This window comes from Coffea arabica, chromosome 9c (assembly GCF_036785885.1).
Source record: "Coffea arabica cultivar ET-39 chromosome 9c, Coffea Arabica ET-39 HiFi, whole genome shotgun sequence".
NCBI classification, from domain to species: Eukaryota; Viridiplantae; Streptophyta; class Magnoliopsida; order Gentianales; family Rubiaceae; genus Coffea; species Coffea arabica.
The window spans coordinates 35,194,589-35,266,677 of NC_092326.1; the positions used below are offsets into that span (position 1 = coordinate 35,194,589).

The 72,089-nt window shown below is 35.4% G+C and overlaps 4 protein-coding genes and 1 long non-coding RNA gene across 5 annotated transcripts; 2 read left to right on the forward strand and 3 right to left on the reverse strand.

The window, feature by feature from the left end:
- Positions 1–15,226: 15,226 nt before the first annotated feature.
- Positions 15,227–15,727, reverse strand: LOC140014202 (uncharacterized). The gene has a single exon (XM_072064626.1). It carries the CDS (start codon positions 15,725–15,727, stop codon positions 15,227–15,229), a length of 501 nt encoding a protein of 166 aa, XP_071920727.1.
- Positions 15,728–22,628: 6,901 nt separating this feature from the next.
- On the forward strand, positions 22,629–24,618 carry LOC113707711 (berberine bridge enzyme-like 21). The gene has a single exon (XM_027230001.2). The coding sequence runs from the start codon at positions 22,887–22,889 to the stop codon at positions 24,513–24,515; it is 1,629 nt and encodes a 542-aa protein (XP_027085802.2). The 5' UTR covers positions 22,629–22,886; the 3' UTR covers positions 24,516–24,618.
- Positions 24,619–37,433: 12,815 nt separating this feature from the next.
- Positions 37,434–41,380, forward strand: LOC140014203 (uncharacterized). Its single transcript, XM_072064627.1, has 4 exons — positions 37,434–38,642; positions 38,687–39,667; positions 39,785–40,005; positions 40,171–41,380. The coding sequence occupies exons 1-4, from the start codon at positions 37,434–37,436 to the stop codon at positions 41,378–41,380; spliced, it is 3,621 nt and encodes a 1,206-aa protein (XP_071920728.1).
- A 6,531-nt stretch (positions 41,381–47,911) lies between these two features.
- Positions 47,912–49,809, reverse strand: LOC113707817 (berberine bridge enzyme-like 8). Its single transcript, XM_027230140.2, has one exon. It carries the CDS (start codon positions 49,650–49,652, stop codon positions 48,054–48,056), a length of 1,599 nt encoding a protein of 532 aa, XP_027085941.1. The 5' UTR covers positions 49,653–49,809; the 3' UTR covers positions 47,912–48,053.
- A 14,156-nt stretch (positions 49,810–63,965) lies between these two features.
- LOC113708967 (uncharacterized) lies at positions 63,966–65,842 on the reverse strand. The gene is made up of 2 exons (XR_011820857.1): positions 65,723–65,842; positions 63,966–64,664 (listed from the first exon to the last, which is right to left on the reverse strand). It is a non-coding gene; the product is annotated as an uncharacterized lncRNA (long non-coding RNA).
- Positions 65,843–72,089: the final 6,247 nt, after the last annotated feature.

Consider the following 72,089-nt stretch of genomic DNA (forward strand, 5'->3'; position numbering starts at 1 on the left):
ATATCATAGATTCAATAGTGATAGTGTATATACACTGTCTGTGTACATAAGATTTATTTTGAAAATATTTTATCCCTTGATCTATGCATCTTGGAAAATTATATTTTTATTTCTTTTTTGCCCTTCTGTTCCTTTGGCTCACGAAAATTGTTGTGTTAGTGTTAGAAATGGTGAAATATGTCAAAAATCATAATATTTCTCAAAGATGTTAAAATGGCATTAATTCAAATTAAACTGTTACACCAAAGAACAACAACAGGAGCTTTACACACATTTGTAGGTTTAAACTTACAGGCACTATAGCTACCGGTTGTCTAGCTTAAGTTTTACTTTCTTTCTTTTCTTTTTATTTTGCTTCTTTTTGGTGCTAATATTGCTTTCCTTTTCCTGGTTTACACAAGAACAATGCCATACCTTGGGGACTGATTATGGTCATCTGCAATTCATTGAAAATAACCACAAATTCGTAGATTACAATGAATCTTGAAAAATAAATGACACAATTAGAAATCTGTTCAAACCATTGATTATGATTCTACAATTAAATTTACAAAAGTTTCAATACATAAATGATGGCGAAACAACTCTACCTCACACAACTACAGATACCCAATTTAGTAATGGCAGAATCTTCTCTTTCTACAAAAACTTTCAATTTCTTCTAATTGGTCATTGGTTACAAAACATAACAACTTAGTTGGAAGTTGAATACAAAGATTGAGCCGATCCACAATTAATACCCTATTCCTTTTTCGAAAATTTTTTTTTTGCCACTCTTTAGATGCTTATCACGACACGCAATTAAGAGAAGTGGATATGTATGGGCAAGGAGATGCCACATGAAAGAAAGAAATTTTTAAATGAATTTTTTTATTTTTTGATGAACTATGTGTTAAATATTGTAATTAGTGAATGATTTCTACATTATTTTATTCTGTGAAAATTGGATTTGATTCCACGTGTAAGTCAATTTTGCTTATTTTCAGATTTTTAAACTCATACATTCAACTTCCACCTGTGGTCGCTGAGCTGCCCAACAATAAAACTTTTTGACACAATTGTTGCGTCCGATTTCCGTTTAATTACTCAAACATAAGTCGCCAAACCGTGAAAAACTTTGAAATAAGATTCTGCCAACCCCAATCATTTTTAAATTCCTTTTTTAATCATTTTAAAATTCTAATTAAAGGACATTAAGACTATTTATTTGAGCTTAGCCAATGAGACACAGTGGTCTAGAGATGGGAAAAAAAACCAAAATTAAGGTGTGACAAGTACTCATGATATCAATCAAATGAATTACTTCTCCTATGTTTAGTCACTTTTTCTATTTAAACTCACATTTTAAAATTTTAGGAAATAGAGTGGACTCCAAATTTTAGAAAGTTTTGTCTCCTATAAACAAGGAGAAAGTCAAGGGAATTTGAATCATATTTTGGATGCCATATTCATACCCATGATTATAATTTAATAATTTCTTCTAATATCATTTAATAATTTAAACTTCTAAAATCATCTAAGGATAAGGCTGATATATCTTTTTATACATCTAATGGTAAGAGGTGAGGGTTTGAGTGTTATAGGTCACATCACCTAACAAATGTCTATATTAATAGAGATAAAGTTAGAAAAAAATTTTATTTTTCCCTTGAAAGATTCCAAACTAAGTCAAGTTTAGGTGATTTGGGCTTTATTTATCTGATCTGAAAAGACTATGGGCCGATGTAATTGGGGGCTTATCTAGATGGGTCGTCTGACTTTTAAAAGTTAAAACCAAATGGGCTATACTAGTCTCCCTTATTATTTTTTATTTTTTATTTTTGGTTCTGCTTTTGTCATTCTTTTCTCGAACAGTTCTACTCTGGAGCCTCATTCGTAATTTGACGGATATTAGACATTAGATGTTTGGGGCTAAAAATCGATATTAATTCGCATGTCATTAACATTTTTTTTAATTTCTTCAAAATCAACTTCATTTTTGTCATTCTCATGGAGATAATGCTAAAACCTTGATACATTGAAGAAGCAGGAATTGCTCCCCTACTGGCTTTGTTGGCATATTAAATCAATTAAATCAAGGCTCAAAAGTAGAAATTTTTATATTATTATTTAGTTATGCTTTAGTTAATTTAAGGTTTTAGTAGTTCTATTTGAGCCAAGTTATGCTAATTTTATTATATAGAAATTGATATTTCATAAAGAAATTTATTGTGGTTGCCAAGACTTGTTTATCAAGTCATTTAGTGTATAAATAGGAGATCTTATTATTGTCGTAATGTGAGAAAAATGAAATTTGATAGCCTTATTATTAGAATGTGTGATTAATATATTATTATTGTGACGACCCCACCTCCCTCTAAGGCGTACCAAAGGGTTTGACGGACTGCCTGCCCAACTCTCGTCAGGGCTCACTCACTCGTATCACGTGCATTCATTCATGAACCATAAATACCATTGCAATTCAAGCTTAGAATTTACATTGATGAAAATCAAGGTACAAAGCCTCAATATACTCAAACTGGTTCAAAGCGGATACAATCCAAATACAAAACATTCTATTTGAAGAATAGCGCGAGTACAAGACAAAAGTCAGAAGTCAAACAACTAGACTATGCTAGTCTTTACACCTCTCACGCCTCGCTCGTACCCCCTGTAAGGAAACCAAATATCGTGGAATGAGCTAAAAGCCCAGTGAGGTTTCAAATAACAAATTGACCATATTAAAAGTAGCAAAAGATAGCGAGCTTAACAAGTTCAGGAAGGTGAACACCAACACTTCAAGTAGCAAATTTCCAAATGAACTAGTGTAAAATGCTTTTGGTTTTCAAAAGAAACATCAATCCGATAAGCAATAAACATTTTCAAGTATAAGGATACGGAAGGCTCTCAGGAGCCAAATTCCCATTGCATCTCCAGAGCTTGATCAAGTAACAGTTGACACTCCGTCAACTTTCAAGTAAGTAACCAATCCAGTAGAACACCACTTAAACGACTCTCCGTCCACCGTTCAACCCCCAGCTGGGCCCAAAATCCTCAAGAACACGGGTGGTAATACTCGAGTATACCGATTTGCCGAGGAGGTAACACTCCACTCGACTTTACTAGTGACCCAGGGTTTGTTAACTAATCGACCAGGCCCTTGCCGGCTTGACTCGATTAACTAGCCACAGGGTTTCTGGAATTCCAAGAAGTACGCGCATCATAACAAGTATGTCAAGTCCATTGCAACAATAAACAAGTGTATATCATGTAAGGGCAAGTGCGATAAAGTACACTCTTTCCCTAACAATTCACGCATGTGGCATGTAATCATATTGGCACGTATCAAGTACAAGTATCAAGTTCAATTTGAAAGCACTCACCAAAAGATATAGTGCTTTTACTGGTCACTTTCAGGTTATACTCCGAGTTCGGAGTCCAAATCTGCGATAAAACTCAGTTTGAGAACTTTGAAACATGACTAGAGTTCGAAACTTAGACGTTTTGTTCAATAGGAATCAAGGAATTGAAATTCACTCGGACAGTAGTCATGAAACACTTGCTCGCTTTTTAAACGATAAAGCTTTGTAACATTTATACTTGAAATTGTCATGCGAGTCGAGAGTACAAGGAAAACGTACTTCGAGCAATCATTATTTCATTTCCCAAGAGTACACGTTTGGCCAAATCCTTACTTATATACCTCGGAACAAGAAGACCCAAGTACCCTAGATGGTTCAAGCAGTAATCACTCTTAACCCTTACTCAAGTTGCAAGTAGTTCTCTAGTCTTCGAGCGTAAATTTGGGCAGCATGCCCTTTGTGTTTACCTAATTTTCCAGCCATTTAGGCTTCATTATTTTTCCTCAGCCACAACCCAAAGTCACACATATCATAATTCAAGTCAAAAGCCATTCCATAGGCTCATCATATCATAAGAATAAGAATCACAATAATAACAAGTGCAGAAATACAATCTAGCACAAGACAGATTTGACGTGTGAATGCGGAAATAACATATCCGAGGCTACGCTTATCGGATTGAGGCGCAACCTATGCCGTTTCAAAGCTAAGACACAGGGCTACAATGTTCATGAAGGTTACTTAGTCCAGTTCCTAATGTAACTTAGTCAAATCCTCAAATTACAGAACCAAAATTCAACTCATCGGCTAATTAACCGTATTACACTGTAATGGTTATATCTCAGAGTACAAAAGTCCAATTCCGGTGTTCTTAGAGGCGTTTGAAAGCTAAGTCAGAATAATACAACTTTTATGTTTTGGCAAAAAGCTAAATCAGTACAGATCCTAGTGAAAAAACGTGATAAACTGGACAAACTGATGAAAAGGACTGCTGGGGAAAAACTTAAAACAGTAAGGGTATTTTGGACTTTTCATGACCTACGTTGCTCCGATTGAACTGAAATTTTGTAGACACCTATAAAATACCATTCTCTACAACTTTCATGTTTTTAGTTAAGGCCAAATCGGCCTCTAACATAGGGCTACAAAACCGGACAGAATGATGGGGAAAATTTTCCAAATTCTGGAATTTTTTGTTTTTAATGGAACTTTCTCAATTTTCTTGTTCTAATCACTACCAAAACCCCTTCTATAAACTTAATTACAACATATATGCATCACACATCAAATTGGGCAGAAATTCCTCAAACCCTAGTTCATCATATAAAAAGGAGAAAACTTCCAAAACATGATAGCATCCATGATTCCACCACAAATCAAGTTACTAAGCTTAATTTAAACAAGATTGAAAGTAAAATTGAGAGAGATCATCTTCCTTACCTTGATTAGAGTTCACCAAGTATAGCCCAAGCTTTCTCTTTCCAAAGTCTCACCACAAATCACTAACTAAACACTCAAAGGTAAGTTTAATCGGTTTATTTCGTTGGATTTCTCACTTAGTAGTTTGATTCAAGAAGAAATGGAGTGTTTTCCCTTGGTGTTTTTCTGTCTTGTCTCTCGGCCAAAGGGTGCAGAAATGAAGAGGAAAGTTGTGAAATTTTGGTAATAAATAAAGAGTCCTTGTCTTTGGTCAAGAAGCTCTAAGGTGGCGACACTTGTCGCCACCACCACCTTTCTTCTTTTCTCTTTCTTTCTTGCTATTTTCTAGCCTCAAATTTCGGTCAACCTTGCTGCCAAGTAAGAAGATATTTTGCCCAATAGTCAATAAGCTTGTTTGGTAAGAAAAATGGTGGTCAAGTGGTACATTCAATCGGTAGTGCGCGGAACCCGCCGGTTCGCGCCGTTTTTCTTAAAAACACATGTACTAGAGTTTTTTTCTTCCCATTCACTAACCTTATATCATTGCTCCAATTCACATATTATTTCTCACTTAAAAGTCACTTTTAATCACCAAATTGATCCTTGGTCAGTACCGAAAATTCATCCGGTGAAAAAAATCGCGAAAACCCTAATTTTGCTCCAAACTTGAAACCGAAGCGTAAAACTCTACTTTCTAGATTCATTTGCACTTATCATGGAATAATTGGATAGCAGGGTTTTAATAAATGATAATTTTCAAATAAAAAGAAATTTTTAAGAAAATGTGAGGAATTTTCCAATTCCAGTAATTAAAATTAGGGTTTCAATTAAAATAGGAGAGATTTAGGAAAACCGGTTAGTCACAAGTAAACTAGGGTTTTGACTAAAATTTAGGGTTTCTAGTCTTTTAAAACAAAATAAGGTTTTAAATCAAATCTCAAAGAAATACACTTTAATATTTTCTTCACAAACAACCTCCTAATATTCGGGATGTTACAATTATTGGTATTATTTATTTTCTCCTACACATACGTATATGTGTATAAATTACTTTCTCATGTGCATTGATTTTTTGAAATCTATCTCTTATAGCTTTTTGGTAGAATTTTTTGGTTTCTAAATCTAGTACCAGAACCCTATGTTCAAGAAATTTAATCCTGGAGCACCTTGAACAATGAAGAATTGTCCCAACTACGAGGTTAGTTTTCGATATTTTTCATAAGAATTGTTGTGAAGAAATAAGTTGGTCGAGTTGGAACACAAGATTGGTCATGAAGTATCTAGTAGGTGAAAATTGGACCATAAGATTGTTCCAGAAGAATTGTTGGATTGATTGTGGGTGTAAAGACAAATATCAGAGAAAAAACCTAACAGATGAGTTGTGATTATTAAAATCACAAAGTGATAAGTTGTGAATAAATTGACATCAAATTATGCTACGAAAATAGTTTATCCAGGTGCGTGGATTATTGCAATGAGAATAGTATTTGAAGATGAAGAACTAGTACAAAATGATCTTAGAATTTGCAAGAGAGATTATTGATAGTAATGGTGGTAAGACTGATCCAAGACTGGTGGGCAAAAGCAGGACAAAAGTATATCACAAAAGTTTGAAAGAACTCTCTTCCTGCTACATAGTCACTAATTTGATTTTTACCTTTCCAAGGCATACAAGTATAGCACTATAACAGCACAATCCAAATGGAAAGCATTCCTCTAGTACTAATAGCCCTAATATAGTTTAAGACTTCTTTAAGAAGTAAAGATTAAGGTACGACTCTGGTACATAACCCAATTGAATTCTGTACATAACCCAATTCATTAGGCACCAAATCCATACTAGCATATTTATGTTCTGTCCCTCCCTACCTCGAAACAGACTACTCAAAGGTCTATAGGAATTTTCCCCCATTTCTGCGCGCCCCCCCTCCACTTTCTTTTTCTAGTCCTGGACTTTCCTGAACAAGAACATCAGTGCATAGTTTTAACTCCAAAAAAGGAGAAAAGAAGATACTCAACCAGTGACAAAATTCCTAAAATTGAGAAATGATTTGATTAGTAGTCACCGTAAATGCTCATCTCATCTAGTAATGTCACGGGGTTGTACACCGTAGATGGAAGATCATGACCCTATGAGAAATTTCTAATTTTGTGATGAATTTAAAAAAAATTCTACAAAATGGATGATTTTGGCATTGGATTTCATCCGAGGGTCTTCGCATTCGTGAAATGCGAGCTCTTCGGAATGCGAGCTCTTCTCTATTTTTTTTCGCATTCGCGGAATGCGAGCTCTACTTATTGAGCTCGCATTCCGCAAATGCGAGCTCTTCTCTATTTTTTTTATTATTTTTTGAGAGCTAGGGAATTATTTCCAGAAAGCTCCTAAATGTTTTTTTTTAAATGTTGCAAATATTTAAAATTTTGCAAATAGCTCGCCTTTGTTAAATTTGACCTCCAAAAATTGTATTTAACTTTTTTGTTAGATTTCGCATTTATAAGTATGACTTTCAGAAAATTAAATTAAAAAATGTTAGGAAAAAAATTTAAAATGATATTTACGAGCTCCATAAAAAATATAAAAGTAAATGTAAATATTGTTTGTTTTGTAGAATTTGCCTTTACTAAAATGGTGTCGGTAGTAAAATCTTATTTTAAAATCTCTACTAAAATCTTATTTTTCGGAGAAAGGTTAGAGAAATTTTGTTTAAAAATCTGTAATTAGCAGAGGAATAATGTTTTTTTTATTTTAAAACTTGCACGTGGCTAAAGTCATCAAATATGTGCTAAAACAAAATCAGATTAACAATAATCTTTTTAATATAATTTACTATACACGCATAATTCTTTTATAATAAAAAAAATTGGTAATTGTACGGTTGAAAATACGTTATTTTATTATAATACATTTAAATAGTGGAAAAAGTACACATGCATAGTTCTTTCTATTTCATAGATCAATGTTCTTTCTATTTTATAGATCAATATAAAAATAGAATGAAATTGTTAACATGTAAGATGTTGACTATTTGTTGTGAATAAAATATTAAGTGTTTTTCCTTTTATATCAAATAAATTTTTTTGATCAAATTCTAATTTTCCTTTGTTATTAATGAATCGTATTTATTTGTTGACACCGATGAATATTAGTTATAAGAATATAATAGTTAATAGTCATTAATATATGTTACAATTTCAACTGTAATTTTAGAAATTTCATAACGCAATGTTATTTAAAAAAAATTATATAAGTTATTTTTATGAAGTGCATGTTATTTGTTTGGTAGTTGAAAAGGAAAAGGAAAAAAATTAAAGCAAAGATCTAGCGATTAAATCTCGCGTGTTTTACCTAACTTACAATTATTTGGGCTGGATTACTATTTTGATTAAAAATATAAAGCGATAATGAAGACAAAGTTATACTGCAGCAAAAACCCTAAAACCGTAAGTGCTAAAGCCGTACAACATTAAATCGTAAATCTTAGAAACCAAATCCTTGTAAACCCTAAAACATTAAATCAAGGTTGTTGGGTTTATTAATATCCATTAAAAAATATTTTTGCGGCATGATTGGATTACTATTTTCATTAAAAATCTAAAGTCCTATTCAAGGCACACTATTGTCAAACTAAAATCCTACGGGGTAGTAACCCGAAAGTACTATTCTCGTAAAACACTAATTCTTGATCTCTGAAACCGTAAAATCCTGAATCCTAAAAGCCTCAAACCCTGAGTGGTATCTCTAATGTAGTCAGTAGTAGAATCAAAGATATGATATTTTCTTTTGTCTACAACTCATTTGGTCTTCTGTTTTGTTGCAAAAGCATGTGCCACCGATTTCTGTCCCTTAAAATAGCCGGAAAAGTTGTGAGAAAGGTAAAGGAAAACAGGTGTGATACTTGCTGTAGAGAGAGACAGATCCGAGTCTCGGATCGGAAGGTTGAATATAAATCCGAGCTCGGATCATTAGGATCCGAGGACTTCCCATAATGGATCTGAGGTCGGATCTTCTAACCTCGGATACACTCCTACAGAAGTACAGACGAGGGATCGGATCTATCTTAGCTCTCACGGATCCGTACTCGGATCGGTTCCATTAAATTTCCAATTTTTTCGCTTCTTTCGTTTTTCCTTCATTTTTGCTCCTAATTTCTTGTGCACTTTATCCTCTGGACTATCTTCACATTGATTTCAGCTCGTGCATGAACTTCATATGGAATGTCCCTCACAATCTCACAAAAATAATGCATTTATCCACTCATTTAATGAACTCAAAAAAATGGGCAAAATTGAACATTTTGGCCATTAACTTGAAATTTTGGACAATATTTTTTACAAATTTTGACAGAATTTCCCCTAAAAAATGGATAAAACTCCCTGTCAACAACCTCAATTTCAAGAAAATTAATCTTATGACAATATTTCCAAATACAAAACCAACATTTTCAAGCCATAGACAACTAAAATTATGCATTTCAAAATACAAACATCCATAAGATAAGGTAATCCCTCCCTCACACTTATAATTCACAATGTCCTCATTGTAGAGGAAAGTAAAAGAAACTGAAACTTCCCTCAAAATGAGTGGTGATTCATTTAGAAGCCATAATTCCTCACGATCATCCAAATTGTTGCAACAATGAAACAAAAGGTACGAATGACGGGCTTTTTACATCAATGCAAGTTTAATTCCGATTTTACACCCGCAAAGACTGCAAGTATACAGGTCGCAATTGTAGTACAAAATGTGTATCGGGTCGATCCCATGAGGAGCAATTAAATTGCTAAGCATACTCTTAATTCCAATACCTTTTTACGCGAATGTCGACATTTGTGAATGCCAACCCCCGGTTACTCAGTATGTGAATCATTTGAGTAGAAAAGTAATAATATTATTCTTTTCTCTTTTTTTATTTATTATTTTTTTTTCAGATAATTTCTTTTTCCCTCTAAGTATAATTAAAGGAAGGATTTGGCCTTGTCTTTGACTATATCAGTCACTTACTTATAAATCTCATGTAAAAATGATAAATATCATTAATCTTGCAAAATTCTAAGCATAATTTTTCTTATTTAACCAAATATACTTTCTAAAATGTAAAAATTCTAATAGCATAATAATTCATTCCAAGCCAAATAAGAATTAAACTTTTCTAAAATATACATAGCATTTTATCCAAAGGAAGAATTAAACACTTAAAATTTTAACATTTTGGCCATTTAATTGGAAGAATTGCAATGAAATATTGGAAAATGTTTTAGAAAAATTTTGACAGAATTTCCCCATAAAAATGGATGAAACTCCCTGCCAACATCCTCAATTTCACAAAAATTATCCTCATGACAATATCTCCAATTATAATTTCAACATTTTGAAGCCATAAACAACTAAAATCATGCATTTCAAGACACAATCACCCATAAGATAAAGTAATCCCTCCCCCACACTTAAAATCTACAATGTCCTCATTGTAGAGGAAGGTAAAAGAAACTGAAACTTCCCTCAAATAGGTGGTGATGCAATTTGAAACCCTTAATCATCGCGATCATTCAATTTCTGTCCAAAATGAGACAACAAGGGTACCAAACACCATAAGTAGCACAAGATGATTCAACTAAAAGAAAAATAAAATCTACAAAGTTTGTCTTAACAAAAGAAAAGAAAAATAAAGAAATAAAAGATCCAATCCGCTAAAGAGCATCATGGCTGCTGGGAACGAGGGTCTACTGCCTCCTCGGCTCCATGAGGACCCTGTGAGGTACTAATATGGCCCTCCTCCTGATGAGGTGTAGGTTATTTATACAATAACAATACAAGTAGCGTGCAATCAATGCTGCCCAAGTTTCCCATGAGTACCACATGTTGGTTTGGGTATTCTTTGGTTTCGACGTGATTGGTTTGTCACTATTGTATGGACCTGAGTAATATGTGTCAACAGTGTAGCATCTTGAATTTTAGTGCTTGTGCCTTCACCTCCTTCACATTGCTCAGAAGCATCGCGATATGAGTCCCTATCGGGCGTAAACTCTGTGTACGTCACATGGGACTTGTGATAATGGCCAATCGATACACCTCTCTCATGCATGATTTCGGTCTGAGGTGTGACAAAAATAGATGCGCCAGCTTGGTCTTCAGTTGCCATCGAACCTCCATGGAATCCAGTTTGTACGGCGGGTTCTGGTGATCGGAGTCTGCGACGTCGCCTACCGCCATGCTGACTTCCGTGGGTATTTCTAGGAGCTCGCTGAACACGATGTGGATCAGGGTATAGTGGAATCTCATGTGGTACGTGTGGAGGGCGAAATGCAAGTCGGAGTGACTCTCCTACATGATGCAAAGATGTGGATGCAAAGTCCCTCAACTCTTGAAAATATCCGCTGTGTTGTTCATCGCTAACTACAAGAGAGTCCTGTGCCATGAAATACATGCGAGACATGGCATCGCTCTGGAAAAACAAATATAAGAATTAGAAGGAGATACTGTGGTAAAAAATAGTTTAAAAAGTGAGCAAACTCAAAGTGATTATTAAAAGTGGATTGGAAATAAGCTATACAAGATATTGTGCCCTAGTGCTATCACCCTGAAAGCCCACTGGAAAAGCGGGAAATCGACTCGGATTTGAAATATAAATCACCGTCCGCTCCCGATACCATTGAACATACTCATTTGATGGATATGTAGTATCTTCAATTACAGTGCCATCTTGTACATGCACACATCGATCAGTCCAAATATCAATATATTGTCTATGCGTGGTGCTCCAGTCTTGATTCGCCCTACCACGACGATCAAGAGAATGTAGAGCTGCCTGATTATCCGTCAACCTCATATCAGGCAGGGACTGATGAAACCCAAACTTCTGCATAATCCGATGAGGGAGGTGCGACTCAACTACATCCCAGCAAATAAAATACGTTATGGACCTCCAAATGTCCCGACCTGCAGTACAATACGCAGGAAGAGAAGCGAGAACGTCCTCCGAATATGGCCGCCATATGAACTGAAAAAAATATAAAATGAAAGTTTTTTCATTTTTTCTATTAAGAAATAATAAAACTTCCCCATATTCAATTCTAACAAAGGGAACCGATCGGAGCTCGGATCGAAACTGAAAGGGTGCGGATCCGGTACGCTTCGGACCCACACCACCGGAAGCACAGACAAGGGCTCGGATATTTTTGAAGAATTTTTGGATCCGAGCTCGGATCAACAGATCCGCGGTCGGATCCGTCTGGGCACTTAGAATCGGAGCTCGGATCTGTAGTTGTCTGCACTAATTGCAGAAACTGTAATTTTCCAAACTTTTTTCGATTTTTTCCAAACAATTCCAAAACACGCGGGTGAAAAACGTTTTATGAAATCTAACCTCCCACGCACATATAATATATCAAAAGTACAATATCCAATCTCTTAAAACACATCAAACACATCTACATTGCAAATCGAAGGGTGAGGTTCTTTGATCATTTTTGCATTTTTACACAAAAAAAGGCACTTTTGGCCATTACATGCACATCAAATGCTAGTCAACCATTATTACTGGAGGTTAACTCCCTGCCAACAAACTCAATTTCCATCTATGTAATGCAGTATGACAAACTTATGCTTTGATTGACAAGAAATTGGCAGAAAAGACTAATGGAACGATTTTCAAAAATTCCTATTGTCCGGACATATGTACAATACCTCTTCACGGCGCAGGCCTGTCAACTGATTTCGGAATGCGGGCACAACATGCCTAACAACTCTGTGTACGTCCAAGTCATTATTCCACCTATATTTAATAAAGTAGGAACCTGTTTAGAACAAATTAAAGTTGATTCGATATCGAATGTCATTAAAACAACCGAAATATTGCCCAACGCGCACCTAACTCCATATGGACCAGGGTAATGCTCCAACGGCGCGATTCGGTCGGACGCATGATTGGTATATGTTCCCAAATCCAGAGCTGTTGGAAAATTAGAATCAATGTTAAAATTGCAAAATGATAAAATGCAAAAAATCGAAGATAAATGTCCCTATTGAGTGCAATGTACCTGTAGCAAAACTAATGGACCGACAATTGCCGATTTGGCAGGATGCGTGGCATCACAAAGTGACCGATAGAGAGTCGCCAAACACGCACTACCCCAATTATATTGCCCAACAGTTTCCAAGTCCCGCAGTAATGGAAGATACAACAAAGGGACTTTATTGCCGGACTTATCGGACAATAAATGTCCACCTAATATCAGTAAGAGGTAGATGCGCGCACGCTACCTACATTCGGCATCTGAAGCATCAGGTGGCAACTCTGTATCCAAGACTCTTGCTAAACATCCCAATTTTAGCCTCTGTCCATCAAAGTATCCAACTGCAGGAGAAAATCCAAGGAGCTCCTCACAAATGGCTCCCCACTCCTGAATGCTGCGGTATGTGTCTACCCCTATAACCGGTGGACCATCGATGTGCAACCCCCACAACACCTCTACATCCTGTAATGTCACGTAGTCTCTCCAACCGGTAAATGCAATGTATGCGTCTCAGGCCGCCATCTCTCCACTAAACTTATAATCAAAGAATGATCAACCATCTGATATCCACTCTCAAGCACCCTCTCAAATCCAGCCAAGGCAATATAATGACAAACCCGATCAGGAATAGGCGTATGCTCCCAAAATCCTCTATCACACTGTCTAACATCTAACTGATTGCCCTCAATATGTCCGTGAAAAATTGAATGTGCTCGGTGTGCAGTTCCGGCCAATATAATGTCGTGCGCGTATGGTCCTGGATGTAGGCCTGCAGGGATAGGAGTGTCGGCCATAATCCCAAGCAAATATCTGCATCAATTAAATTCCATGAGTTATGCAAAAGTAAAATCCAAAAAGTGGCCAGTATCCAATTTTGACCTATAAATCGCGATCACGGCTTTTTTTTAAGCAAATTTTGACCATATATCCATTATACATCGACTAAAACTCCATGTCTATCAGTTATTTTTTTTAGAAACATTTGTTATCCCTCTATGTATTCATATATTGCAGCAATGTATTTGTAGTCATATTTAAAAAATTGTTGCAAAAAATTTGGCAATCTCCCCTATAAAGCGGCCATAACTCCCTGCCAATAGCTCCTCAAAAATACTATACCCTGTATATACAAGAGCATTAACACATATGGAATGTTATCCGAGCATTCCTTTAACAGATATGTCAACAAATCAATTGATAGGGGATTTAGCGATAAAAGAATAAAACTGTTGGGTTGCACGTGTAAACTGGGAATTTCAATACTTATCAAAATACATAACGAAGCATGCATTTGACAAATGAACAATGAAACTCACTAATGTAATTATTTAAAATAAATCCAGAATCGAACAGAAATGAACTAACTCGAACCCCATGACAAAAAAAATTGAACTGACATGAAACTCAAATTTCTAGGGAGTCGATATCTGTCAAGACCTATAATTCGGACAATTTCTTCTATTGTGACCCGTCTGATGACAATTTCGACATCTTCTTGGTTCGTCTGGATCCCTTTCATCCATCTCATTCCGAATTCTGTTAGCTCGAACCCGCCCTGTCCAACGTGTAACAATTTTGCTCCTGTCTGCCTGAAGCTCCCACCCAGGATGGAGCCAAGTATCTTGATGCTGCAGTGGGTTAAACATGCCTGAATACTGGACGGCCCACCTTGTTTTGGTAAACTGCTGGTCCACAAGCAATCCCGGATTGTCACCTCTATTCCTGCACACCGCCAAAGCGTGTGAACAAGGAAACCTGTATATCTGCCACTTTCCACAAGAGTATGTCTTATCAAAAAATCTGATGGTTTGCGTGTTGCCTCCTTTACCATCGATACGTCGCCCTGTGATCACCTTATATACGTCCGATGGGCCATCGAACTCAATGACTCTGTGGGCGCCTGCCTTCCGCTCAGCATTCTTAAAACGCCGCCATATCTTTGGGGGAAAAGGATTGCGACAATGTGAATCATCTTCCCTTATCGTCTTAAATAACGCAACTGTCCGATGAAATGTCATGTCAATGCATGCACGAATTGGCAAATGGCGTGCCCCGCGCAAGACATTATTATATCTTTCGGATATGTTGATAGTTAGAATACCCCAACGATGGCCATCGTCGTGTGTTAGGCACCACTTTTCTGGACTAATGGCTGACAGATAATTCCAAGCATCTGGGAATATGTTTCGTAGTTCTCTTATGAACATCCGCCACTTGCATAATTGTCTTGCCCTTCCCATTGCCCAACGCAACTTGCAAAGGTGTAAACCTTTGAAGTGTGTCATCAAATTGCTCCTAACATGTCGTAGGCAAAATCTATGGTAGGCTAAAGGTTCCTCCCAATAGTCAAAGTGTGTCATAGTATAGATGATACCATTGTGGCGATCGAAAATGACACAGATAGGATGTCAATCAAGTGCCATATTATATCTTAATTGTTTCATGAACCACGATCAACTGAAAATCGTCTCCTCATCAACTATGGCATAAGCAATTGGCAGAATCTGGTTGTTCGCATCTTGAGTGACTGCAACAAGGAGTTTGCCCTTGTATTCGCCACGCAAATGAGTGCCATCAACGCATATAACCGGTCTGCACATGTGGAATGCTTTAATAGCCCGTCCAAACGCCCAGAATACATACTTAAAGGTCTTAACTCGATCCGAACTATCCGAATAATGCGACCACTCCACCACGGTGCCTGGATTAGATTGCACCAGGGCATCAAGATACTGTGGTAGTTCGACAAAATTCGCCTCCCAAGAACCAAACACAAGCTCAATTGCTTTACGTCTGGCATACCAGACTTTTTTGTAAGACACATCAACCTTCAAGTTTTCTTTAACGGAATTTAGTATGTTCTTGACCTTTAATCCACGATCATCTTCAATGCTACGGATGATGTGGCCTGAAATAACGGAAGCCATCAGGCTTGTATTGTTATTTTTAATCATGTCGCCCAAGCAGTCATGGTCATTGACCCATTTTGTAATTTGCCACATTCCATGAGTCTTTTTCTTTACGGATCTAATACACCAGTCGCATGGTGGATACGATGTCGCGGTTAAACGACTGAACTAGAACCGAAGTTAAACTTTGTTGGATCTATGAATGCATGTACAAGCGACATCATTGGATCAATATTACCTATTGGTCCAGTGAATACGCTATTAACTACAGGTATTTGGACGATTTCTTCCTTCTCGATATAAATTTCTGCCATGTATGAAACTCTTTCGATCCAAAGATCGTACATTACATCAAGAGTTTCACATCCACCACTGTGGAAACAGTATATTTGAAACTCTCCAACGGTTGACGAAGAAACAATTTCAGCTTGAACATCCCTTTATCGACCCCAATATAGTGATAAATCCTGTCAACCAACTCTCCGTATCCAATTCTATGCCTCAAAATGAATGTCCGGTTGGAAGTACGAGGCAAATAACAAACAAAGTCACCCTCGTAATGTATTTGTCCTCCCCAGTATAGGTTTACCCGCAGAGGTCTTTCTACAGACATGTCTGTGAAATGAATCCCTATTTTGGGGACAATATATTAGAATTAATAGTCCAAGGGTCCAAACAAATGAAAGAGGGTGGACTCTAGGTCGAAATTGGAACTATTAAATAGACTAATTTAGATCGAGATGTTTATGAAAAAATTGAAAACAGGTATGAAATATGCTATAAATAACGATAGGAATAGCCTAAAATTCTGAACGAAATTTTTACAAAATTTGGACAGAGTCTCCCCTAAAAATAGGCTAAAACTCCCTGCCAACCAATCCGAACAGGGTTTATATGAAGTAATAATCACATTTGGCACACTACATATTGTCAAGAGACCCTATAATTTTCAAAGTACAAGCGTAAGAAATGTACGGGAAGTTATATATATTTGGGCTCCACATTCACACCGCATAACAAGATCCACATTCACAATGATGTGATATTCTAGCAATGAATCTTCCGCATCAATGTTTTTCCCTGTAGCAGATTTTGCCACTTTTGTAGCATTATAGATTCTGCTAATTACAAAAAATATTACAAGATTGGTTATTGACTTTCAATCCATCAATTAGCCTTAAAATAAATCCGTATTTCATATTCTAACGCCATTTTCTACTAAAACAAAATTTAACAAACTATACTATTTCAACTTGTCGGTAAACATCCAATAGTTGTAATATAATATAAATTAGCTAATGGCTTGTATCAAATCCGAATTAAGCCTTATGCATAAGAAACGGTAGTTGTAATATAAAATAAATTACCTAATAGTCAGTTGCCCTCACAAAGAAAGATGTACAAAAATTTCGACATAGTCTCCCCTATAAATGGCCTAAAACTCCCTGTCAAAGAATCCAAATATCCATGCTATTCAAAAGCTCCAATCTATAAAATCCGATAATGTCAATAAAATTTCTAAGCTCCAATTGCAAAACATACAATATCCAATGTACATAGTGTTTCGACCAAAAGTAATAGGGTCGATAAATAGATTTTAAAAACAAAAAATTCTGGTGAATTTTAAAAGAATTCTACAAATGGGGTATTTTGAGCATGGGATTACATCCAAAGGGTATTCGCATTCAGCAAATGCGAACTCACGGAGCTCGAATTTTCGAACGACGAAATCCACAAAAAAATTAAAAAAAAAAAAAAAACCAGACCACGCATTTATTATGAAATGCAAGGATCCGAACTCGGATTATTTATGGCATCCCTCGGATCCAACAGGGTTCGGATCCGTCTCAACAGATGATCAGACGAGCCCTCGGATCTGAGTGAACAACTATGGATCCGACCTCGTATCAAGGGATCCGAGGTCGGATCCGTCTGTGTTGAGTCATATCCGAGCTCGGATCATGCTTTTTCTGCACTAATTGCAGAAACTGCAAATACACTGCAACAAATTGGAAACAGAAAAATTGCCCTACTTCGAAAAATATAACGTATATCCTCAAATCCACTACAAAAATTGCAAAAATAAGCACAACCCACATCACATTTAAACCCACATTTCACAACAAATCTGAACCTGCCCTTGGATTCAAGTATTCAAGTATTATTTAAACTTAAAATGCTATAAGTGAGGCATTGCAAGTGGAAAAGCCTAACCTTTATGCTGTTTGAGAGTCGCAATGGGACGGCAATGCTGGCAAATTTTGAGAAGCGGCAAACGCGGAACCAGTCTTTGGATGCTCCGCTCTGCTCCGGTCTTTGGATGCTTCGATGTGCAGAAACCAGCTCTGTTTTCTTTGTTTTGCTATTCAACAATTCCGAATTCTTTGTTTAGCCCTCGACAGCTATGTTTCGATATTGCGTTCTGCTTCTCCCACTCACTTTTGTCTTTTTTTTTTTTTCAAAATGGGGTCTTGGCGCTTGTTATTGCGAGCTCACTGTCGCATTCTGAGAATGCGAGCTCAGTGAGTTCGCATTTCCAGAATGCGAGCTCAGTGAGCTCGCATTTTGGAAATGCGCTGACCCCATTTGTAGAAACAACTCTAAGAAACGCCCTCGTTGTAGAATTCTTTTTTTTTCCATCATAAAGTAAGAATTCACCCTGACCCTATCCATTTTTCTTATGAATGCTCATAAAAAAACTAACATAGACATTCCCCTGTTCAAGACCAACGATGCAACTATGAACTGACATTTGACTGCATTAAAAGGATATTATTTGTTCCACTCATTTTTCCATCATCACAGTATGAGCATAAGTAGGCAAGTGTGAGATGCCAAACGACTCCTCACTGTCTATTCTCTGTTCACCCGTAGCTGGCCCATCACCATTCAACCTCACAGGGCACGCGCTCACAGCAGGGTAATCAAAAGCCACATACACTTGACGCTCTGGGCTACGCATTTTAACAAACAGATAGAGGGCATACATATATTTTAACGTACCTAAGCACCAAGTATTTCAGATTTTCGGATTGACAACATAAGCCCTATAATTTCATCAAGAAAGGACCAAAGATAGAATTCACAAACATTCACGAAGATACATATCCGGAAATACACTATTAGTATGTGAAGACTTACAGGTGGCTCCGTTCAACTTTGTTTCCCTCCGTCCCCTTTTTTGAATAGGCGAGCTTCAGGTGAAAGGCGAACTGAGGGGTTGAGAATCTTGAGATTATAGGGAAAGGATAATCCACGCTTCCCCCTTTTTTCTGTGGCTTATTTATAAAATAATGCATAAAAATATAGATACGCAATTTATTTACAATGTGTGCGATTTATCCAAATTTTAATAACTTGTAAAATTTGCCTCACGAAAATTATGTGCTTTATGTTTAATAGCCGAAGAGGTTTAGATTTAGTAGTCAAAGTTGAGATTCTAAAATTTAGAAATTTTAGGTTTAAAATTTCTTTTTCCTTGTATCAAAAAAAGTGGTTATGGTTATTTGCCATTATCCTAGCTAATTAATGCCTCAAAATTCGGACTGAGTTTAAAAAAGTGGAAAAGATTGTAGCTTCGAATCTTCGGTCCCAAAATTAGTCTTTATTCCCTCTGTTTCTTTTTTGTACAGCTACTACATGTCTCTAACTTTTTGATATTCCAAACTCAAATAAACCGATAATAATTAGTTTCTTACCCAAAAGTTTACCCAAGTTTGAGTAAATTTGTCAATTGATTACGGTTTGTTTGAGTTTGAGTTATCAAAAAGTTAGGACACGTGGCAGCTGTACAAAAAAGGAACGAAGGGGATAGAGATTAATTTGGTGACAGAAGATTTCGAAACCCATTATATGGGGAAAAAATGAAGCGGCAAAAACTTTGACACGTATTTAAGTGTAAAAATGTATACATGATCAGTGTACATAAAATTAATCAAAATACTTATAAGAAGACTGGACAAACAATCTTTAAAAATTTTTGTTATAAACAAATTGTGGAACCATTAAAATTTGGTTATATTTCGTCAAATTATGGGTGATTTACACCTCTAGGATCAATTAGAACCCTAAAAGCTATTTAATGTATTCATGAATCAACATATCATATCATGAGGTGCATTATTTGTTCTGAAGCATATATACATAGCAATACTTGTTTTTTGGGGGTAAGTATACATACTAATACTGGTACCTCTAACGTACACCAAGTGCAATTCCAAATAATACTAGATTTGTAAGAAAATCAACCTAAAGCATCAATTAAAGTACATGGAAAATCTAAATTTCGGAATCACAAGAGCAATCACCATAGGCACTACTAATTGACTTGTTAATAGGCACATTTGTCAGTTCTTGATTATGCATTCTTAATCTGGTCCGCAAAAAACACGAAGGAGATCAGTATTCTTACCCAGAAAAAAAAATTCTGCCTTCAACCATATATGAATGCAGGTATCTAAACACACATGCAAAAATTGAAGTTTAAATACCAAAGCAGAAGCAGCATCAGAAGCGACTTTTTGCCTTAAAACGCCCAGCATCGTAGACTTTGATCTCCTAAGGCTGTTTTAGACAAAATATAAAGTACCCAAATTTATAAATTTCAATCTTAAGAAGACAAATTCAGAAAAAAAAATCAAAATTGTGAACAAGCAAAAGCAGCAAGCAAAGTAAATAAACAAACAAGCAAAACGATTGCGATCTGCGGAGGAAATTTAGAAATAAAAAAAAAGCACTCTCGTTTAAATTCCAAAGCATGAATATGACAAGAAAAGCTTGAGCAAGTGAGTCAAAAAAAAAAATTCCAAAGGGCTATTTAATTTCCTTTTATTTCTCTTAAGTTTATCATACTCCTACTTCGAGCAGTTCATAATGAGGAAAAAGCATGAATATGACAAGAAAAGCTTGGACAAGTGAGTGTAGATAGAAATAAATTCATTTATCTGTAAAAGATAAAAATATGCTACATCTAATGTTCAAGAATGAAACCACAAACCACAAAAGAACAAATAAGTCACAAGACATCAACTTTGCCTCTAGAAGTTCGCAATCTTAGCGCTAATCAACTACATGGGACGGCTACTTGCAACCATTCATCTGGTGGTAATGGCAATCTTCCAAATATGTCTTTGTTCCCTCTTTCAACGGATCGCAAAATATCCTCCAAGTGATTGAATCTGACAAGTTGTTCTCCGCCACTTGACCTTCTTGACATGTGGTCATCATCTGGCCATCACAATCAACTGATGATGATGATAACTGTTCACAGACTTGCACTTCAAAGGGCTGTTCCGAATTTTCAAGATTTTCGCATATATGTTCTGAATTCTCCGTACCATCAATGGTCGAATTGAACCAATGTTTTTCGGTATAGGATGAAGGAGCTTCTTCTTGGATGATTGATCCCAAATAATCACCATTTCAACAAGTCATTGACTGTACACCATCATCCAGCAGTAAACTTGTATATGTTTGTAGCGGTCTTGTATCTCCATCATAGTCACAATTAACCAAATTAGGCAATTCCATAGGTCCGCTTGCCTGAGTTGTTACTAGCGAGCTCTCGGCCTCATTCATTGGAGGCCAAGGATTGTTACATGACTTCTTACTCGCTTGTGAACTTTCTTGTTCAAGATTCATCATTCTCTTGCCCTGGACAACTTCACGTCATCCACGATTTCCAACCTCCTTTTCTTTCGCAACCTTTCATTTCTTTGCAGATTCTTGGACTTTGGTATACTTACAATCATCCTTTATTATTCTACAAGAACATAATCAGTATTATGACTGCTTTTTAACCCATTCAATGATGCACCATCCAGCGAATACTCATGCATTATCTAATGCATTAAACACTACTATTAATGCAGATTTCTGGCACCCTCTTGGCCCCCTATACCTGCATTTTACTGAGAAGCTCCTGGAATCATTTGGTCTCACAAAGTGTGACGCAATTGCTGCTTGTATTACGGAACACTTATGAAGCTTAGGTGGCTGTGTAGACATTGGAAATCTGATTCTTTGCCAAAAAAATAAGAATATTGGCGCTGGCTATCACTGTGTACCATACTTAGACTAGTAGGAATGCTATCATTTTCAAACAATCTATTAAAAAGAAAAGGTAATAAGACGTATTTGAGGTATCACATCTCATAGTTTGAAAAGAAAAGGTTGTAAGATAAAGTTAAACCTCCCATCATTTGACCATGAATTTGTCAAAGTATAATTCCAAATCGTTAGTTGACATTCTAGTTAGATTTTCAATTATACTATTCTTAGGGAGACAAGTTTTAAGATAGTGTTAAAGTTTACCTTTCCTTTCATATTTGAAATCTTATCTTGCATTTTTATTCTTTTACAAATTAATGTCCACAGTGATAATTTTTCTATTTACATTGCTGATTACAAAGTTTTAAAGTTCCAAGAAGGTGTACAAATAACATAGCACAAACAAATAAATAAGAGTAAAATGTCATACTTTTTAATAGCTGGTCATTTTCTTGTACCAATTTCCTCTCAATCTGCCCATTTTCTAAAGCTATTTCTGCCTTTTAATATTGCTGCTGGGAAGCCAAAATTAACCGTTGCCTTCCTAACGGTCATTCACCTTTCTCACTTGCAGTCCAATTTTCATGCATTTCACACTATGACCCTCTCACTTTCTACGTAGATTTTTTTTGGTCAGCTTAAGGGTATTAAGGGAACTAAAACACTCTCTCTCCTCCAAAATGCATTTTCTATTAGGGACTGACATTGTTAACAAAATGTCAATTCAAAGGATGGTAAGGGAGATTTTGAAAACGTGGAAGGAGCTTTGTGATATTTTCTGAAACCTCAAGGGAGGTTTCTGAAATTATCCCTTGTAAGAATTATGTCATCCAGTCATCCAGTTGAACTTGAAATGCCATTCTTATTGGCCACTAAAAATGTTCCCATTTCTTCTTCTTCTTCTCCTCCTCTCCATTTTTTATAGTATCTAAAAAGAAAAAATTACACAAACTTCTCCAGTTCATTCGAGGCATCTTTTCCGGATGAAGACTAAATTCATCACTCGTGGCATGCAAGAATATGACTTGGATTTACATATCAGGAACATGGGGAAAGTATAATTACACGGTTATGAGATTTGGGTAAAGAACAAGACAAAAAAGAAACCACCATCTTAGGCAGTTAGTCAATCTGAATACAATAATTGCCTTCTACAATGTTCCCCTTTCTTCTTCTCCTCCTTTCCTTTATCACTTTCAGTTCACAACCATTTTCAGCAACTTCAGATACCATCTATGACAATTTTGCATATTGTCTAACAAGAAACGGAATCCCAAGTAACCAGATCTCTAAAATTCTGTATAGCCCATCAAACTCTTCATTCAGTTCTGTTTTAGATGCCTATGTTCGAAACAAGAGGCTCAACACTCCAACTACTCGAAAACCATCCATAATTGTCACACCCTTGCAAGTTCAACATATCCAAGCTGCCATTCTATGCACTAAAGGAACAGGGCTGCAGCTAAATATCCGAAGCGGCGGTCATGATTTTGAAGGACTTTCATATGTTTCCGATGTCCCTTTCATCATTCTTGACCTGTTTAATCTGAGGTCCATTAGTGTTGATACTGCAACTGAAACTGCTTGGGTACAAGCCGGCGCGACGCTTGGGGAACTATACTACAGAATTTGGGAGAAGAGTAAAATACTTGGATTTCCGGCTGGAGTTTGCCCAACCGTTGGAGTTGGTGGACACATAAGTGGTGGCGGCTACGGTTCACTGTTGCGAAGATATGGCCTGACGGTGGATAATGTTCTCGATGCACAGATTATCGATGTTAACGGCCGGGTTTTGGATAGAAAAGCAATGGGAGAAGATCTGTTTTGGGCTATTAGAGGTGGAGGTGGTGCTAGTTTTGGTGTTGTTTTGGCATATAGAATCAGGTTAGTCAGAGTGCTTGAAATTCACTCTGTTTTTACTGTGCAGAAGACTGAGGCAGAGAATGCAACAGATGTTCTTTACAAATGGCAAAATGTTGCTGACAAAATTGACAACGATCTGTTTATTAGAGTTCTGGTGCAGCCAATTACTGGAAAAGTGAAGGGTCAGAAAATCATTAGATTGACATTCATGGGACATTTCCTTGGAGATGCAAACAGATTTATTTCTGTTATGAATACTGGATTTCCTGAACTGGGATTGAAGAGAAGTGATTGTTTGGAAACAAGTTGGATTGATACAATGCTTTGGTGGTATAAGTACAAGATTGGGACAGCAAAGGAAGTACTATTGAGCAGGGCTTATGATCAATTGATCTTCTTTAAGAGAAAGTCAGATTATGTACAGAACCCCATTCCTAAAGATGGATTAGTATCACTGTTCAAGAAAATGAGCGAAATTACTTATGGTGGAAAAACAGGACTTGTTTTCAATCCTTATGGTGGAAGAATGAGAGAAATTCCTGAGAATGAAACACCATTTCCTCATAGGGCAGGGATCATTTTCAAGATTCAGTATTCAGTAAATTGGGAAGATGCAGATCCTAATTTAATCAATGAATATGTGGGGGAAGCAAGAAATTTGTACAGTTTCATGACCCCTTTTGTGTCAAAGAATCCCAGGCAGGCTTTTCTCAATTATAGGGACCTTGATATTGGAACCACTGACAACGGTAAGAATAGGTACAATGAAGGACAAGTTTATGGGGTCAAGTATTTCAAGAATAATTTTGATAGATTGGTGAAGGTGAAGACTATGGTGGATCCACAAAATTTCTTCAGGAATGAGCAGAGCATCCCTACTTTGAACCTTCAGACCTCTAAAGGGAGGAAGGGAAGAAAGTAAAGAGCAACAAATGATAATTGCTCATATATTAATGATTAGCAAGTAGCACAGGTGCCTTATCCTCTCAATGGTTTTAGTATAAAATGTCATGTTAATGATTGGATATTGTGAGCATTACTTTTCCAGCATTATAATACCGAATGGTTAGTTGTGCATTAAAGAGGCAAAAGTGATGTACATTCATCGATTAATTTCACTTTGCACCCCCAACTATTTCCACATTGAAATGTGCATCCTAAACTTTTAATTTAGCTTGATTTTTAAATCGATCGAAGAATCAAAAGTTTAAGGTGGTTGACTGAGGAAATTATAGCTTTAGAATGTGAAGTCTGATCACTGAATAGTTGAAGGGTGCAAACTGCATAAAGTTTCTTTGTGCTGCACACAGAATTGCATAGAGCATACATTAAACATAACGGAGTAGAAGTGCTGGTTGAAGTTATACAAGAACACCGTTTTCTTATTGTGCAAACACCTAAATTCTTGAGGAAGTACTACAATTAAATGCTTAAAGAAAGACAACAAACCATGTCCGCCTTGTCTGGATTGTGATTTTCAGTCAAAAAATTTTTACGTTGTCCGCAAACACATTTCTCAATCGCTTTTTTACTTTATATACATTAAATCGCTACAATATATTTTTCTATTAAAAAAACCTAAAAATAGCAATCCAACCAGTTAGCTTCATGTCTGCTTAGCAACTAGAAAATTGTTTACTGATCACAGTCATAGGAGCATGTGATTAAAATATTTTTTCTTGTATAATTATTGGATTAACCAAGTTGGTGCACAGAAAACTTGGCTGAGATATTATTGTGGATTAATATTTTCTACATTGACAGTGTTTATACCATCAACGTTAGATGAATGATAACTATGCAAAATTTAAATTTAAAATTCAATTTTTACACATATGTCATAGATCGAACGATGATAGTGGATACACTGTTAATATATATGAGATTTACTCTATTATTATCCTATTATGGTATACATACGGACTCGGAACATGTCCTTATGATCATCAACGGGGACAGGGAGGGAATGTTTTAAGTTTAATAGCTCTTTATATCACTATTATATCCTAAACTTCAGTAACCTTTTCTCCAAAATTTTGTATTTCAATGTCATAATTGCACAAAAAAAGTCTGTTAGACAGCGAAAACTTACAACTTTATGGATAAGTAATTTTTAACAGGGTTGGACCACCTAAGCAATCCCATGGGCTTTCCACACGACCTGGGATGTGGGTCCAAACAAAACATATTAAGTGATTTAGGTCCAACAGGCCTTCTTTGAGGATGTGATTGTCCATTCCATGTCTTGCTTCAAGTCTGGGACCAATTGCAGCATCTTGTACAAAAAGGGATAAACAGGTGAGCCCAAGTTTTTGATCAATCGAATGGTCTCTTTTCAAAAACCAAAAAGATTAGTGCCAAAATAATAGATGCCAAAAAGAACAATAGGTCTTGGACATGTAATAGATCTTGAAGTATAATTTCTGCATTTTCTCAAATCTGCCCATATCAGAGTTACTCGTTATTGGTTGATCTAAAGTAAAATATTCGCCTTTCCAAATTGAAAATTACCATAAAATGTTCTATTTAATCAGTACAATGGCCCTCCTTTATTTTTATCCGTCCACCACTTTTTTTATAACTTATATTATATGTTATCAAAAGTTTTGAAAAATCTAGAAAAAATTAAGTTCAATGTAAGACTAGAAATCTTTGAAGAGCAGGATCAAAAATCGTTATTCTTATGACACGAGAAAGGGATCAGACAACTTTTTTTCTTTTGTGAAAACCTAGGAAGACGAGTAATCTCTTTTAGAAGTATTTTTTTTTTTTTAACCGCGTATCAATTTACAAAAGAGTTTGGTTTGATTGTGAAAATAAATTTTAGGGTTAACTACAATATACCCTCAAACTATCATCCGTTTGTGACATGCCCTCTAAACAATTAATTTCTAGCAATATACCACCTTGTTCTATTAATCTAGGACACACTACTCCAATCAAACTAAAATCAATAAGAAAGAGATTGGAATAGAAGACTATTTGGAATAATTAATGCAGTACTTTTTATAATGTGATGTGTGTAAGATAAAAAGATGATTGGAAAGATAAAAAAATGTGTTAGAAAATATATTTATCATACAGACAAATCATTTTTGGCCAAATAATTGCTATCCAAACACACCATAGCCTCATAAAACAAACCAAAATTTCCAAAATGGTCATATCCTTATCTCCTTCCTTTTGCAACCCATCTTGCTCCTTTTTTATCCCTTTCTTAATCTTTTCCCTCTGGTTCCCTAATCTCCTCCTTTTGTTTGCAATCTCCTGGAATCATTTGGTCTCACAAAGTGTGACCCAATTGCTGCTTGTATTACGGAACGCTTATGAAGCTTAGGTGGCTGTGTAGACATTGGAAATCTGATTCTTTGCCAAAAAAATAAGAATATTGGCGCTGGCTATCACTGTGTACCATACTTAGACTAATAGGAATGCTATCATTTTCAAACAATCTATTAAAAAGAAAAGGTTATAAGAAGTATTTGAGGTATCACATCTCATAGTTTGAAAAGAAAAGGTTGTAAGATAAAGTTAAACCTCCCATCATTTGACCACGAATTTGTCAAAGTAAAATTCCAAATCGTTAGTTGACATTCTAGTTAGATCTATTCTTAGGGAGACAAGTTTTAAGAGAGTGTTAAAGTTTACCTTTCCTTTCATATTTGAAATCTTATCTTGCATTTTTATTCTTTTACAAATTAATGGCTAGCTACTTTTCCAAAATGACAAATTTCAAAATCTGTATACTCTTCCCACTTATATAGTCGTACATTCTAGATGAAAAAAAGAAAAAATTAATGGGCATACATGTTCTCTAGTCTTTGCTTATATTTAAGTTAATTGATCTAATGAACCTCATATATTTCCCGCTAAGCACTTTGCCTAATACTTTTATATCTTTATTAAGGCATGGAAATTCAATTTGGAACAAGAGACCATCATATTAACTAACCAAATCAAAAGAGAGCAATGAATCTGTAGCACAGAAAATCATCTTAGTGCATAATACACTGCTAATAATTAATGAAATATTTGATAGTTGAAACTTCAAAGCATAAGATTAACGAACAAATATTTTTATTTATGAAGGATTTTGGACCTTTACTTTGCTCCGGGCTGGCTTTTAGTAATGGGTTAGTCTGGATTAGGCCCCTCATAAGTTGAGTTTTCATACTACATTTGGGTAATTCACATTACATTTAATGTAAATTCATACAATTTGGGTATAATCGCCAATTTAGTTATATGACTTTATAAATTCAAATTTATATCTAAGTTGTATGAGTTTACACCAAAAAATTATAGGAATTATATGAATTGATTTGATATAAACATAACTTAACTTGTGAGACCCTTGATCCAATTAGTGTTCACTAGTTTTGATGTAATAAGAAAGAAAAACTTTTTTTTTTTTTTACGAGAAACTGAGGCATCTAATCCGAAGCAAGACTTGACGATCGTGATGGGATTCCCAATTTCTTTGTGGAGGTGCTATTGTTTCAAATATATTTCTTCATCCAAATTCCAGCTATAAGCACAAGGGTATTCCCAATATGTATTCCCCATATGTATTCAGCTTGTAATTATATTCATCTGATTCCTAGATTCTAGACAATTTTATATATCGTAAAGACATTTGCTATCTGTTATGTGTTAGAAGTGTCCACGAAACTCAATGGGACCCCAAAACTAGAAGAAAAGTAAGCAAATACAGGTATAATTCCTCCCACCATTTGACTACGAAATTTCAAACTAACGCTCTAAAGTATACAAGCAAGTTGATGATCGTCCTTTTTTTTCTATAAACAGAAGAAACACACACTTAATTAGATTAGAACACACATAAATTAGAATGCTCATAAAGTCATCGCCAAATTGACGATCGTCCTTGGCATTCTGGTTTTATCATTTTGACTTTGCAAATTTTCGTTTTTACAACTTATCATAAATGACTACTAATGTGAACACGTTTTCTTGCATATATCTTAAGAAGAAATCACAAGCCAAATCGGGACTGTTCTCACAGTTTCATAGATATCATTCAGATTTCTTGAAACTTTGCAAGAGAAGAAACCTTTTAACATTTCTTAGTCATATAAAGACGCATCAACATAACATAGATATAAAATGAAAAGTGTCATTTTCTAGTGCTGTTTCTTGTTGAAACATTTCTCTTTTCCAAAACTTATCTAGTAATGCATGATTTACAAAATTTGGACTACTGCAATCAATGCATACCTCAGCTAAAAAATATATATGTTTTATTGTTATTATACTTCCAAATCTCAATAATTGCAAGCCTGAATTTCAAGTTCAGTTTTACAAATATTGTTATTGTTACTTAAGGAGTCATAGAAAATTGTTAAATTGTTTGAATCAATGTACATACGTGAGAGTTGACTTTTCTTTTCTTTTTTTTTACTTTTTTTTTAATTTTTTTTTCAGTATAAGCAGAAGGATTCGAACCCGAAATCTCTTGGTTACACTGCTTCTCCCATACCACCTAACCCATCCCTCCCCCCCTACGTGAGAGTTGACTTAATTATCGCTTGACTATCATGTGAGAAGAAGAACTAAAATAAAGATCTTCTTGGCAGCAAAAGAATAATAGAAAAATTCAATTATGGATCGCTGGGCGGGCCTTCTCTCTGTGTGTAGAATGCTGGTACCATATTTTCAAAGTTTTTGGTATGCAAAACTTCTTTGTTAATCTGTCGATTTCACTTTTTTTTTTTAGATAAAAAGTGAATTTCATTAATAAAATCATAGAAATTTCACGCTAATGAGTAATGGCAGGATAAACATGAACTATAGTAACAAAACTTAACAAAATAAAACTCGATTACGCAAGAGAATGTTGAAGCCCAAATAAATTCGTTTCACGTGTGGTTTACTCAACAAATGATAGGCCAATTTATAATAAAAATTCACCAGTTACCATCAAAGACTAAGAAATAGTTTGCTTCACTCTCTGTCGACTGTATAAAATCTCTACCTCTCTAGTTACCCATCTGGAAATGGTTCTTGACAGTATGAGTTTTCTTAAGGCATAATTTGGATTGACAGCATCAGAGGGAAAGGAAAGAAAGTAATTGGAGGGATTTCATTTTTCTTGTTTGGATTAATTTTTGAGGAGGGAAAGAAAATGATAGGGAGGGAATGGGAGGAAAATGATCTAATTATTTTGTCAAGTTATAGTTTTCATTCAAAAGTGGGTATAAACGGAACGGAGAGATAGAAAATCAAATTTCATAAAATAATTTAAATTTTGTTAAAAGATTATTCTTTTCATAAAGGAAATATCAAGGAAATGATCTGTTTTTGTTTGAATTGATGGGAAAAAAAAAAGAAGAAAGGTTGATTATCCTGTTTTACCTGCTACATATTTAACTTGATATTTCTTCTTTCTATAATATTATGTGCCAGACCATAATGATTAGAATTCAACAAGTGCTTATGACTAGACAAACACTATATAAGCTTTATAGTGAAAATTGAGAATGGAAATTGTTTACTAGGAAACTAAGTGGAAACAAATTAAGCCGTATGTCATAAATTTCAATATTGTCAACTGGACTAACTGATTAGAAAATTCAGCATTTAACTTCAAGCAGCAAGAAATAACATAATTTAATGGATAAATATAAAAAATCTATTCATGAGTAAACAGCCATAAAACTTTGCATGTTGAATCTTACAAAAGTAGTATTAACATTTTCCAGCTCTACGCTTATGCCTCTAAATAATTCTCTTGTCTTTCTAATTGTCTCTAAAGGCAAAAGTCTTCGACCAGAGATCTTTCTATATATATATATGTGTGTGTGTGTGTGTAGGTATGTATAGTCACCAAAATGATAGCCTAAATATATTATATCAATTAAATGTATTTTTGACTAAGACGGGTAAACGGTTGCTTTCACTTTGAGTCACCTGTATACAATTTCACTATTTTCCTAGTGTGTGGAAATGTATAATGATAAAAAGTTTGGGAATGCTGATAGAGATTTTTGGATCTGCAATAGGTAGCCATAATGAAGATTTACTTGGCTATGTAGACCCAGAGGACTGAATGCAACAGCTGAAATTAAATGAAGCTGGCCAAAGAGATGTCGGCAACCCATGTGAGTAATGTAAACCAAACAAGTTGTACTAAGCAGCAGAAATATAAATAATTTACCTCCAGCCATTGTTGTTGAATAGAGATTAATCCTTTCTACTCCTTGGATTGCCTTGTTCTTATCCATGTGGACAAAGAAACTATGTATATGTGTAGAAGAAGAAAAAATGTAAAAGGAGAATTTAGAGTGAGGATCTTCTCGTCTATATCTAATCAAAAAAAGTACAATTAATAGAATACCACAGGCTATTTATAGGTTAGGCTAGGGACCCTTACTGGCAAATGCAAAAATCCCTAGAGTTTCCTTCTATCAAAGAAATCTTGCCAAAATTCATAACTGAAATAATATTTTCTCATTAATTAATTGATTTGATTGATTAACTGATTGAATAAGACATCAATTAACAGTAGATATCAATCAATCATTAACAAATGGAAGATACTAATTAATTATTGGCAAAATGTCAATCAATTAATCAGGATATCAATCACTAATCATTGTCTAATAATTATTAATAAAATGTTAATCAATTAATTAGAATATCAATCACTTTAGAATCAATCATGTGGGTCATAATTTGCCTCTAAAGGAGGCAAGTGTTATAAGTAATGGATTCTATAGCAACCGCGACTACGACTGCGGCTGCAAATGTGATTGCGATTGAGATTTAAAAACTTATAAATAACCCCATGATCAAGAATTATTTTTAGTCAACCAAAACAAATAGACCAAAATGAATGATATCTAGCATCAAAACTTAGAAATATAGTCATGTCTATCTGAAATTAAAGCTTGAAAAAAAAGGGGACTAAAAACAAAGACTGTTGGCCAGTAAATTGAATTCTAGTGTTTGGGCTTGAATAAGATATTTTACACTTTTAAAAGGTTTAAGAGTAGTGTATATGTGTACACTTGTATTCTCGATCATGCAGGGGTTACGTATAAATTTTTAAATCGTAAAAAAATTATGTGGTAAAGTGCCAAACTATAAAAGGATAAAATGTAATTTATCCATATTTCTTTGTAGATAATACTAGTACCTAAGATGTATAAAGATGACGATTGTTGCAAAAGAATTAATGTCTAATTCATGACTCACGATGAAGATGATGGTTTTCACAGAATGGTAGTGCTTTAGTTTAATGGCTAAAGTTGAGACCCAAAAAATTAGAGGTCCTAAATTTTAATTCTCCTATCATCTCCTCGCTCCTTAAATCCCATCCATTCTTTACTGGGAAAAATTAGAAAAAAATTCTCTAAAATCATTTTCTCTTCATTTGTTTCCCCACCCTGTTATTCTAATAACTAAAAAATTCGAGTAAATAACTAATTTCATCTAGACACACGCACAAAAACACTTCAACATGATAAATAATTTCATCTAGACACACGCACAAAAACACTTCAACATGATAAATACCTTTTAAGAATAACTTGTCCCTCAACCTATAAATATTGAAAAATTCTTATTCTTCTTCTTCGGTTTCCCTCCGTTCCTTTGGTTACTGAATTGTTACTTTTGAAGGGGTGAATTATGTCAAGCATAAATATGTAAAACAATAAAAAAATAACAGTAAAATTAGAATATTTTATGAAGTTTAGGATAAAATTCATATAAACTACTAAAGGTAAAATTACAGAAAAGTAATTTTAGACCAATAAGCACTAATACAAGGAAACACAAAACAGCAAGAAAGCGCAGAGAAACACAGAAGGTTCAATGATCCAAAGCCCCAACTAGCCTATCTCAGGGTTTTGTGTACTCAATCTTACTAAAACCTCCTATATTTATAGCCTCCAAAGGACAAGAAGCATTGCAAAATTTCTGATATAGGAGATAAGTCACACAAATAAATCTTTACCCAGGTATTGTGGCTCAACTAGTAAGAATTCAATACTTGTATTGAAAGCACTTTGAATTTGCCCGACTATTTTCGTTATTTACAGATTCTTACAAAATTGTTGGATTGTGTATTTTTTTGTACGTGAAATTGACATGAAAAGAAAAAAAAAATAGAGGATCACTTCACTGTCATGTAAACAAGAAGAAATAAAACGAAGATCCATTTAGCAACAAAAGAAAAACAAAAAATTGAATTAAAGCATATTTCGATGTATCTTAGCTGATTTAACAATTCATTCGAGAAGTCCGTATGAGCAAAAGTTGTTCTACCTAGGTCGACTTGTCAAGCAACATAATATAGGAACACCAAATTACTAATTGCTTTGAAGGGTACATTAGGATACTAAGTAACTATTATAGGAACAGAATAAAAATCTTTGAAGTAGAGAATATTGGAGCCCACATTAATCTCTTCCACATTTGATTGACAATCATGATGTCATCAGTTATCTTCAAGGACAAAGAAATGGGTTGCTTCACTGCACAAAAATCTCCAACCTCTCAGTCTCTCTCTTTTTTTTTTTTTTGGAGTGACCTCTCGGGCTATGCTTTATTGACAGGGTTTTTCTAATGGTGACCTCTAAACACTATTCTTCCCCACCTCTTATCTCAATACGATGAAAGTCTTGGACTAGATACCTTTCCCGGATCATAGGATAGTATAACAAATAAGGTTGCTTTCACTTTTAGGGGGCTGTATACATATCCACAATTTTCCCAGTGTGTGGAAATGGATAATGATCATTAAAAGTTTGGCAATACTGATAGTTGAATTCTTGGATTTGTCATACATGGCCAATATAGATTTCACTTGGTCATATAGAGTTATAGACTCAGATCAATAATGCCACAGCTCAATCAAACTACTGTTGAAGGTGACCTTGGCAGCCTTGTGAAGAATTAGGGGCTGCTTGGTTAAAAGGTTTGGGAATCACAGAATGGAATAAACCCCTTATTTGTTGTTTGAGTTAAGCCTATTGGAATGCAATTTTTGGAATCATTTCTAAAAAATGGGACTTATCCCATTTCCGAACAAATTGGGAGGTTTTGGACAAAACCCTCAACTTATTCCCTCGGACAACATTTATGAGAGACCTACCCATCACATACAAAACTCTTTTACCCTCTCTTTCTCTCCATTACACGCTGCTCTTTCTGTTCTTCTTCTTCATCAATTTTTCTATCTCTTTTTTTTCATCATATAATCTTTATTTGTAATCCAAAATCTCTTGGAAAAAAAAGATCTAAAGTAGATCCAAATAGATTAATAGTGGGCAAATATCTTCAGTGGACAAATTGTTCAACAAGATTTTCATAAGAAAGATCTCTAAGAAAAATTGAAGAAAACCCTCCACCCAAATCCAAGGGTGCAGACGAGGTTCCAAAATATTGAAGAAGAAATGATGCAGATGCTGCAAATAGCCATGGCATGTGTTGCCAAGGTGCCTGAAAAAAAGGTACTGTGGGAGTTAATTGTATTGCGACCGAAAAAAAGGTGGCTGTTAATTGTACGACATTTTTTTTTGAGGTGGGAGTAGAGCGGCATGGAATTGCATGCTTCTGTGAATACTCAATATTCTTTTCCACAGTTCCACAACATAATTTAACCCTTCTTTTTTTTTTTTTTTTGGTTTGCATGCTACTGTCAATATTTTGCATGAACCATGGAAAAAGTGATTCAAGTATAGAACATAGAGTAAAATTTTCATATAAGGCTAATACTGAATGTTTCACAATATTTGCACCTTTTATCACTTAGTTTTTTTCGAATTCTATTTATGTTTTGTACTAGTACAACCCTTGCTCATTTAGAATCAAGATAGTGTAACAAAATGTAAGTTACTTGGTATTTGCAGATGAGAGCTCCAGAAACGTAGAAGATTGCAGAAATATGTTGCCAGAAGGGCAGGTCTAGTTGAATTTTGCCGGGTTATATTAGGGTATGTAATACTTATAAGATTTTTTTTTTGTAAATTTATACAATTTTGGTGTAATTAAAAATATGATTCTGTATAGCTCCTCAAGTAAAATACAACAAATTTAATTAGAATTATAGCAATTAGACAAAACACAGTTAGATATGAGACTTTCCTTGATGTTTACAGAATTGCACTTTTGTGATAAAAAAAAAATCAACCTCATATAATTGCATGCCAAAGTACTACAGATTATAATAGTACATCTAACTTAGGCATAATAAATGCCGAACGTAATAAATACACCAAGGTTTTTTGAACAATTTATTCACCATACTTTTTAAGTTATATTGGAACTTGAATTGGCTGAAAACTACTTTTATATATAAGCTAGCAAACAATATTTCATCTTTTCCATATATCTTGCTTTCTAGCAACATATACTTCATTCCTTTCTTTCTTTAATAATGCATCTTTTTGGAATACTTTTATTGAAAAGGTCTGTGCATTTTTCCCATAAACATATTGTGCTCCTTTTCTTTTTCTAAATCTTTTCCCTTTTCTTCTTCTTGTGGACTATTAGTTAAATTTTCGACAATTTTTTAGTTGTATACCGATTGTCAGGCACAAAATGCTCCTAATGTATGATATCCTAAAACAATCAAATGAAAAGCATCCCTTAAATTTGACTGAAATTTCTCAACCTAAATGATCGAGAACACGGCTTTCCTTCTGCAACCTCGCTAGGGTTCATCCCGACAGACTGCATGACGGCCGTTGGGCCGTCGGAAAAGCCACCGGATGGAGGGCCGCCCCTCTCATATGCGGCGGTGGTCTCAGCGGCTGGCACAGAGCCGACAGCATTGGGAGAGATCGCCTCCTACAGAGGAGAACCATCGCTTCGGCTGACACGACAAGAGATTGTGAAACTCTCGGAGCCGTTCCGGAATGCGTTGGTGGGAAGGTTTCCTTACTGCAGACCACCCATGGAGTTTATCAAAAAGTTCATCATCTCCCTCGGCCTCAAAGGCGAATGTGCAGTGGGTCTTCTGGATCCGAAACACGTGCTGCTGCGACCGGCGCTGGAAGAAGACTATACTAGGTTATTTGCCAGGAGAATTTGGTATGTCCGGAGCTCACCAATGGTCATCTCCAAGTGGTCGCTGGACTTCCGGGCGAATCAGGAAGTGGCAGTAGCGCCGGTCTGGGTGGGTTTTCCAGATTTGCCGTTGCCTCTCTTCCACAAGAACCAGTTACTGATGTTGGCTTCGACGTTAGGCAGACCGCTCAAAGTTGATGCAGCAACATGCGACCTCCGTCGCCCTTCGGTAGCGAGAGTCTTGGTCGAAATTAACCTTGCCTCGTCACCGGTGCATCGGGTGTGGATAGGAGAGGAGGAGTATGGCTTTTGGCAGCCGGTGGTGATGGAAAACCGACCAGACTACTGCACGTTCTGCAACATCTTTGGCCACGTAGAGACGGCCTGCTATCAGAAAGACCCAGCAAAGCGGCCGGCAAAACAAGCCCCTGCCTCGCGAAAGGTAACCCAGCAGATGCAACGACATTACATACCAAAAGCGCTCACGGACAAGGGGACCATCCCTGAGAGGGCACCAGAGAGCCTGCCGGGGGCGGGTTGCGCGGAGACAGAGGTTGCGGCGGCAGGTACTGACAGCAGGGGGCTGCTGATGGGGCCGGAGCCATCACGCTCGCTGGCCGGTGCTCGGCGTCTTCCTGGGCTGGGTCGGCCAGAAGCAGAGCATGCGCTAGATGTCACGGAGGGGATCATCAATCCAAAGGTCCTGTCCGGGGTGCGGTGTGAAGATACAGAAGTTACAGCGGCAGGGGGTGATGGCAATGGGCTGCTGATGGGTGCGGAAGGGCCATGCACGATGCCAGGACTGCTCCTCCTACCTGGATTGGGTGGTGCCGAGACTGACCTTGCGGGAACGGTAGCTTGCGCAGAAAAAGAGCATGCGGGAACTTTTGGTTGCGAAGTAAAGGAGGTCGCGGAAGCTGTGAGTTGGGCAGCAACGGAGGCGGCGGCGACAGGAGCTGACAGCAGAGAGCTGCAGGTGAGTGCAGAAGAGCACCGCACCGCACGGCGCCAGGCGCGCTGGTCCTCCCTGGGCTGGATTGCGTAGATACAGAATATGAGGCGGACGGGGGGTTGCAGATGGGTGTGGGAGCAGCAAACTCTCTGGCAGCCTCGCACCATGTGGGAACCGACGAAGATAAGGAGCAGGAGGAGGGGGCTGAGCTAGAATTTCCTCCTCCACCTCGAGGAGCGCAAGGACAGACTTCGGGCGGTGCATTGGCTGGGGTGCTGCTGGAACAAGGTGACCGGCTGGTCATTGACTTGAGCTACACGAGGGACGGCCAAAAGGGGAAGAACAGTACCACCGGTCGTGAGGAGCTGAACCGTTTTGCGGCTCTCCAGGAGTTGGAGGGGGAGGAAGCAGTTGGGTGCATGTCAGACTCGCTACGAGGCCCCTCGGGTCGATTACGTAGGCGAGACTTGTCGCGAAGTTTGTCGATGGACAATTTGGAGGCAGTGACCACCACTAGGCAACAACTCTTGGAATTTCACAAGGAGTTGTGCCTTAGATGGAATTCATCCCAGGTGAAGGGTGCAGAGACGCAGGGGGAGGATTGCGGTGCGCCCGAGTTGGACAGGGAAACGCTGGGCAACGAAAAGGGGAGACGCGGTCGCCCGCGCAAGGGGGAAGCCAAGAAACAGGTAATGCAAGCTCGGCAGGCTGCTTATTCACTCCGTTCTAATGATAAATCCAATTAATATTTTATGTTGGAATATTCGGGGGGCCTCCCGGGCGGACTCCCTCCGGTATCTGGGAAAAATATGTAGCGACAATTCAGTTCGAATTCTGGCACTTTTGGAACCAATGTCTGATGTCAGTCAACTAGAAATAGTAAGGCGTAAGCTTAAATTCGAAACCGCGGCGAGTTATGTGAATGGGAAAGTTTGGATATTTTGGGATCGGGGGATGACACTAAATTGTGTTGAAAGTGCGGACCAATTGGTTCATGCGAGGACGTCTTTTGCGTTGGGCGTCTCGCTTTATGTGTCCTTCGTCTATGCCAAGTGCACCCGAGTGGCGAGACACCCACTTTGGGAGGCGCTGGAGAGAATTAGTGAGACGCAGGACCATCCATGGATGGTGATAGGGGATTTTAACGTAATCTCCACGCCCGATGAGAGGATTGGGGGATCCCCCCCCAATCTTCGAAACATGGAGGAATTCAACGACTCGATGTTTCGGTGTGGTTTGTCGGCAATGGACTTTGACGGATCACAATTCACATGGACAAATGGCTCGTTGTGGCAAAGGCTAGATCGTGCTTTGACTAATGACAGATGGCTAGCGTCCTACCCGGTGTCCAAAGTTTCACATCTAGCACGGGGCCGCTCTGACCATTCCCCATTGCTGGTTAAGTGCGGATTGGGGACGGCTTCCCCGTTTTCATTCCGCTTTCTCAATGTTTGGGCCCGTTATCCTAGTTTCTTAGCAGTGGTTAGTGCAATATGGGAGACGGAGGTGTCGGGGGTGGGTATGCCTCGTTTCTTCAAAAAACTGGGCCTGGTGAAGAAAAGATTGCGAGAATGGAGCCACGAGACATTTGGTGACATTCCTTCTCGTGTCAAGGCTGCAGAGGCTATATACAGACAGAGGGAAGAGGATTATGATAGGGATCGAGACGACATTTCCAGATCCCGCCTAAACGAGGCCAGAGCGACCTACACCAGAGAGTTGGCCACCGAGTGTGAGTTTTGGAGGCAAAAGTCAGCAGTCAAGTGGCTTCGGGAAGGGGATGCGAACACGTCTTATTTCCACTCCGTGGTCCGTCAACGAAGGAGCTCTAACTTCATCACGAGGATCAGGGATGCGGAGGGGCGTTGGTGCGACACTGGCCAGCAAATCAAGGAGTCAGCTACGGATTTCTTCAGTACGTTGTTTACCTCGGAGGCGGCTTTTAAGGGAAACTTCCCAGCGCTACCATTTGAGTTGCCCCAGGCAGACAGCGAGCATAATGCAGCAATTACGGCAGTTCCGTCTGCCGAGGAAATTCGGCAGATTGTTTTTTCGATGGAGGTGAAGAGCTCCAGTGAATTCGCTCTTGCTGGGGGATTATACAGGATGACCTGGTAGCTGCAATCCAAGATTTCTTCAAAGGAGTCAGCCAGCCAAGGGGTTGGTCGAGCTCACTCTTGGTCCTGATTCCTAAGGTGGAGGGAGCATGTCAATGGCGAGATTTCAGGCCGATTAGTTTATGTAACGTGAGTTCCAAAATTATTTTGAAACTTTTGGTAGCTAGGATTGGCAAGGTGCTTCCAGCTCTCATTTCCCCATGGCAGACAGGGTTTGTACCAGGGCGAGGTATTTCGGATAATATTTTGTTAGCCCAGGAGCTAGCACTAGACTTGGACAGACGTTTGAAGGAGCCGAACCTCATTTTTAAGTTGGATATGGAAAAGGCATATGATAGAGTGGAGTGGCCTTTCTTGCTCTTCATGCTTCGGCAATTCGGCCTGAGCGAACAGGTGGTTGATTTGTGCTATAGGACCTTTTCCAACGCATGGTTTTCGGTGTTGATCAATGGTGAGCCGTCTGGGTATTTTAAATCTTCCCGGGGAGTTCGGCAAGGGGACCCGCTCTCTCCGGCGTTATTTCTATTTGTGGCGGAATTTTTAGGGCGGGGGATTCACAACTTGTTTCTGGAGAAAGAGAGCAGATTCTATGTATCGGCTGGGTCGCGCGTACCGTATTTAGCTTTTGCAGATGATATCCTACTTTTCACCCGATGCTCGTCGGATGCTCTGACCGCAATTCGGCAGTTCCTGGAGCATTACCAGACGTGGTCAGGGCAGAAAGTTAATGTGGGTAAGAGCTCTTTCACCCCCTCTTCTAGGATGTCACTGGCACAGAAGGAACTTGTGCGCGCAACTCTTGGCTACCGGGAAATTGGTTTGCCTATCCGATATCTGGGGGTGCCACTGGTGAAGGGTCGAATCAGTTGTGTGGCCTTTGAGGGGATATTGGCAAAAATAAGGCAGCGGTTATTTCACTGGAGCTCCAAACTTCTTTCTATGGGGGGCAAAATTACCCTAATTCGTTATGTGCTTAGTTCAATTCCGATACACCTACTTCAAGTGCTGCAGCCGCCGAAAGCCATAATTGTGGCTTAGGGAAGAATCTGTAATGCTTTTCTGTGGGATCACTCCTCGTCTGAGAAGAGGATACATTGGGCTGCCTGGGAGAAGGTATGTTTCCCAGTCGCAGAAGGGGGGCTGGGGTGTCGGTCATTAGATGATGTGGTGAAAGCATTCTCTTGCAAGCTATGGTGGAAGTTGCGGAAAAAGGACACGGCATGGGCGGAATTTATGCACTACAAATACATCAAAGGGTCGCACCCGGCTCTGGTTCGGGTTGTTCGGCCCCCGGCGCTGTGGCGACGGTTAGAGGGGATTCGCGAATTTGCGGAGGGAAGGATTCGTTAGTGTTTGAGTGAAGGGCTGGTGGATTTCTGGCATGACCGATGGTGCACTGAGGAGCCTTTGGCGTCGCTTTTGGATGTCACCAACAAGCCGTGCGTGTTAGTGGGCGAACTTTACCTGCACAGAGGATGGGATGTCGCCCGGCTCCGCCAGTGGCTGCCTGAGACATATGTTTCTATGGTCCTCCAGCAGCAAATCTTTCCAGATTTGCAGGATCAAATGGTCTGGGAGGGGTCTGTCTCCGGGGAATTCACAATTATGTCGGCCGTGGAGGACCTTCGTCGGAAGGGGAATACCTCTCTAGTGAGTAAGTACATTTGGAGTTCGGCACTCCCGAAGAAGATGTCTTTCTTTGTATGGCGATTATTGAGGAAATGGATCCCAGTAGATGTACAGTTGCAGCGGAAGGGAGTCTTCTTGGGATCTAGATGTCCGTGCTGCTCAGGGGCTCGGGAAACTGCGGAGCATCTTTTTGTGGGTGGCCCCGTGGCCTCTGTGGTTTGGGGACATTTTGGCAGGCAGTTCGGGATTTTACGGCGGGGAGTCCAGGGGGTGTCTTCTCTTTTAATGTCTTGGTTCCTGTCCCATCGAAAGGTGAGTGAGAACCATATACGAGTTTTGGTGCCGATAGCAGCATTATGGTTCTTGTGGAGAGCTAGGAATCAGGCAAGATTTGAGGGTTCGCCGATGGCCGCGGAGAGTATTATATGGCAGGTGGGCCACTTCATTGAACTCCTGGGGAAAGCCCAGAAATTGGGACGGGCGTTTAGTGGTGACAGGGATTGTATCTGGGCTGGAGGGCTGAGGGGAACAGGGTCGGTGCACAGACCATCACTGGTGGCATGGATCAAACCTCCATCGCCAGTCCTTAAACTGAATACTGATGCCTGTGTGACAGCCGCCGGGGCTTTTGGTGAAGGGGTGGTCCGCTCGAGCGAGGGTAAGATGATCTTTGCATTTTACAAGGAGTTTGGGGAGGCTAGCGTGGTTCATGCAGAGGCTCTGGCCGTACTAACATGGTTGCTTCATTGTCAAGAAATGCGTTTAACTCGGGTCCGGGCAGAGAGCGATTCGTTGACTCTCGTCCAAATGGTCAACTCGGGTGTTGTAGCGCGCTGGCCGCTTTGCAATGTGTTGAGGAGGATTCGTCACTTATTGTTGGAATTGGGGGCGACAATCACTCACGTTTTTCGAGAGGCCAATATGGTGGCGGACGCTTTAGCCTCATTGCAGGTGGGGCACGACATGATGTACTTAAGCGAGGATGCTATTCCACGTAGGATAAAAACACTCTTAAGATTTGATACTCTTAATATCCCACATGTTAGATCATAGGCAGCATTGGGGATGCTTTGTATTTTGTTCTGGGTTTTGAATAAAATTTCCTTTAAAAAAAAAAAAAAAAAACCTAAATGATCGAGTATCAATTGTTATTCAATAATTGGGTGAATTCTTAGTTTATGATAGAAAAAAAAAAGAATTCTATAACGAGGGCGATCCTTGGAGTGTATTCTGCAAATAGGGGTCTTCGCATTCCGGAAATGCGAACTCACTGAGCTCGCATTCCCAGAATGCGAGCTCACTGAGAGCCAAGACAAGGAGGAAATCATGCAATATTGAAAATACTTCATGCAAGATGGTTCGGCAGCAGGCTCGCGGCACAGCCTTTATGGTGTCTGATGTAGTTTCCTTTCATCCGACTGCAACTAATGACTTGAACAGTCAACACTTAGACTATAGTAATAAAAATTCTAAACATTTTCCATCTTTTAGCCGCAAAAATCCTTATGTTTAAGCACAAAACAAATTAGATGAAATGATCATGTGAGCATCAAAGAACAGTTTTTTCTTCAACAACAATGCTTCTGCAAATTTCGATGCAGAAAAATCATGCAAAGCTTCAAACAAAACTAGTGAACCTATCACCCCAAATACCCCTTAACACTGAACACGTCAAATGAAACCAGGGTTATTGATTATAAACACAAATCTCAGCAGATCAGAACTTGCGGCCAAACAAAGACAACCAAACAGCAACTGAAGTAGATAAAGTTTCAAAGCCGCAAGTCTGAACCAGCAAACTAGGAGTTCATGCAAAGAAACATTAAATTAGAGCTCGCATTTGCGAAATGCGAGCTCTACTGAGCTCGCATTTCACGAATGCGAAGATCCCCCGGACGGAATCCATTACCAAAATCACCCCTTTTGTAGAATTTTTTTAAAATTCATCACAAAATTAGAAATTTCTCTTCAATAATTTGATACATTTTTAGATTAGGAATTATGAAATCTTTAATTTTGTCTTGAAGGTCAAAAAAATTGACATGTTATACCCTGTAATCTTTTATACAACAAAAAGAAAATACTATTTTTCTAGGGCAGTATGCAACTAATTATACTTTAATTTTTGCATATGACAATCATTGATTCCATAAACGAAAGGCAAACTACACAATAACATATACAACTACAAACATAAAAATGAAACAATGGATATATGTGTATTTATGGTCAAGCAATACATATACGCTAATCCAATTATCTGATTAAATGTGTAAATTAATTTGTTCCACTATTCATCAATATTTAAGTTGTCCAAATACTTAAGCAAGGCGTAAAATTGTATCATGGATATAGGTATACGCTCTTTTTCCCTCTTGTTTCAATGTACAACTTTCTTGATTTATTTCCAATAATTTGTTATATTTTTTAAAAAAGTGATTCATATATATTGTAATATGGCATATACAAGTACTTGAAATAATTGATTCTATTTTTCTCTAAGACTTTTTGTAGTCTATGGACAAAACAAGTACAATAAAAGCCAATATATATTAAAGGAGAAAAGAAAAAGTGTTCTGGTTGAGGTGATGAGTTTGAGACATCAAGCAAGGTGGCTGTAAATAGCTGTCCAATATGTGGCAGAGCTTAGTTGACTTAGGCGAAGCTTTTAGTTTAAAATTTTCATCACTAATACTTGAAAGTTACCTATCATTAAATTTATGTTTGTTAAAGACCAATAGTCCATTACTTAGATACACATAATTACTTTTCAAGAAATTTGTTCTCTTCCTATTTTTTGTTTCTAAAAGTTATCATAGCAAAGAAAATTACTTTATTTTTTGGTTGATGATGAGGAAAATTATGTTCTATTTTCCCCTTTCTTTTTGTAACTAGTTTTGTATTCGTTCGTTGAATGGGAATCTTCGAAAATAATAAACTATTTAGTCAATTTTTAAAAAATGTCGATATGAAATACAAATTTAATGTATATTCTACTATAACCTTTCTTAAGTATATTACTATGTGCGCATCATAATATAAAGTATTCTTATAATATAAATGTGAAAATCTAATTCAGTGAATAATTATTCAAAAATAGAAAAAATAATATTCGACAATACCATAACATTCAAAAACTTGAAAAGAAATAAAAAGTGCAGTAAATAGTATCAAATAATATTCTATTCTTCAGAAAAATTTTTCATTTTTCTTCTGTTTGAACATTCTCCTCCATTTATCCGTGCAAATCAGCATTTATTGATTTTTCATTATCACTGCATGATAGCAAAGCAAGACAACTAAGTATAAAAAAATAAATGTTTTATCACATTCAAAATTGTGTAAGACAATACTTAAAGATTATAGATTAAGAAAGTAAAAGAGTATATTAAAAAGTAAAAGAGTATATTAAATCTATCTCCTCATGCTAAAATCAAATATTGTACATTTAATTAGCCAGACTATTTATGGTATTTGATGTATTAAAGTGGGTAATACTTTTATATTAAATTGTGTTTGTAAACTTAGTTGACTATATATTATGCCCATGAAAATCTTGTTGCGTTGACCCTTGAACACCAACATACATAAATTTCGCAAAAGGAACCAGAATAAAATTTCCCATTTCAGTTCATGATCACTCAAGAGGCATAGGCCAAATGCTTATAATGTGAATATTTAATAGCAGTGGAAGACATAGAAAACATAGTTCAACTAAAGTAACTAACAACAATAATAGCTAAAGATACAAAATTTCTGAAGAAATATTTTCGTCAATTGATTATTAAAAATTTAAGAACAACATGGGACGTAATCAACAATTGCATTTACTTCCATAAAATTGAACAATTCAAGATGAAACTATTCCAGATTGTAGTTACAAATTGCATTTACAATTCTGGAAAACAAAACCCATGATCACTCACAATTCAAGATGAAAATTTAGTAGACATTTTATCTTCGTAAAAGGAACGAAAATAAATTTGCCCCTCTCAGCTCATGATCACTCAAGAGGCATAGGCCAAATGCTTGTAATTAATATGAATGTTTAACAGCAGTGAAAAACATAGAATAGATAGTTCAACTAAAGTGACTAACAAACTTACATGTGGTTTGGAAAAAAAGGCTAGAGAAAATAATAAATTCAACTCTTGGAGTATGTGCTGAGCAATGATCTACAGCACCAGCTACAAGCCCAGTACCTTGGATAAACGAAACAAAGGCAAATTAATAAACATCTAACATGCATCCTATAGCATATGAATGTTGTCCAATTCGGTGGAAACATCTAACATGTTTCTATATGAAAACTTACGATGAGAATACTATTTTAAATCCTATATCTTCATACAGAACAAATAGAAAATAAAACCAAAACACACAAAATGCAAGATATGTTACTAAATTCTTAAAATTGAAGATGAACATGTCTTTTTAAAAAAGAAAAATGTGTATCGAAGGAAGATTTACCTGATAATTAAGAGGAGTGGAAACCCAAAATCGATATTTTAATATGCCAACCGCTTGTACTGGAAATACCTAACCATATAAAGAGGCTATATGTAGGCATAAGAATTGATAAGCATATAAAGAGATATTGATAAGAATATTAAAAGTAGTTTTATCTTAATTTAAGTTGTTGAAAGTACGTAACTTTGGTAGGAAATAAGAATTGATAAGGATATAAAAAGATATTGATAAGAATATTAAAAGTAGTTTTATCTTAATTTAAGTTGCTTAAAGTACATAACTTTGGGTAGGAAATAAGAATTGATAAGGATATAAAAAGATATTAATAAGAATATAAAAAGATGATAATAAAAATTAGTTTTACTAAAGGCATGCATGCTAAAGAAATTATACAGGTCATACCTTGTTGTTATACCTAGAAGTTCACAAACCAAAAGAGGAGCAAGCGGCTGCAATATATGATTATGATAGAATGATAATCGGCCGCGAATATAGGATAGAATGCTAAGGACGGTTTTATAAGTCATACATGAATGATAATGATGGTTTTATATTTGAAATTTAATTTAGATAGATATTGATAATTGATTTCGTGCTTATGAAAAGAGAGAGATAAGCTCCATATAGAGCATATGTTATTTTATAGAGCATGTTGAAACCACTTCCCCTGTCATTAAGCCATGTAGGAAAGAAAAAGTATAAAGCGATAAGAATGAGAATACGATTTTATTATATATATATATATATATATATATATATATATATATATATATATATATATATATATATATATATATATATATATGATGCCTAGATGTCTCTTCAAAAAAAAAAAAAAAGAAAGGAAAGTTAGGGTCTTTCTAAGTGTAAGTCCAAAACTAGTGTTAAGTGTCGCAAAAGTCTCAAAATTCATGCAAAGTGAATGATAAAAATATTAGAAACTTAAAAGACGAACTATGGCATGGCCAACAACGTTCACAGGAAATTTCTATAATACTTCTTTAATGCGAGCAACTAATTAGCATCCAAAAACTTTGGCTTCCCCTCCGTCTAAAGTTTACACCCAAAACGTCACTATTATATACACTTCTATGCTATTCCTGAAACTCTTCTCAGATTCTCACTCTCATACAAATAGTAGGTATCCCCTATTTCACCAGCAATCTCCAATTGTCCCAAGATAAAACAGCATATTGGACTAGTAACAATGGAGCCCAAAATTCCCACAGCAGTCCTGTGTTTGGACTGGAATCTGACTTCAGTTCGCACCCTCCAGATACTGTAATCAGTTACTGCTAATACTAGTCCTTTAAACTGATGACTGAAAGTATTATAGTGGGCAAGCCAACATAGCCTCTTGACCCCAAGAGTATTTGGATGCTTTGAGCTTTTTACCAAACCATTTATGTCACAGGACAATCAAGAAATAGGTGAGTCATAGACGCTCTCCTCCACCCTTGAGCAGAAACCACATGCTTCAGAATCCATCTTTACCCCCACTTCTGCAACCTATCAACCGTGTTCTTTCTTCTCTTACGTAGCAACTGCAGAATGAAAGCACACTAGAAATGTTATTCTTACACCAAACCAGTCCGTACCATCCCACATGTGGTCTCTTCCCTCTGATGGCTGGCTTCCATGGCTGATTTTACTTTGAAAACGCCTGAACCATCTTGTATTATCATTTCTGTCAAAGTCTGGGCACAAAGGAACAAGGTATTGCCAACATCACCGTCCTTGCTTCTCTTGACAGTTTCCTCCCTTGGGGGCCACTTCCACTGCTCCTTTCAAATACGCTCTTGGCCATTCCAGCCAAAAGATGTTAACATGTTTGTCGGAAAAGACAAATGCAAAGGTCCTACAGGGTACCATGAATCAAACCAGAAATTTGTTTGTAATCCATTTCCCACATTTTTTTTTTGTATAAAAGGATGTGCTAAAATGTTAATTTCAACAATTTTCTCCACACCCCGGAACAGTCCATAGGTACTTGAATCCCCCTTCGTCTAAATTGTTATTAAAAGGAAAATGAATTTCCTACTTTCATTCAATATGTCCTTTTTTTTTGTCATATTTTCTTTGCTTTTTTAACCCTCTGAAATTTCTTTCCTGTATTCCAGATGGAAATTACCTTGAATTAGTTTATATTAAAAGCCAGTATTATATGAATAGCCTTTTTTTTTTTTTTTTGGCTAACCCCGGCAAAGGGGAGGGACGCCACCCCCACTTTTATATGCATAGCCTTAAAATGAATTAAAAAGGCTTCTACCTTGGACAAATATTGCACTCAGCCAGGCATATTTTCTAAACTTTGTCTGTTTTTATGAAAACCTATGTATGTCAAGCTTCTTGTTTATGCCCGGTTAAGCAAATGATATATCCAACACAATGGTAAAAATCCCACGTAGATAAAATATCCATCATGTTAATAAGCACATTATAAAAAGAGCCGCACTTAATTATGACATTGATAATGATGGAAATCATCAGAATCTATACGGTAAAAAGAAATTTGATTTTTACTAAATTTTATTCTAAAATAAAACTAAAACTTTTCCAAATCAATTTCAATTCCATAAGGGATTCAATTTCTAATTCAAAACCTCAAGGTCGGTATTACATAAAAACTCCCGATAACAAATTCTTAGTACATTCGGATATGTAAGAAAGTCGTCAGAATTTGTTGTAAAGCTATGATTGAAAAGTGAAAACTAAAACACTAAGTCACTAAATTTAACTTTTTCTTTTAATATAGTAGGGTAGGGATCTAGTACAAATATTTTTTAACTTCATTGGAAATTCATTTCAATTTGATAAGGACATTTAATGCATTAAAATTCTCTTCCTAGATTTCAATGTCGATATTCCACAGATACCATCGATAATGTTAAGATGGCATTCACATAATAAGAATGATATAGTTTTGATTATTTTATAGATAGACAGATACATGATATTTAACCTAATAATGGGAGAATTATAGTCCAATTACTTGAGCTAACTCTTGATCTCCCAAAATCACTATAATCTTGACAAATGGAGGGAAAAAAGAAAATCAAATACAAACTATATATTTGACAAATTGGGGGAAAAAAGAAAATCACTATACAAAACTTTGACAAAATAATCTTTATTCTGTGTGCTTTGTGTAGAATCATTTATGACACTTTGCAGTTTGCAATCCAAATAAATTACAGAAAGCAAAAACAAAAACAACAATCAACAAAACCAAAGCTACATGATAACTTCTTTATTGTTAGTATTTCCTAGAAGGAGACACCGGAATGGTTTGTTCATTCCTGAAGAAATTGTCAGGATCAACCGCGGTCTTAACTTTTACCAATCTGTTAAAATTTTCCTTGAAGTACTTAATTCCATAAACAAGTCCCTCCGCGTAACTGTTCTTGCCATTGTGGGTGATCCCTATATCAAGATCTCTGTAGTTGAGAAATGCTTCCCTGGGGAACTTGGAGACAAAAGGAGTCATATATTTATGTAAAGCTCGGGTCAAATTGATGTAATACTCAGCCGTCTGGACACCATTTTGATCCCAGTTTGTTGCATACTGAATCTTTGCAATATTCCCAGCTCTATGGGGAAAGGGTTTGGCCGAGGCTGGAATCTCGGCCATTCTTCCTCCATAAGGATTGAAAGTCAAGACTGGAGTCTGCAATTCAATCATTTTCTTGAAGATGAATTCTATGCCTTCTATTGGCATAGGCTTTTTCAAATAATCAGATTTCCTTTTCAGGTGAGTTAGTACTTGAGGAACTCTGCTAAGAAGCATATCCACAGGAGTTCCAAGGGGGAAGCTGGTGTAGTAGATTACAGATTCAGCCCAACTCATCTCAATGCAATCTGATTGCCGCAATCCCAATTCAGGAAAACTTTCATTCATCAGAGAAAGAAGTCTTGCCGAGTCTCCCAAGAACAGCGTGAAGAACGCTGATCTTATAGTTTTACCTCCTGTACGATTATTATTAACCACATCAATAATCATTCTTATGAAGATGTCATTGTCTAACTTGTCTGCAACTTCCTGCCACCTGTGAACAAGAAACGTTGCATTTTGCTCATAAGTCCTTTCCACCCTGAACACTGTAACTTTAGGGGGAACACGGACCAGATTTATCTTGTATGCAAGAGCAACTCCAAAACTCGAAGCTCCGCCTCCAGTGATAGCCCAGAACAGATCTTCTCCCATTGCTGCTCGGTCTAGAATTCGGCCATTCACATCGATGATTTGTGCATCAATAATATTGTCTACTGAAAGGCCATATTTCCTCATCATGTTGCCGTAGCCACCTCCACTGAAATGCCCCCCAACGCCAACTGTGGGACAAACTCCGGCAGGGAAGCCATGAACTTTGCTTTTCTCATAAATTCTGTAGTATACTTCACCAAGAGTTGCTCCAACTTGAACCCAAGCTGTCTCTTCTTCTATGTTAACACTGATTGATCGAATGTTGAACAAGTCAAGGATGAAGAAGGGGACTTCAGAGATGTAGGAAACGCCCTCATAGTCATGCCCTCCACTTCGGGTTTTCATCTGCAGGCCTTGCGCTTTTGCGCAGATAATAGCTGCTTGGATATGAGAAACATCCAAAGCAGTGAGGATGAGGAAAGGCTTTCTTGTGGTGGACTCATTGAATCTTAGATTTCTGATGTAGGCTTGCAAAACAGTGGGAAATGAAGAGTTGTTTGGGGTGTAAATTACTGCAGAAATGTTGGGTGAAGAATGCTTTTCTAGACATTGAACAAATGTCTGATGGACAGAATGATCAGAAGCTGCAAATGAAATTGCAACCAAGGTCGAGAACAAGAATGAAGCTAGAATGATGCTAAGATTTCTCATTTTCTTAGTACTAAATTACTAGTGGATAATGGCTTTGGTTCGGGATTGGCTGCAATATATAGAAGTTTTCCAGCTACACAAATCCAGTTTGAAAAGAAACGGTTATCAGATAAAGCTAAACCTCCCACCATTTGACCATGAATTTGTCAAAGTAAAACTCCAAATCGTTACCTAAAAATTAAAATTCCAAAGTAGTTAGATTTTCAGATTTTTGCTTGTGCGCCTTGAGTTGAATTTCTCTGTTCGTAGGGAGACAAGAATTAAGATAGCGTTATTATGTTGAATTTCTCCATCGTTATTATGTTGAATTTCTCCATTTGTAGGGACACAAGTATTTAGATAGTGCTAAAACATACCAGAGGGGCACTGGCTGCACTTGCCCCCACTGTCTCCATCAGGCTTCTTTGTGTAATAGTTTATAAATTTGAAAGAATTACAAACATAGTAATAAGTTCAACTCTTTGCGGTATAAGCAATATTGAACTATATATAACTTTAAGGTCCATCTCATTTGTGATGAGTATTATTTGATAAACTACACAAAAATATCAAGAATTTTGGTAAACTTTTATTTTTTGAATAACAAGTTGCTTAGAATGAAGTTTTGTCATGGCAGCTATATATTTTGAAAAAAAAAAAAAACCTACAAAACAGGAGAGAAACATTCATGATAAATGTAAAGTCAAATTTGACATGATTGGGTCTTACAAGTTGAAAGTTAATATAAACTATTTGTCATCTTACAAGTTGTATATTGGGTCTAATTTTCTTGCACTTTGACATGATTTTCATATTGAAATTAATCTAACAAGACAAACATATGTCGATGACTCTAAAATGAGAAAAAAAAATTGGTCGACAACTCAAAAATGAACTTGAAATGGTATGCGTAATTGGACTTGAAATTGAAAAAAAAAAAGTGTATAAAATACAGAAATCATCCTTAAAGCATATAGCTTGATAAGTTTTGCCCCCACTGAAAAGATTTCTGACTCTGCCACTGCTCTAGTATTTGCTTAGATTCAAGTTAAGTAATCTAATGGACCTCACATATCTCCCGAAAAGCTACCATAGCTAGCAAGTTAGTGATCTATCAAGAAATGGTAGCTGAAATCATTAAAGTAGAAATACTACGAGTGACACAAACTACTGATTGGTGGTTGAAATGTTCCCCACAAATTGAGCCCTTTGTGTGTGCGGTCTATTTTAAGGTAAAATGATCATTTTAATTTTTTTTTACACTTTATTAACTTTTTTTTACCTAAATTTATTTGCATCTTACTCCAACTTGTTTACAATTTAGGAGCAAAACTTGTGAGGAAGCAGACGAAAAGCGTCCCAGAGAGTTCTTACAATCTAACATTAATGAACATGGGACCAATAATCTTGGCTTTAGTTGGATTATCAATTATGAACAAATTAATGTTGCCTTTAGAAAAATGTTAATCATATTACACATTTTATAATAGTACTCCCATTATCATTTTTACTCTGTCTATATCACTTTGACAATCTTATATTTTTCTTTTTCATTCATCCCAAAGTATAGTTAATTTTTAACTTCTCTAACATACTCTTATTTAATTTGCTTTGTTATCAATGAGTATAACCTACCTTGTTCAATAATTGCTTTGATTCATGTCTTTCATAGTGCAACTTTCTATTAGTATTGTTACTGTAATTAATATAAAGGTATAAGGATTAGTCATACATCTAATATTAACATAAGGGTATTTTAAGAAAACAATATACTAGATCTACTCTTTCAATAAAATTACTTAATTTTTCTTACATTGTGTGAAAAGAAATGAAGACCATCAAAGTGGAATGGAGGGAGTACCATATAGTCTAGTAAATGAAAATTATATAATAATAATAATAATGGAAATGCCATTACAAAAAGGGTTTTTCTAGGGCATCCGTTAACACATCTAACATTTATCTAATCTACCATATATTTACATATACTAACAATTATTATCCTCCCTTACATTTATATACTTTTTCTATTTAATCTTACCTACCCTCCCTTGTATTTGTTTACTTTCATTAATTAATATTATATTTTCAAAAATATAACATCTGAAATATATATTAACAAGGCCAGTCATTAGATAAACCATTATAAAAAAAGTGGAGTATGGTTAACATTTACCTTATTTTACTCCTAAATGTGAAATACTAGAAATCTTGGAGAAAACACAGGCCCATGTTGGTGCGTAAGGAAGACGCATCATGGGTCTATAATCAAGATAACACCATAATTAAACAAATTACTTCCACTTCTTTGTAAGAGAATTGGAATTAAATTGAGAATTGGAATTAATTTGTTTAATCCATTATCTCAGAGCATACACTAAGATATTAACATGTAACATTGTAATAGTGTTGGATTACCTGTTGTACTTTTGTACATTGTTATCTTAATAATGGCATTTGTTATTCAACATAAGACCTCCATTTCCTTCAAAAGACAAATACGGATATATAGGTAAACCCCTCTCACTGAAAAAAAGCCAGTCAAAGACCTTTAAATCCTTTAAAATTCAGGGCAAACTAAGGTGTGGTCACAGAAATCCACACTCAGGGCTTTGTTCAACCTTCAGTTCTACATCATTAAAATATGTTGATTTGGCTTAAAAGAAAGCAAAAACTTATAGCATCCGAAGTTGAGGCATGTAACCAAACACAAGATTGAGAAGAGTGAAGCTATAATGATGCTGGAATTCCCATTTTCTTGCTGCAGGTGTTACTGGTTAGAAAAATAATTCTTCGTCCAATCTCCAGCTATAAGCACAAAGACTATGAATGTGTGTTCAGTTTTATCCAATCCTGTCACCTTAAATTTCAGTCAACTGTTATTATAAAGACTTTTGCTTTCTTATAAGAAGGAAAAGTAAGCAAATACATGTACAAAATATGCTACCATTTGACCATGAAATTTCAAAACAACCCTCTAATATTACACTAGTTGATCATCCTTGACGTTTCTAGTTGAGAATTGGGTTTTATTACTTGAGACTTTACGAATTAAGCGCTGAGTACTGCCATCAAAATTTTCAACTAATCATAAATTTTTACTAATGTAAACGCGTATATAATACATGAGAAGAAATCACACGCCAGTTTAGGCCAAAGTTTTCATAGTTTCATTATTTAAGAAATCAACTTCATGGATATCATTCAGGGTTGCAAATTGCAATCTTCTGGACCGGCGGATTGTTTGAAGCTTTGTTGGACAAAACCTTTATTATTTCTTAGTCATATAAAGACGCATTCATATATGTATACAATGAAGGGTGTCATTTTCTAGTGCTGTTTTATGTTGAACACATCTTTAGAAGATCTAATTACTTGCAAAACTTGTCCATTGATAGATGATTTGCAAATCTGAATTATTGCAATCAGTGCACACGTTAGTCATTAAAGGAAAAAAAAATGTTGTCGTCTCTTAGAATGTTCTACTTCAGGTCTGAGTAGCAAGAGCGTGATTTTCAACTTCAGCCTAAGAAAAATGTTACTTATGGAGTTTTAAAAAAATTTTGGATTGTGTATTTCATAAGAAGCACGTGACAACTAAATTGTGTTTAGATAGAAGATTATTTCTAAAAAAAATTACTATAATACATTTTCTGATGTGATGTATATGAGATAATAAGGTGATTACAAAAATAAATATTGTTAGAAAATATGTTTGTGTTCAAACAAATCCAAAAAATTAAAATAATTAACGAAGAATTAACCAAAGATCTTCTTAGAAACAAAAGGAAATTAGAAAATCAATTAGGGATGGTTCATTCATTGGACCTTCTCTCCTACTATAAATGTTCTTGTGTTTTCCAAAAGCTTTGGAATTTTTTTATACTAAATAATGAACTAAAATTTGCAACATTATCTTTCTTAATTTGAATTTACTTTCATAGTTCTTCAGAAATTTTTGATGTTCTCATTTCACTTACATTGAGGAGTTTTTTTTTTTTCAATCATTTGTTGCATTAGTCGTCAGTTTCTTGTATTTTGTTGATGTAAAACTTTCATTCATGAACGATGATTGGACTTTATCCGTAATTCCAACATTCCCAAATTTTATTATTTCAGTTCGTGATTTTTTTTTTTTGGGTGAAGAACACTGGGCTGGAAATTCGAATTATGCGCAGATAAAGTAATACAGAATTACTGATATACTAATTATATTGAAAGATAAATTGGGCTACTAATTAATAGTTAATACAGAAACTTAACAAAATAAAACTCTATTAAAGACGAGAATATTGGAGCCCGCATTAATTACTTCTACGACTGGCTTTGTCAACGACTGATTGAGCCCAATATATAATACTAATTTCATTAGCTGTCATCATGGACTAAGAAATAGTTAGGTTGCTTCATTTTCGGGTCCACTGTAAAGAATCTTCAGTTTTCCCGGCCCGTTGAAGATGAGGTTTCTTACACCAAGCAATAATAGTAGATTAATAGAAATCCAAACAATGGGCAAAGTGCTATGGCTCAGTTTTATTAGGTGAAGGTGAATTTTGTTAGATAATAAATTCAATTACAGTATTGCTACGCAATAGGAAGAGTATAACATTTGGATCCATTTGGATTGAGAGATTTAACCAAAGATTTAAAATCCTATCAAACTGTTTTAGTTGTTTAGATTGTTTAAGAAACATTCGAGTTTGACATATATCTGTAGAACAGATTAATGGCATGGGATTAATCAGATAAAGGGTCTAGAGAAAAAATAAGGATCCATTTGGATTGAAAGATTTAACGAAAGATTTAAAATCCTATCAAACTGTTTTAGTTGTTTAGATTGTTTAAGAAATATTCCAGTTTGTAATTCACCAATTATCTAAGTACATTTTAAATATTAGCTGAATAAATATATGTGTGTGTGTGTGTGTGTGTGTGTGTGTATGTGTTGTTTTAATTGAAAAATCGAGATTGGGTACTAGAATGAACTGAAAAAATGAAATATAAAAAATTACAGCATAAAAAAATATTTATATATATGTTGTTTTTTTTATATTTCTTTTTTAGGGTTAATCCTACTCATATCATATAATTTTTAAGATGAAAATTGAAGATCCTGAGATAAATTTTCTACTCAACCCGGGGAACTTCTTAAATGGATAAACAAAGATTTTTTTTTTAAAAAACTAAATTCTGTTTTGATTTATTCAAACTCAGATTCATTTTTTTTTTTTTGGAAGGGGGGCGGACAATAGAAAGGAAGTAATTGTACCATCAATCTTGGCATGAGTAATTGTACCAAATGGATCAGGATAAAATGGTTGGCAATTACGTGGATAGACAGAGATAGATCGTGCTTGGTTATCTAGGCAAAGATCAATGCCACAGCCATAGCCCCGCTAGTGAAGGAGACCTCGGCAGTCCACGTGAGAAACGAACTCCATCAAGACTGAAAATTTTGTACCAATGAATTCGAGAGCAAATTTCCAGTTGTAGTTTTCAAGAAGGGTTTTCAAATAATGAGACCTTTGAAACAACGTATTCATCGTCGAATGCATTTTTCAAACAACGCATTTATTGAAAAATAAATCTTATATACACTAACGGTATATACACTATCACGATTGGATATACGACACATATCGAAAATTTAAGTTTCAAATTCAAATTCGAATTATGTGTCATGTATTTAATGGTGAAAGTGTATACACTGTCAGTGTATAGAAGATTAATCCTTTATTGAACACATATTTTAAAGAAAATTATCTAGATAAATAATAGAATAGCAAAAACAAAATACTTTGGCATTTAAAATCTGAGTTGTGCGACTATCATTTGCCTTCTATGAGTGCTCAAGGTTCTATGCGCACAATTATTTAACCCTTCTAATGTTTTAGAACTTCAAATTTTGCTTTCATTGGCACAAAGCGTAAAGTTTTGTTGTGGAAAAAGTGATTCAAGTATAGAGCATAGACTAAATTTTTCATATAAGGCTAATAGAAAATGGGTTACTATATATTTCCCTTTTGTCACTTGGATCAGACGCGGATTACTTGTGCTAATGCTCATGTGTTTATATCAGAAACAATTTTCTTGAACTTACTTTCTTTTGGAGTTTCTACTAGTAGTCTTACAAAGATAGCTAGATTACCAAAGACAGTAAAACATAGAAGCTACTTCACACTTTAAGATGTAATTAGGTTACAGTTAGGATCAATTATGCGACAAGTTGATGATAACACGAAAGATTAATGTTTCTAACACTAACAACAAGTTTATGACAATAACTTCTACCAAAGCTTAAAATTCTCTTTTTCCACACGTAGCATTGAATAAGGCATAAAATTGTTTAAAATTTTTTTTTTCTTTTCTTGACATGGCTGGTGGCATCCCTGTTAGGTCATTATTGCAAGTTTTCTCACCTTAAATCCTAAAGCTCATAAGGACTCATCATCATCTTCCTCTAAACCTAAATTCTCTTCATTCTATATAACTTTTCCTTGCAAACAGAATATTTCCCTTCTTGGCAGGAAGACTAAACAATCTCCTTACCTGCCAAGGCTTTCTTTATTTCCCTTTCGTGTGTAATAAGTCTTTCCTAGGGCTACCTAGTAAGAGTTTTTTCTCATTTAGGACTTCCTTTCCTCTCCTAAAGATTTCAGCGAAATGTTTTATAGTTTTGCCAGTACTTTTGTTAAATCTAAGTTTTTTTTTTCCAGATTTGGTTATCAAATCTAAAACTGCTATCGAATTGAGTTCAACTTGAGTAGTGCACTATTCGAACTCTATTTGAATAAAAATTCTAGAGCTCGAGCTCTTCAAAGTTGAGTTTGAATTTATTTTATCTCACTTGAACTCGAGCTCGAATTCAACCAAATCAAACTCAATCGAGTTGTCAAGCTCGATTTTTTAGTAAATTTCATAATTTTATAATAAATAATTAAAAATTATATTAAAAATATACTACTCGTTAACGTTCAATGAGTACTCAAGTTTTGATTTTTCTCCTCGAACTTGACTCAATTACCTTATCAAGTAGTTTGAACTCAATTCAAACTTGATCGATGTTGAATCCAAGTCAATCCTTGACTGGGCTACTCAAGAGACCGAGTGGAGTAGTTTGGTTAATTTACACCCCTAGTCAAATATGAGATTTCTTAAGTCTATCTTGTTAGATCTCACCATAATATCAAAACTTGAAATAGCTAATAAGAAGGAAGTGGCAGCTGAAACAGTGTTTTTATCCTTGAATACTGCATGTTTGGAGCTTCACATTGTAATTTTTTTAATCATTTTTTCAGATCAGTAGTATTTGACTACAATGTTTGGAGCTTCAGAGTGTATTTTCTTAATCAATTTTTCAGATCGGTAGTATTTGTTTATGATGTTTTATCAACAAGGTATTCTTTTATGATGTTGTATCAACAAAGAAAAAAAATGGGGACTTCTAGGTTTTAGATTGTGTAATAGTTAGCTCTCAGTAGAAGAATTAATAAATATTTTGACTAATATGCATATAAAAAGGCACTCTGACAATTATAGGCATCTCATCTCAAGAAGTTTCTCGATAAAACAGACAACCTCAAATAATTGCATGCCGGCCAAACTAATACACCTAATTGGGTGGGAAGGTTATAGTTTAATAGATAAGGTTGAAGGTCTCAACATTTAGAGGTCTTGGATTTAAATTGCCACTTCCCCTCCCTGCTTCTTAAAATCCATCCTTTCTGTGTTGGAAAATTATTTTTGACCACAGGACCTAATTTAGCTAGTAGAATATTGGTCAAGTTACCTTGAGATCCTTAGTTCGACTCTTAGATTCTCCATTTTTTTCCTTCTCTTGTAAGGCTTAAAGTCTCGTACAAAAAAGGAAAAAAAAAATCTAACTTATGCATAATAAATGCCATTTACACAAACTTTTACAATTCTTAAGCTTAAAATTCAGAGACTCTAGAAAAAAAAATTTTGACCAAGAAAAACTTTGAGTCTATCTGTCCATTTTTTCCCTTTTTTATGCATTTCTTTTCCTCTGCTTGCTTGAATGTGCAAACTTCCAGACACACTCCACGTTAGCACATGAGGAGAATGTGAGGTCACGGATAATGCTGCACGTAACGGGTAGACTTAGTATTGGGCCACTAGTAAGAAATTCGATCGTTGCTCTTTTTTGGAGTTCCATAACGTAGCAAGCAATCGGAAGAAAAGAATGACGGCAAGTTCCACCGTTGACTGTTGCAAAAGAATAACGTCTGATTCATGACTCAAGGTGCAACTGGTTAGTGGCTGTGTCGTATATACACAGTATCTTGGATTAATTGCACTTTACACATGCTTGAATTCCACTTTGATTTTTAAGTTTTATAGTGGAACACTTTAGTCCCCATGAAGTATAATATCTGTTCCATTTTAATTTTTAAAGTATAAAATCTCTACTATTTTAGTCTCTAAAATATAAAATTTGTCCCACTTGTTATAAATTATCTCACTTTGATCAACGATTTTATTTTCTTTTATTTTTTATAGAAAAATCATTTCATTCGATAAATCTGCATTAATGGCAAAAAATATATCAAGTCAAACATGATACAGACATATATAGATCTGAAATTAAATAGATACAATAGAACTAAAAAATTGGAATGAATATAGATAACATTGATGGTCCTATATATCTTCCATTTGGATGAATTACTGTAACCGAACACATTTATGCATATCTTTTGATAATCAAATTTGATTAAAAACTAATTCAAATCCAAAGAGATATTTAGATTAACAATAATAGAGAAATTGTAAATCTGAAAAACTAGATTTTAGATCTATAAAATCTCAAATTTCACAAAAAAATTAACAAAAATACAAAAAAAAACTCTCGCAAGGAAAAACTCAAAAGAGAATAAAACTCTCACTAGAAGATCCTAAAGGAGAAGATTTCTCATTAGAAAAATCCTAAGAAAGAATTTATTCAAGCAAGAAAAACTAATAACTACATGGAGGAATCCTTTCCATGGAAAAAGACCAAATTTGGTCTCTCTAATTAGAGAATTGGAGAAGAACTTGACTGGAAGAGATCTAGAGGGAAGGAGGAGGGAATAATTCTAGAGAGAAGGACGAAAAAATCTCAATAATTGTATTTAAATGAGATGAATTTTATACTTTAGATAATACAATATTCTATTTTATACTTTATGCACTCAAAATTAGAGTGAAAATAGAATTAACCTCAATATCTTCACAAGACTCATTTTGGAGGTCACTCTAACTTCCTTTGGGTTTAGTTATAAATGGAAATACTATATTTGACTTCTCTAGAATAATTTCCTCTACTAACTCCCACCGTCTAGTTATTTGTACCAAAAATAAAGGAATACTGTGAATAAATACTTAATTTCATCTTTGTCCGAGCTTAGACTCATTAAGTATTCAGATTTGTTCACCTGCAGCAAAAACTGAGAGGATTAGGGCTAAGTCCATAGGTGTATCTCCGACAATCAAGTTAACGAGGGTATAAATAGATTGGGAGTTTGAGAGATCGAATGAGAAACATATGAAGGTAAATGAGGATACCTATAAAAGAACAATGGTATACCCTAGGGACTAATTATGGTCATCTGCCATTCGTTGAAAATAACCACAAATTCATAGACTACAATGAATCTTGAAAAATAGATGACCTAATTAGAAATATGTTCAAACGATTGAATATGATTCTACAATCAGATTTACAAAAGTTTCGATACATAAATCATGGCGAAACAACTCTACCTCACACAACTACAGATGCCCAATTTAGTAATGACAGAATCTTCTCTTTCTAGAAAAACTTTCAGTTTCTTCTAATTGGTCGTTGGTTACAAAACAGAACAACTTGGTTTGAAGTTGAATACAAAAGTTGAGTCGATTCACAATTTTGATTCTCAATTTATGGTTAGAAGGAAATTGAGACAGATGTTTGGTTGAAAATGTAGGGATTGCTTGATTGGAACAGGCTGCATGAAGAAATTGTAGAAGAATTGAGAACTCTGAAGATAGTGTGATGGTGAGTGGATGGGAGGAGAGGGAAGTGCAAGGATGGAAGAGAAAGAAGAAAGAGTGGCTAAGAAATATACGGAAGAAATATATAAGTTAGAGAGGAGCAAGAAGAGTGAAAAGTTGGAAGAGAACACGAGTTATACGGAGAGCAGGGAAGAGGAAGAGAGGATGTATCACCAAATGAGACGAGTAAGTAGTCCATCCCCGTAAGATTGACCCGAACACCCCTGTGTCGACAAAAAAAAAAAAAAAAAAAAAAGTAGTCCATCCCCTTAAAAATTGATGTGTGGCTAATAATGGTCCGTGAAGAGTTACAAACTGTAATGCTCTCATTTTCATACACCAAAAATCATGATCAACTAGTAAGTAAAAGTACATAAAGTTTCAATCTTCAATTTTCATTAGGTGTAGTATAGGAATTAATACTCTATTTCTCCTCCGAAAAAAAAAAATTGCCACTCTTTAGATGCTTATCACGAAACGCAATTAAGAGAAGTGGATACGTATGGGCAAGGAGATGCCACATGAAAGAAAGAAATTTTTAAATGAATTTTTTATTTCTTGATGAACTATGTTTTAAATATTGTAATTAGTAAATTATTTCTACATTATTTTATTCCATGAAAATTGGATTTGATTCCACGTGTATGTCAATTTTGCTTATTTTCAGATTTTTAAACTCATATATTCAACTTCCGCCTGTGGTCGCTGAGCTGCCCAACAATAAAACTTTTTGACTAAATTGTTGAGTCCGATTTCCATTTAATTTTTTTTTTTGTGTAAGTAGGAGGACTCGAACCTGAGACCTCTCACTTACACTCCTCCCCATTTTCGTTTAATTACTCAAGCATAAGTCGCCAAAACATGAAAAACTTTGAAGTAAGATTCTGCCAACCCCAATCATTTTTAAATTCTTTCTTTTAATCATTTTAAAATTCTAATTTAAGGACATTAAGACTATTTATTTGAGCTTAGCCAATGAGACACAGTGGTCTAGAGATGGGAAAAAAAAAACCCAAAATTAAGGTGTGACAAGTACTCATGATATCAATCAAATGAATTACTTCTCCTATGTTTAGTCACTTTTTCTGTTTTAACTCACATTTTAAAATTTTAGGAAATAGAGTGGACTCCAAATTTTAGAAAGTTTTGTCTCCTATAAACAAGGAGAAAGTCAAGGGAATTTGAATCATATTTTGGATGCCATATCCATACCCATGATTATAATTTAATAATTTCTCATAATATCATTTAATAATTTAAACTTCTAAAATCATCTAAGGGTAAGGCTGACATATCTTTTTATACATCTAATGGTGAATTGATACTTATAGATACAGTATCCAAAACATAACGTAGAACTCCCTAAAAGGGGTCAAAGGTGAGGGTTTGAGAGTGAGAGGTCACATCACCTAACAAATGTCCATATTAATAGAGATAAAGTTCGAAATTTTTTTTTTTCCCTTTGAAAGATTCCAAACTAAATCAAGTTTAGGTGATTTGGGCTATGTTTATCTGATCTGAAAAGACTATGGGCCGATGTAATTGGGGTCTTATCTAGATGGGTAGTCTGTGTTTTAAAAGTTAAAACCAAATGGGCTATACTAGTCTCCCTTACTTTTTTTTTTTTTTTTTTTCTTTCGTCATTGTTTTCTCCAACAGTTCTACTCTGGAGTCTCTTTCGTAATTTGGCGGATATTAGTCATTAGAGATTTGGGGCTAAAAATCGATATTAATTTGTATGTCATTAAATTTTTTTTACTTTCTTCAAAATCAACTTCATTTTTGTCATTCTGATGGAGATAATGCTAATACCTTGACACATTGAAGAAGCAGGAATTGCTCCCCTGCTGCCTCTGTTGGCATATTAAATCAATTAAATCAAGGTTTAAAAATAGAAATTTTTATATTATTATTTAGTTATGCTTTAGTTAATCTAAGGTTTTAGTAATTCTATTTGAGTCAAGTTATAGTAATTTTATTATATAAAAGTTGATATTTCATAAAGTAATTGTGGTTGCCAAGACTTGTTTACCAAGTCATTTAGTCTATAAATAGGAGATCTTATTATTGTCGTCGCTTGAGAAAAACGAAATTTGATAGCCTTATTATTAGAATGTGTGATTAATATATTATTGTTGGTATTATTTATTTTCTCCTACACATAGGTATATGTGTATAAATTGCCTTCTCATATGCATTGATTTTATGAAATTTATCTCTTATAGCTTTCTGGTAGAATTTTTTGGTTTCTAAATATGGTATCAGAACCCTATGTTCAAGAAATTTAATCCTGGAGTGCCTTGAACATTGAAGAATTGTCCCAACTACGAGGTTAGTTTTGGATATTTTTCATAAGAATTGTAGCGAAGAAATCAGTTGATCGAATTGGACCAAAAGATTGATCATGAGGTATCTAGTTGGTGAAAATTGGACTATAAGATTGTTCCAGAAGAATTGTCAGATTGATTGTGGGTGTAAAGAAGATCGGAGAAAAAGCCTAACAGTTGAGTTGTGATTATGAAAATCACAAAGTGATAAGCTGTGAATAAATTGACATCAAATTATGCTACGAAAATAGTTTATCTAGGTGCGTGGATTATTGCAATGAGAATAGGGTTTGAAGATGAAGAACCAGTACAAAGTGATCTTAGAATTTGCAAGAGACATTATTGATAGTAATGGTGGTGAGATTGATCCAAGAGAGAATTTGATTTAAGGGAGACAATATTTACATATTAAATCAATTAAATCAAGGTTCAAAAATAGAAATTTTCATATCATTATTTAGCTATGGTTTAGTCAATGTAAAGTTTTAGTAATTCTATTAATTCTATTCGAGTCAAGTTATGATAGTTTTATTATTTAGAAATTGATATTTTAAAAGATAATTTATTCTGATTGTCAAGACTTATTTGCCAAATTATCTAGTCTATAAATAAGAAGTCTTTTTATTGTCATCATTTGAGAAGAATGAAATTTGATAGCCTTGTTATTATGACGTGTGATTAATATATTATTATTGTATTATTCATCTTCTCCCACAATATATATATGAGTGTAAATTACCTCTCCATATATATTGGTTTTGTATAAAATTTATCTCCTATATATATTTGTATGAATTTTTTTTTGGGTTCCACGGCCTCAATATTTCTCCATGCTCATCTAGTTTCCTCACAAGATAATTAATAATAGTAGCCATCTGCATCGTATTTTCTCATTGAATTACTCTAATCAACTACGTGTTCATCACTATGAGCAAAAGAAAATTGTCTTTGAAATGTCTATATCCATAGATTAAATCCTATATGCACTAACATGCATATACCATTACCAATGGATGCATGATACAAATTAAAAATTTGAATTTCAAGTTCAATTTTACATTAGTTGTCATTTATTCAAAACTAACAATGTATATAAAAGTTTTTTTTATGGGTTTTATGGATCAAATTAGATAATCATATAGAAAAATGATGAAAGTGTAGTAGAATTCGTGGGAGTTTGTGTAAAAAAAGCTGTAGTTAGTGGATAACTAAACAAATAATTACTTTTTGATTCAAACAACTAACTGTTGATTGTGGAGATTTTTTTGGAATAAATTGGGACAAATTTACCCTTATAATTTAGGGGTATATTAAAAATTTTAAAAAGTGATACGGTGTGTTTACACCACACAATAACGTTCTCCCTTTATAGATTGTATAGATTAAATTAAACTAATCCCAAATTCATTCATTAGATCTAGGACTTTCACTTTTTTAAATTACCAATGACCATTAGTTATGCACATGACTTCAATCAATAAATGTTAAGATGGCCTAAAAAAAAGAAGTTCCAGCAACATGGATATTTTTTTGCATAAATTCAATGCAAAGAAATGTTATCACCTCAACTTTTAATTTTCAACATTTTGCATCATTTCACGTTAACACCTAAAGTTGATGGATAGCCATTCACAATTCCTATCGATTTTGGACCAAAAGGTAAAATTGGGGAAGTTAATTGCACGTTTACTGGACTACAATTGAAAAGAAATTTTATCGAAGTATGTAATTGAATATTTAAGATGATGACAAGTAAAGGCAAAATGCTTTGGTGTTTGATGAATAAATTATTTCAGAAGTTTCTATTTTCTTTGAAAAAGAAAAGGTTAAAAGCAGCTCAATAATTGTTAATTCATTTTACTAGACATGAAATCATTTTATAGGGTGCATTAATTAAAATGGATAAATCAATCTATAAAAGATACTTCTACCTATCACTGAACTGAAAGTTTCAAAAAAGAGGCAAATAGGACCATTCCACAAAATTCAAGAACTTGTGGATTAATACGGGGATGAAGAATTGAAGATCTAGCTGCACAATAGTCCACCGTAACGTAAATGCAACAGGTAAGATCAAGAACAGATACATCATCTTCACACCAAATTCACTAAATTACTACTACCTATACACCCTGTTAGGACCAAGGGCCATGGGGTTAACTGGAATTAATTGATAGGTGAATCACTACCAGGATTAGTTGCTCGACGCACAGCAGTCCAAATCTGAGCAGCGGCAGATGCAAAGCCCTGAAGAAGGGTACCAGAGGCCACCCCAATGGCAAGGCTTTGCGGGTAGCCAGGCTTAGAGTCGACCTTCATGTCAAGTTGAAGAAGGCGGGCATTGATGACGTCCAGCTTTCTAGAGATATCGGAGGAGGGACCTTGTTTATTGCTTTTGCCTTTACCAGCACCAGAAGAAGAGAGCATCAACCTGAAAAGTGCATTCTGGAGATCCTCAATAACTTTGAAGGAGGCTTCTTGGGTGTCCAAGCCTTGAGACTCATAGTGAGATACAAGCTCTCTAGGGCTGGGTAGCTTCCGCTTCACCTGTTTCTTGTTTTGGGATTCAGAGTCCTCATTACTGGGAAATGTGTCCTTCGAGTTGCTGATAGATTGCTGCATTCTCCCTTTAACTTATCTATCCCCTTAATTCAGAACTCCCTCGCTTCACAGCCTGGTGGGCAAAAGCAGGACAAAAGTATATCAGAACAGTTTGAAAGAACTCTCTTCCTGCTACATAGTCACTAATTTGATTTTTATCTTTCCAAGGCATATAAGTATGGCACCATAACAGCACAATCCAAATGGAAAGCATTCCTCTAGTATGCATTCCTCTAGTACTAATAGCCCTAATATAGTTTAAGACTTCTTTAAGAAGTAAAGATTAAGGTACGATTCTGGTACATAACCCAATTGAATTCTGTGACACTTCCCAGTCTCATTAGGCACCAAATTCATACTAGCATATTTATGTTCTGTCCCTCCCTACCTCGAAACAGACTTCAAACGTCTGTAGGAATTTTCCCCCATTTCAGCGCGCACACACCCCCCTCCCCCCTTTTTTTTTCTAGCTCTCGACTTTCCTGAACAAGAACATCACTGCATAGTTTTAACTCCAAAAAAGGAGAAAAGAAGATACTCAACTAGTGACAAAATTCCTAAAATTGAGAAATGATTTGATTAGTAGTCACCGTAAATGCTCATCTCATCTAGTAATGTCACGGGGTTGTACACCGTAGATGGAAGATCATGACCCTATCCCTTTTTCTTATGAATGCTCATCAAAAAACTAACATAGACATTCCCCTGTTCAAGACCAACGATGCAACTATGAACTGACATTTGACTGCATTAAAAGGATATTATTTGTTCCACTCATTTTTCCATCATCACAGTATGAGCATAAGTAGGCAAGTGTGGGATGTCAAACGACTCCTCACTGTCTATTCTCTGTTCACCGACAGCTGGCCCATCACCATTCAACCTCACACGGGCACGCGCTCACAGCAGGGTAATCAAAAAGCCACATACACTTGACGTTCTGGGCTAGGCATTTTAACAAACAGATAGAGGGCATACATATATTTTAACGTACCGAAGTCCCAAATATTTCAGATTTTCGGATTGACAACATAAGCCCTATAGATTTCACCAAGAAAGGACCAAAGATAGAATTCACAAACATTCACGAAGATACATATCCGGAAATACTATTAGTATGTGAAGACTTACAGGTGGCTCCGTTCAACTTTGCTTCCCTCCGTCTCCTTTTTTGAATAGGCGAGCTTTAGGAAAAGGACGAATTGAGGGGTTGAGATTATAGGGATAGGATAATCCACGTTTTCCCATTTTTTTTGTGGCTTCTTTATAAAATAATGCATAAAAATATAGATAGGCAATTTATTTACAATGTGTGCGATTTATCCAAATTTTAATAACTTGTAAAAGTTACCTCATGAAAATTATGTGTTTTATGCTTAATAGCCAAAGAAGTTTAGATTTAGTAGCTAAAGTTGCAATTCTAAAATTTATAGATTTTAGATTTAAATTTTCAGATTTTAGATTTAAATTTTCTTTTTCCCTGTAACAAAAAAAAGTGATTATGGTTATTTACCATTATCCTAGCTAATTAATGCCTCAAAGTTAGGACTGAGTTTAAAAAAGTGGAAAATATTATAAAACTAATAAAATAACAAGACGTGGGGTAAAATAAAATAGACAGAACCCGATAAAAGTAGAGAACTATTCTTTTTTCTATTCAAAACCATCAAGAAAGTTACCGAGAGATGTTCAATCACCTCTCACCTCTATTCTCTATTTATAGAGAACACTTGAATAAAATGAAAAGATTAACCTCTAAATATAAGAGATGTTACAAAATTGATTGTATAGGAAAATCAAACCGTCATGTATACCAATTCTTTTATCTTTGAGGGAATTCAATAGGCATAAGGAAGCTTAATAAACATAGGAGAGTTTAATGGACATTCACTCCCATTTAATTGTTTAATAACACTCCCTCTTAAATGTCTATTATACAAAAAATATGTCTCGTTAAAACTTTGTTAGGAAAAAATCCAGTAAGACAAAAACCTTAGTGAAGGAAAAAGAGTACACTATTCTTGTGTAATAATTTCTCCCCCTGATGCAAACATTATTTGAAATCTTTTAGCCGATGCATTCCAATATTCCTCACCAGTTTCTCAAATGTAGCAGTCGGCAATACTTTGGTAAACAAATATGCTAAATTATTATCTGATCGGATTTGTAACACACCAATCTTATCATTCTTCTGTAAATCATGAGTAAAGAAAAATTTCGGTGAAATGTGTTTCGTCCTATCTTCTTTAATATATTCTCCTTTTAATTGAACTATACAAACTGCATTATTTTCATATAAAATTGTTGGAGGATTTTCCTTCTTGGAGAATAACCCATAACTCTTCTGAATGTAGTGGGTTATTGATATTAGCCAAACGCATTCTCAATTGGCCTCATGAATTGCTATTATTTCAGTATGATTTGATGAAGTGGTAGTTAAAGATTGTTTTGTAGAATGCCAAGAAATGGCTGTACCACCACAACTAAAGAGATAGCCAGTTTGAGATCGTACTTTATGTGGGTCAGATAAATACCCAGCATCAGCATATCCAAGCAACTCAGACTTAGATTTATTTGAATAAAATAAACCAAGATCAGTTATTCCTTGGAGATAGCGAAAAATGTGTTTAATACCATTCCAATGTCATCTTGTAGGCGATGAACTAAATCTTGCTAATAAATTTACAACAAATGATATATCTGACCTTGTACAATTAGCAAGACACATTAGCGCACTAATTGCACTGAGATACGGTATTTCACAACCAAGTATCTCTTCATGTTTCTCTCGTGGCCAAAAAGGATTCTTATTAAGATCTAGTGATCTGACGACCATTAGGGTACTTAATGTATATGCTTTATCCATACAAAATCGCTTTAATACCTTTTAGGTATAAGCAATTTGGTGGATAAAAATTTCACCTTTTAAATGTTCAGTTTGTAAACCAAGACAGAATTTTGTCTTTCCAAAATCTTTGATCTCAAATTCTTTCTTCAAAAATTTGACAGCATTTTGGATTTCTTCAGGAGTTTCAATCAAATTGAGATCATCAACATATATAGCAATTATAACAAAATTCGATCCATTTTTCTTGATAAAAATACATGGACATATTGAGTCGTTGATATAACCTTCTTTAGTTAAGCATTCATTGAGGCGGTTATACCACATACATCCAGATTGCTTGATCCCATACAAAGACCTTTGTAATTTAATAGAATACACATCTCTAAGATTTGATTTACATGCATTAGGCATGTTGAATCCTTCAAGAATTCTCATGTAAATATCATTTTCAAGATTTCTATACAAATAAGCAGTGACAACGTCTATCAGACGCATATCTAGTTTTTCATGCATTGCAAAACTTACGAGATACCTAAATGTAATCGTATCCACTACAAGTGAGTATGTTTCATCATGATCAAATCCAGGTTTTTGTGAAAAATCTTGAGTTACAAGTCTTGCTTTATATCTCACAATTTCATCATTTTCATTCCTTTTTCTCACGAATACCCATTTATAACCAACTGACTTTACACCTTCAGGTGTTTGGATTACAGGTCCAAAAACTTACCTTTTAGCCAGTGAATCTAATTCAGATTGTATAGCATTTTTTCATTTTGGCCAATCATTTCTATGCCGACATTCATCAACCGATCTAGACTCATGATCCTCATCATCTATCATAATATCAAGTGCTACATTATATGCAAAAGTAATATCAACAAATATTTATCTTCGGTTTCAACTTTTTCTTGTAGTAACAAAATTTATTGAATTTTCTAAAATTTAATTCTCTTCGGGAGTTGGCTCTTCAGGAGCGATCTTTTCAGGAGGTTAAATTTTGTCACTAATTATTGATTCATTTGATCCTCTTTTCTTTTTAGGATTTTTATTTTTAAAACCAAGAGGTCTCCCACGCTTCAGGCATGCTTTAGATTCATTAGCACTTGTGATTTGTCCTTCAGGGACATTTATTTAATCGGAGCATTTTCAGCAGGAATATGTGATCTGGTGACTCTTCTGGAGTCACTAAATGCATCCGGCAATTGATTTGCAATATTTTGCAAATGTATGATCTTTTGAACTTCTAGTTCACATTCTTTTGTACGAGAATCCAGGAAATCCAATGAAATTTTTCAATGATTTCTTTTTTTAGGATTTCCTTTTTTGGTTGATCTTTTTCTCCTCCTAATGTCGGAAAATGTGATTCATTAAAATGACAATCTGCAAATCTTGTAGTAAATAAATCACCTACCAATGGTTCAATATACTTAACTATAGAAGGTGATTTATACCCGACATATATTCCCAATCTTCTTTAAGGGCCCTATTTATGACGTTTGGGCGGTGCAATAGGAGCATAAATAGCACAATCAAATATTCGTAAATGAGAAATATTAGACTCAGAACCAAATACTAATTGTAGGGGAGAATAATTATGATAATTAGTCGGCTAATTCTCACAAGTGTTGTTGCATGTAATATAGCATGTCCTCAAGTAAATAAAGAAAGTTTAGACCTCATCAACAATGGTTTAGCAATTAATTGAAATCTTTTAATAAATGACTCGGCTAGACCATTTTTTGTATGAATATAGGCTACATGATGTTCAACAGTTATTCCAATGGACATGCAATACTCGTCAAAAGCATGTGACGAATATTCACCAACATTTTCTAGACGAATTCTTCTAATTGGATAATCAGGAAACTGTACTCGTAATTTAATTATCTGAACAAGTAATCTCGTAAACGCTAGGTTGCGAGTAGATAACAAACATACTTGTGACGATCCAGTTGATGCATTAATTAGCACCATAAAATACCGAAATGGTCCACATGGTGGATCTACAGGTCCACATATATCACCATGAATTCGTTCCAAAAATGTAGGGGATTTAGTCCCAACTTTAACTTGTAATGGTCTAATAATTAATTTTCCTTGGGAGCAAGCAACACAGGAGAATTCATTTGCTTTTAATATCTTTTGATTTTTCAATGAGTGGCCATGCGAATTCTCGGTTATTCGTCTCATCATTATAGATCGAAGATGTCCGAGACAATCATGCTAAATTATAAAATTATTGGAATAAATATACTTCTGGTCTACTAAATGATAAATTTCAACTGCACTAATTTGTGCATAATATAAGTCAGAAGAAAGTGAAAGTAATTTTTCTAATACATATTTTCCCCTAAAAATAATATTTGTAATTAATAAAAATTCATCATTTGTCTCATTTATTGTCTCGAGGTGATATTCATTTTGGCGGATATCTCTAACACTCAATAAATTTTTTTGAGACTTAGGAGAGAGTAATGCATTATTTATGACAATTTTAGTTCCTGCAGGGAGAAATAGAATGGCTCTTCCGGAATTTTCAATCAATTTTGCACCACCACTGATGGTATTAACATTTGTCTCTCCCATTTTCAAATAAGAAAAATATTTTTTATTTTTCATCAATAATACAAATGTCATTATCATTATTATTTAATCCCAAATATTTGATATCCAATTCTTCTTCAGAAAGAAAATTTCAAACAAAAATAAATATTAATAAAGATGTGAAAATAAATATTAAATAGAAAAAAAAATGACATGAAAGATATAAAGTATCATAAAATATCTAAATAATTATAAGGTATTTGTTGACATCTTCAAGATGTTCAAAGAAATCAATTACATCGAGATGTGTCATATCAACATCATCCCTATCATCATAATTATTTTTTTGGTCGATAAAATTTGTCTCGACATTTTTGTTTTTTGTTTTTCAAAGATACTTGATAAAGGTCAACAAAGTGGTCAGCTGTATGACAGGTACGGGACCAGGACCTTCCATGCCACACCGATAGCATTTTTCTTCATAAACTTTTTTTCTCCATTTTTCTGATCATAGTTATTATTCATCTCTTGGGGAATATTTTGTTGTTTGCCACGGTTATAATTTTCACGGGGCACAAATTTACTATGATCACATCTACGGCTACGACCACGTCCACGGCCACGACCTCGATCAGAATTTCAAAATTGAGTCGCATTCGCTTCAGGGAATGGACTTGCACCAGTCGATCGGGACTCATGATTTTTCAGCAATAATTCATTATTTTGTTCAACCAAGAGAAGACATGCAATGAGTTCAGAATATTTTTTTAATCCCTTCTCTCGATATTGCTGCTGCAGGAGCATGTTAGAGACATAAAAAGTAGAAAATATTTTTTCTAACATATCTTCATTGGTGACTTTTTCACTACCTAATGATAATTAAGAAGTAATTCTGAATATGGTTGAATTATATTCATTGACAGATTTAAAATCTTGTAGCTATAAGTGAAGCTAATTATATTGGGCTTTTGAAAGAACGACCAACTTCAGGTGATCGAATTTTTCTTTCAAATCTTTCCAAAGAACAAGAGGATCTTTAACAGTAAGATACTCTATTTTTAATCCTTCATCTAAATGACGATGAAGGAAAATCGTAGCCTTGGCACGGTCTTGGTTTGAGGATTCATTTTTTCAACAATAGTATTACCAAAACTCATGACTTCAAGATGAATTTTAACATCCAATACCCATGAAAAATAATTTTTTTCAGAAATATCAAGAGGTACGAATTCTTATTTTGTAAGGTTAGCCATAAGAAATTGAAATAGATTTATAAGTTAGAAATTTACCTCAATATGTAGTCAAAAGTTATTCGGGAAAATACCCAATTGTTGATTCGATATTGGTAGAATCTCGACAGAGCCTTGTGATTCACTTTTGCTCAGAAATAGAGTCTTGTGCTGATAACGTGTTATAAAACTAATAAAATAACAAGATGTGGGGTAAAATAAAATAGAGAGAAGCCGATAAAAGTAGAGAACTATTCTTTCTTCTATTCAAAATCATCAAGAAGGTTACCGAGAGATGTTCAATCACCTCTCATCTCTATTCTCTATTTATAGAGAACACTTGAATAAAATGAAAATATTAACCTCTAAATATAAGAGATGTTACAAAATTGATTGTATAGGAAAACCAAACCTTCATCTATACCAACTCTTTTATCTTTTAGAGAATTCAATAGACATAAGGAAGCTTAATAAACATAGGAAAGTTTGATGGACATTCACTCCCATTTAATTGTTTCATAACAGAAAAGATTATAATTTCAAATCTTCTGTCCTCAAATTAGTCTCTATCCCCTCTGTCTCTTCTTTGTACAGCTGCTACGTGTCTTTAACTTTTTGATAACCCAAATTCAAATAAATCGATAATAATCAGTTGACAAATTTTCTCAAACTTGGGTAAACTTTTTTAGTAAACTTTTGGGGAAGAAGCTAATTATTATTAGTTTGTTTGAGTTTGAGTTATCAAAAAGTTAGAGACATATGGCAGTTGTACAAAGATGAACAGAGGGGATAGAGACTAATTTAGGAATAGAAGATTCGAAAGCCATTATATAGGAATAAAAATGAAGTGGCAAAAACTTTGACATGCATTTAA

What these genes read in the sequence shown, in the direction of transcription:
- LOC140014202 (XM_072064626.1), bottom strand. Translation starts at nt 15,727, where the DNA reads ATGATTAAAAATAACAATACAAGCCTGATGGCTTCCGTTATTTCAGGC.
- LOC113707711 (XM_027230001.2), top strand. Translation starts at nt 22,887, where the DNA reads ATGTTCCCCTTTCTTCTTCTCCTCCTTTCCTTTATCACTTTCAGTTCA.
- LOC140014203 (XM_072064627.1), top strand. Translation starts at nt 37,434, where the DNA reads ATGTCTGATGTCAGTCAACTAGAAATAGTAAGGCGTAAGCTTAAATTC. An exon ending in AAATTACCCTAATTCGTTAT is followed by an intron (nt 39,668 to 39,784) that starts GTGCTTAGTTCA and finishes TCGTCTGAGAAG; the next exon opens with AGGATACATTGGGCTGCCTG. An exon ending in CCCCCGGCGCTGTGGCGACG is followed by an intron (nt 40,006 to 40,170) that starts GTTAGAGGGGAT and finishes TTACCTGCACAG; the next exon opens with AGGATGGGATGTCGCCCGGC.
- LOC113707817 (XM_027230140.2), bottom strand. Translation starts at nt 49,652, where the DNA reads ATGAGAAATCTTAGCATCATTCTAGCTTCATTCTTGTTCTCGACCTTG.